Source organism: Platalea leucorodia (genome assembly GCF_965183815.1).
Source record: "Platalea leucorodia genome assembly, chromosome: 8".
In the NCBI taxonomy this organism is placed as follows: Eukaryota; Metazoa; Chordata; class Aves; order Pelecaniformes; family Threskiornithidae; genus Platalea; species Platalea leucorodia.
Genome location: NC_138830.1, coordinates 6,202,766 through 6,274,854, shown reverse-complemented (window position 1 = coordinate 6,274,854; position 72,089 = coordinate 6,202,766). Strand labels below are relative to the sequence as shown.

At 38.9% G+C, this 72,089-nt stretch overlaps 1 protein-coding gene across 1 annotated transcript; it reads right to left on the bottom strand.

The window, feature by feature from the left end:
* Nucleotides 1-12,574: 12,574 nt before the first annotated feature.
* Nucleotides 12,575-42,843, bottom strand: BCHE (butyrylcholinesterase; the record flags this gene model as incomplete). The annotated part of the gene is made up of 3 exons (XM_082319202.1): nt 12,575-12,702; nt 19,530-19,696; nt 41,327-42,843. 3 exons carry the CDS (start codon nt 42,841-42,843, stop codon nt 12,575-12,577), a joined length of 1,812 nt encoding a protein of 603 aa, XP_082175328.1.
* Between the last annotated feature and the right edge of the window lie 29,246 nt (nt 42,844-72,089).

Here is a 72,089-nt window from a genome sequence, read left to right as displayed (position 1 = left end):
AGTCCCAGCTCTGTTGGGAGAATGCTTCCCTCCTAGCTGTCTTCATCAAAAGGCAAAATATCAGCTAATCTCAGGGGCAGCAAGAATAAGAAGGTTGAAAAGATAAAAAACCCCACTGTGATGAGGTTAAAGAACTCTTATTCAAATAAAGCTTCTTGCTCAAATAGCACAGGAAGAAAAGAGAAGAAGGATATCTAAACATTTCGGTGATAAACAATGTTTAAAGTCTGTGCCCCTCCCAGCGGTAACAGGAGAGGCAATCCTGTGTGCTACAAAAGCGAAGCCGGCATCTCACTCTCTTCTAAAGCTTCCTGTGGTGAAGGTTATCGTCAACAAAGCATTGCAAGTCTTGGGCATGTGTGACATGCTATTACTCTTACATTCATCTTAGTTATAAAAACATGCTTAATTGTTTCAGAGTTTTGGTGTGTGTGTGTCAAAGCGTAATCTGTACATTGACTTCTGTTGAAAGAGTTATTGACTTCTGTTGAAAGAGTGGGGGCTGACTCAGCCCCTAAATTAGGGTTCACTTTAAAGCCTACAAACTTCAACTGAAAGGCTTTCATTGACTTCAGTCACCTTTAGATGAGGTTTCTAGCGCAAAATATTGAACCTGTTTGCAGCAAAAAATCTTAGAGAATGAAATCAAAAGATGACTGAAAATAGAATCACAATTTTTTCTTGAAATCTTGGTTTTTAATTGCTACTCAGAGCCAAAAGGGCAAACACAAGAGCTGGGGTAAGCTCTACTAGCCTGAAGCTTTAACAGTTATAAACAACTTGGAATAGTAGGAAAGGCAAAATGATATTTGATAAGAAATGGGCTGCAGCTGAACACTGTGTATACAAACACCATGGTTGGCAACCATTATGGAAAATCACCTTGTCTTTTTTTTTATGGTAAAGCAAAACAATACAGAGGAATCCTGCAGATTTCTTAAAGTTCCATAGCACTGAATAATAGTCCAGGCAACGCAGAGAGGAAAAGCAAGAAATAGAAAGGAAAGGGGAAAAAATACATAAGTAACTGAAAATGACCTGATGCGATTTGCTAGAGGGATACAAAAGGAAAATAGAGAGATTACTTAGTTATTAGCAAGAGATATTAATTAATGACAAAGGAAAATGACTTAAGTGTTTTCCTTACGTGAATTTGGACTGAAATTGGAGATTAAAAAGGATCACAATCAGGTGAACTCTGGATTCTGCTGTAGAAAAAAATGTATGTGTTCACGTTATGTAGCTTGCTGGATTTTAATTATGTAAATATTGACTGGGATAAGCATTAGACACACACAAAAAAAGAGAGGCTATTTGACTAGAGAAAATGGTACTTCTCTTTGAAGACTTTCTTGATTAATGAGTTTCTTCTTTTGCTATTGTACATTTCAGGTTAGTCACAAATCCAGGTCTGAAGTTCAGTAGCTGTTTAATCTAGTTGTTGGTGATGTTGCTTCTCTGGTTGGAATACTTGATGAGACCAAGTTCCACCAAAGAAAGCAGCAAAAAGTTTTCCTTCATAATGCAGGTGGTAGTGAAGAAAAACTACATTGTCAGCAGTTCTGAACACCTTTCTGATTATGTTTGGCAAATCTGAGATCTACAATCAATCAATGAACAGAGCTTCTCCATATAATATTGAATTATAGTGTGTCTCAGAAGCAGCTAAGATACCTGGCTAGGGGACTATAAAGTGAAGTCAAGCAGATAAGTCCTGATTCCCAAACAATGAATGAGAAGTTCCATAATTCAAACAGAAATACCCTTGGAGCAGTACATGTATTTATTGCAAACCACAATTCATTTCTTTACATTTTATTTTACAAATTCTCCATTACTTGCTTCAGTTACAGTGAAATGGCCTACTGTATTTCAAGATATTTCTAGTTGATCTTCTACTTCACTTTTCTATGTCAAGAAGTATTCAGACAATTGAACAATCAGATTACTGAAAAGATGTTAAGTGCCTTGTGATGCAAGGAAGTGTGAGCTATTTAAGGACTAACGTGAAAAATAGCAACTTACACGCTATCAGGTAGGTCTAAAAGGGAAAAAAGGAAGAATAAGTCAATATGATTAGACAGGACTGTATTCAATAAGCACACTTTTGTTTTGAAATTTTGAGAGAAGAATGTTATTTCTTAGGAGATTTTCCGTAGGATTGTAGAAGAAGATTCTTCTACTCTGTAACATGTATTTTGCCCTTGCAATACCCATAGTTTGTAAGAGTAATCTGATTGAAAAGAATTGGATGCACAGAAATGAGAAATTTTTTTACACTGGAGAAGCTAAAATGAATCTTCTATATTAAAAATCGCAAAGATTACTTATACAAGAAAAGAGGTGTTCAATCATTTTTAAAGCAGAAACGAGGTCAAAAAGAAAAATATTACGTTAATGATAGCTAGTTGGCAATTCTGCAGAGGTTTCTCTGGAATGAGAAGTTGTTGCGTTCCTTTGAGTGGACACACCACAAAACCATTACTTTAAACAGCTGGTAACTGGCCAAAGGACTAAGTGAGCATTTGCAACTAAGTGCCACATAAAAACTGAATAAAACTTAGAATGGTAGAGTCTGTGTTTTGCTGCGCTTTATCGATTGAGATTTCCCGAGCCTTCAGTACTGAACTAAATCTGCTCTCTCTGAGGTTAAAAAGGTAGGTAAATATTAACGGATGAATTCCCACACCACCAGTGGGCAAACTGAGACACGGGAGGTTTAAATGAGCATGTTCTTCTTTTGCACAAACTTTAAAGAGACCCAGCTTGCACTCGGTTTCTTTCTTGTGTGAAGCAGGGAGGCAGAACCACTGCCGTCCGTTCTGAGCTTGCATGCTTTTATCCGCAAGGTTTGCAAAATGGATAATTTAAGTGGTGGGAAAAAAACCAAAGCAACTTTGCTGTAAAACCACGGCAGTGCCCTGAACAAGGTGTATGTGAGCGAGCAGCTTCTGAACTGACCCATGGCGCATCCCAATGGGAACAGTGGGTCTGGGTCAGCCAGGGGTAGGAGGAAGGACTCTGACATGAGCCCGTGCCTCTTTGCTCCCAGACCCCGGGTTGCCCAATGGCCTCTCCTGCCCGGAGGGAAGCCATCCACCACTGATTCCCAAAGGGCAGCCAGCAGCAGTGGTTTGTATCCTAAACTGATGTGTGTTGAGTGTAAACCCCTTTTTCACGCTGCCCTACTTTTCCTCACAAGCAGTGCTGCCTGTAACACAGCTGTATAGCTGCCGTTAGTGCAGCGTCAGAGAACGCCTGGTAGAATAAGCAACCGGTTTTAATTCTTACAGGATACCCTGATCACAGTAAATGAATGAAATCTGGCTTTCAAACACCAAGGCTATGTTCCAACAGCCAAACCTTTGCTTCCCAGTCTCAGAAATGCCCCCTTCCCATAGCACCATCATTTCTGCACAGTACAAGTTAACAGCCTGAGTTTATCTTGCTAAAATTCTACCACTCTTAAACATATTTAGTTTGCACTGAAGTCTACATCTGTCTTAGAAGGGACTAGGAACTCGGCAATGTAGAAAATTCAGTAATTCATGAGTCATGTGCTCATAAAGTGAGAAAAGCCTTATCTCAGAAAATACGTTTCTTTTATATTATATATGCCAAACATAGCAGAAACTGTGTTTTTAATAGAGTCTTGGGGATGGAAATGCAACAAACTTTTATTAACGTTTGAAAAAGATCTAAGAATTTATGGTAATTGAAGATGGAGTGCCAAAGAATTTACCAGAGATGACTGCCCATTTCCATCAAAATTTAAGTCAATGACAAACTATTAAGACATTTTCATGAGGTCTAAAGGATTGCAAGGAAAGTGTAAAGATACTTTTAATTATAGCATTTTCTATCAATATATATTTACAGAGGTAGATACGCCCTACAGAAAAATGGCAAATATTTGTAGGAAGAAAGGTGAAGAGGGTCAGAAAAAATGCACATTCTACAGAAAATAGGGAATATGGGTACTGTAATTAATAGATCAAATTGTCAAGGAATTGCAGAAAGGATCAGAGGGTAAAAAGATAATTAGCAGATCAAAGGGTAAGAAGCCAAGTGTTGAAATAAAGTGGTAGTGATACAGACAGTTAAAGAGGAATTATTGACCAATAATTGTATTGCTTTAGGCAATGTATGCTTCGCTAGAACCGTTATTAACAAGGTTTTTAATGGACTACTCTATTTTTATAAATGTGGAGTTATGAATGTCAAATGCCATTAATTCATTGCAGAGCCACAGCGCACTAACAGTAACCTAGTTTTTAGGAGTTTGTAACTGTAATACCGAAGGGGAATAGATGGAATTCAGGCCGCCGTGGCTGGTTATGTGGTCAGGGAAGCTTCCTTTGACTACAAAAATAACAGAGAGTGTTATTTTTCAGAGATTTGGCATAAGGCTTGTTCTTATATCAACATAAATTGTATAGTTTATTCTGGAGTGGGTGACATCTTGGGCTAAAGCCTCTGCTAATCGTCTCCATTGCTCTGAGTGAGTTTTATTCCCTCCATTATTCAAAAGAGTTCAAAAGTCTGCCAGCAGAAGACCATCTGTTTTCAGGCTGCAGCACACCTGCCTCACCAGTAACGAGGCTAGATTGAATGAGTGAAAAGCTAATGGGGACCCAGGGGTTTCCAATTGTCCCCTGGAGTACTGTTTTGCCAAAAGGGTGGGACCTCTACCTAAGCGGAGATTTCAGTCCTGTTTTCAGCAGCCTATGGGGCTACAGGCATTGGGTCCCCGCTACGGCTGACACCATGGGATGTGGTCAGACAGAGATTAACTAAGTTGAAAAAGCAGGTAAGATCCTGTTTGTAGTCTCTACTTACTGACTTCAGCACAAAGCGTTGTAAGAAACCTCATACCAGTGCTGCCTTACCACTGTTTGAGGTAGCTAAAGCTGTTAATCTGCCATTTTTGTGCCCAGGGGTAGGGAAGAAAATTCAATGAGATTTTCTTTATTGCTTTACTTGCTCCAAAGCAAGGAATGCAAAATGTCAGATTGCATTGCTCAGACCCAATCCAGCTGTTTCTTGGAGTAAGAGTAGAGACCTGTAGGCTGAGTTTTGACTAAGGTCCCTCTTTGCAGTTCTGGACCCACAGGGGATAGTCACAGGCTTGGGAGCTCCTGCAGCGGTTGGTTGTCAATACCCCTCCCTAGAAAGGAGTTCTTGAATATACTGGTCTTAGTATTTTTAATAATACATACACTATCTGAGTGTGGATAAGGATGGGAACTGCTACAGTGGATCAGGTTTATGGTACAATTAAACAAATCTGTTGAGAGCCTTGATGAGGGGAGCAGAGGACCCTCAGGAGCTGAAGGCATGCTGCCAGTTTTGCTAGGGATTGGCAGGGGATAATTTTGGTTTCTGCTCCCATTTTTCAGAGTCCATTCCTTAGAAAAACAATAGACACATGTAAAGTAAATGAGTTGGTGGCATTTTTAGTTAGCATCTAATGGATTTTCCTCTGCAACGAGAAGTATGTAAATACAGTTTGTCCACAGCTTTACTCTCCCATTTATCTCATCATTAAGAGAAATCTGTGAGGAAAAGTTGTGTGGATTTTTTTTTCTTAAATGGTAAACACCTCACAGATTACTAAGTGATAGAGAAGATGGAAAATGTCAGTCAAAGGAGCTGGTGTGCTTCTGCTGAAGGCAATGACAAGACTTTAATTAACTGAAAGTCACCCAATGGTCTAAAACTGGGAGTGCTGAGGTCATTCCCAAAGCGAGATGGAATATAAAAGTCTTATTGAACGGAGGCAACTGTGTGTACATAAGTATATACTTGCAGTTTTGGTTTGTAATAATCATTCCTGGAACCAGAATAATGCCTGCAGTGAGAGCTACAAGATCAAGCTCTTTTAGAGAGCAGAGATGGAGAAGGCTATAACTATCCAAATCACTACAGCACTGAAAACGAAACATGAAATGGGATGAATGTCTAGATAAAAAAATATGCTGAAAGATAACAAAGCAATATTTTTCTGCAATTCTAACTCCTAATTAAAAAATTAAATATATTTGCTTTAAGTCAGGAAAAATGAGGCACGGTTAATGTTATTTAGTGACTGATGTAACTTCAGCTAGCAGTATCTATAAAATTTGTGGCTCTGTAATTAGTGAGTGGGAAAAGTTTAATATTTCAGAAGTCTCACTTTGGACATGTAATTCCAACTGGTTCTCACAGTCCTAAATAAGGTCCACGTGAATTACTTTCTAAACAATTCTTCATAAATGATCAGTCGCATCTCTTGCAGCTTTTTCTGGGTTAATACCCTAATTGTCTCACATAGGAGATAATAAAATAAGATCAATCTAAAAACTCCATTGAAATGTATCTATTTTGTAAGAAATGGTGCTGCATAGCCTGTAATAGGGAGAGGATGATGAGGTACCCTGAAGTGATTAGACATGCTGCAAGAGTGAATTTAATTTGGAAGATTGAGAGGTGTGGAGATAACTGCTTTCTGCCTACACACTTTTACCACTACTCAGTATAACTGAGGACTTATAAATACTTTATAAATTAAAGAAATTAACCACAGCACTCCCAAACTGTGAGAACCACCTACACCATTTGTACATTGTTCTATTAATAGTGGCTAAAATGTTAGCTCCTGCAACCATGGCATATATTAAAATGGAGCAGAATTGAAAAGATCAGAAGCTGGTGTTCTTTTCCAGGCAAATATGTGGATTTGGAGGGACTAGATACTTTTCAGGTTTAAAACAACAATAGTTTCCTGGCTATCTCCAGGTACCTGACCAGAATGACAGTATTTTTAGGTGATGTATATGCAATGACCAGATTCAGTAAATTCCAAAAGACAGACCCCCCCAGCCTCTGTAAGTGTCCTCAAGCTGCTTTGATGCTATCAGGAAGGAAACCTTTTCATCATTTACTTTTGTGTAGCAGACCCTGTGCTGGAATTAAGCTTCATTTTTTCCTCCTAATTCTCCCCAAACTAACCGAAATCATTATGCGACTAAACCCCCCCCTCGCTCCCCAGCCCAGCACTTCTGCTTGCATCGTGCCTGGAAGCCTTATTTAATCTCACCTGCAATCCAATTAAAAGCCTCTCAAAAATTCACACCTGTGCTAATTGTAGATTCACATCACCGCTTTGTAGTCATTAAGTCTATGAGTTAACATTTTTATGAGTGCAACTAATCTAGTTTATCAACAAAATGCTGGAAGGTTTATGTGCTAAAACAAGATAATCAGTATTCATGCTTCAAGATTTCAGCAGGGGTCAGGAAGGAATTATCTTATGAAGCATTTCAAAATGGCTAATTATGTTTGTTCATAAAATCTGATCCTAAAACAATTGAAATCAGAGTAAAAGCTTTTGAACTTTTAACTGTGAATGAGTAATTTGGCTGAGGTGTTAATTTATATCAGAAAGTCCTGTGATCATTTTATTCTTCAGTAAAGACCAAAAAGATACACTTTGAAAACACAAACTCAATAGCATATAAGCCTCTATCTCCATGTTGCTTGCAAAGGCTGGAAGCATACTGTGGAGAGGCAGTTGCTGATGAACCTGTATTTCTATATATGTATGCATGGATGCATATTCTCTGAGAAACATGATTTTAAAGCAGTGGTGCTCTCAGCTAGCAGAACCGAATCAAGGCTGTTAAATATTAACCGGGTGCACACTGTTGCCAAATACCTCTTGTAGATCCCAAAGATACAGTATTCAAATAATCTAAAATTTTCTATTTTGCTAGAGATTTAAAAAAAAAAAAAAGCTTCTTCACCCTCATACAGCAGCAATCACCTAGCAATGGAAAACCCACCTAGAACCTTAGACGGATGAGGACAAATTAAAAACAGAGCAATGAGAAAGAGAAATACTTGTAATTCAGCCAGGAAATTTTGGTTTTTTTTTTTTTGCTAATGGATTCTTGCTTGCAATCCACCCGGAGTAAATCAACAGGCATGTGGCATGTACTACAGATGGATCAGCCACGGTAAACATATACAGCTGCACATATCTGTTACACAGGTGCTTGGTTTTAGACTCCCTGGCTAGCCAAGAGCAGTCAGTTTTTGGCAATGCCCGTAGCTCCACAGATTGGAAGAGAAAAGACAGTGAGAAAGTAGTCAGCTGGCACTAGCACTTTCCATAGCAGCCCCTAAGCCTGAGCCAAACCTGCCGGTCTCATTCCTCACCCCATATTCTGAATCACTGTCAAATTCCTAAACTTATTTTGCAATTCAGTGGGAGGTTTTTTTGGCTGGAGTTATTGGAACAGAGACACTGGGATACTTAGTACCTCTGTGTACAGTATTAAGCCCTTCAGTTGTTGATCATTCTGGGGCAAAAGTTGTTGTGTTGTTGTGTGGGGTTGTTATGGTCTCTCACCCCCACCTTGGTGTTGGTTTTATTTTTTTTGTTTTCTGTTTGTTTTTTTTTTACCCCCCAACTTGGGGGGGAAGGAGGGGCAAGAGCCCTTTGTGGACAAGTTGGCATTTGGCAGTGGCAGTGCAGGCTGCTCTTTACTAGCTGGGCACGCTGCAGGTGTAACTGAAGTACGGTGACGTTTATTATGTCCCTCTAAATAGCTGCTGCTGATGCAGAACTGGTGCTGAGCCAGTAGAAATGCACGAACCATAATCAAGCCTGAGAAGACAATGTTATGATGTTGACAGAGACAAATATATATCTCTCCACTGTTAATGTTACGTTCAGATTAATCTATGTGATATTACATGTGACAATGGGCCAAATCACTTGGTGATGATCTGTTGTGGTAAGAACGTTAGAGGCCTACAGAGGTCATATTAAGCTTATACATAATGAAATATATACATTTTTCTGACAGTTCCATCAGTTTTTCATAATCTAACATAACTTTCTCTCCAACACTCTAGTTAAGGAATATAAGTCCATTTTATTATTATTTTATGTTGCAAAGATACCTTTCCAACTATGAGCTGGTAGAGATTTGCCTCTGCTCGTTGCTATTAAGAGGTGCATGAGTTGTTTATTCATGAAGATCTAAATTGGGCACATATAACTGCGTGTTTATAGAGCAGTAATCTCTGCTCTATAAATAGCCTGAACCTCTAGTGACCAAAGAGGGCCAAAAAGCCAGGCTTCCACTTAAACAGAAATTTGGCTTTATCAGTATGGTAAACCTAGAGTGATGGCCAGGGCTTAGGAGAGCAAGGCCTGAGCACCCATCTGAAAAATCCAAGCTATGACTGTAAAATCTGCAATTGGGAGGAAGCCTGGAAACCCGGGGGGGGTGTCTTAGTTCCGCTAGAGACAACTTCTGGGGTCTGAGGGCCCCTGTTCAAAGCCAGAAAGCTTCAACCTTGGTTGGGCCAGCGATGCAGACCATCCCTGGACCAGGGTGCCCTGGACCAGGGTGCCCTGAACATCCCAACTCCTTCAGTTTTTGATACTCCAGCAGGAGCACAGATGGGATTTCACTCAAATAATGTTTAACTTTACTGAAAGCATATCTAACACAAATTCCTTTAGACAAAACATTTAAAATGCAAAAACTGGTGGTATTAATTAAACAGAGTTTTGCTGGAAAATTTCTGACTTCCTTCCTCTTATGACTATCTCTAAAATATGTGTAAAATGTCTGTAAGTTAATCAGTGTGCTGTTAGCTTATAAACCTAATGACAACTGGTTTAATGCCAACATTTTTGTTGGCACTGCAGTTCATTTTATTATAATCTTTCAGCAGCTCTGGGATTAAATTCAGAATTCTTGCTTTGAATATCAAGAATGGTAAGAAAGAATCAACACATTTTCTTTGGTTTCACAGAGAAACCTTGGTTTCTTGCCTCTTTTGAGCCAAAAGAAAACATTAATTAACAACATTACATCTTCAGTGAGGTCTGGGTGAGATATCCCTCTAACATGTAGTCATCATTTTAAGCAATGACACAGTATCCTCAATTTCCAGCATAAGTTTGTTTGACCTTTAGTTTGAAACTACCCACAATTTCACTCTTTTTCACTCTTCATTACTTTAGCCACTTACATCCAAGTACTTAAGACTTTCCTATTTTTGCATTAAGTGTGGAATATGAATATATGACTACATGAGATATTGATTTCATATGAATGATAAATGGAGATATTATTTCCCAGCATATGAAAAAATACAAAGCTAGCAATTTATTCACACCAAGAAAATCAGTAAAATCACACTTCAGAAAGTGGTTTAACCTTTATTTTATTCTGCTTTTGTGTCCTCTTCCTTCCATCCTTATTCCTTCTTAAGAGCGTCGCAGGCATGGTATGCATACTGTAGAAAGGATATTAGTCTTCAAATAGACCTTATCCAGCCTAGCTCACAGCCCATACAGATAAAGGACATCTTCCCAGCAAAATATTTCATAAACTGCTTTGCAACCTGCCCTTACCAAAGGTTATTTGTGCATTTTAATTAGCTCTGATTTTTTTTTTGCCATTGATTAGGCTGATTAGACAGATAGATAGTGAAATATAGCTAAGAGGAGGATATCAAAAGAGGCAATTGCTCCTTTTAAATATGCTTAGGTGTTGCTGGTGCTGTCAAGGCTCAATGTGGCAGATCAGCACCCAATGCGTCTGTGAAGCACACCACATAAATAAAATGGGGAGTGCCAGAACTGGCTTGATGGGCAGAAAGTTCATCCTTCTGTGTGTTTTGGTTTGGTTTTTTTTTTTCAGTAGCTCATCAGTGGCATTAGGAATATCCAATAAATACCCAATACACTGTAGGCTGACACAGCTCTCCATGCAACTATTAATAGCAGTAACTATGCCAATGTATGTAATGAGCTAATTACCTGTGGTATAAACGTGAAGTGCTGCATAAAGAGGGCTTTTAAATCCCAGATAATCTCAAGTTTTAATCAGCTTGCTTAAAAATGACCAGGTTTTTTGATTGCCTAGGTTTGATTGTAGTCCTTGGAAATACAGTGCTAAAAGGTGGTTTTCCGTAATTTAGGAAATAATTGTATTCTCTTGTAAATAACTGAAAAGATGATAAGCCGTCATCTGTTGCAGAATTTGGCCTTTCTGCAAAAATAAGTCCTTTCAGCGTAGGGATCCTGTGTGGTCAACTCTCTGCTGGAAAGAGAACACTGTTCATTATCTAGATCTCTTCAGTCTACTCAATTCAAGAAGGAATTTTGCAAGAGCTTGCAATCACTAGAACAGAAAATAGATGCATTGAAATGCTATTACATTTACAGAAAGCTTCAGAATAATTTATGAGATGAGTTGTTGCTTTTATGTACTCCTTATGTTTATCAAATTTTTGGCATTTATTCTTCCCAGTTGGGCCAGTGAAAATCAGCTAATTAAGGTGTTATTCAGGCATACAACTTCCAACCCCATCCAGAAGCAGAGTAGGAAGAAGAATTATCCAAGGGTTTTTTTTTAGAAGCTTTTAATAGATTCAGCTGGAGTAGGGTAGAAAGGGATCCAGGAGATGCCTAGTTGCATGGTAGCTGGAGCTCACTTGACCATGTCAAAGAGCTGGGTCCTTCCCACCAAGGTCACACTGTCCCTCTGCAGTGATATCCTTCCCGGCCTTTCCCAAGAGGAGCAAGGGCTTTGCAGCCAGGTCCCACTCTCCTGCTGGGAGCTGGCTGGCTGAGCAGGGCTTTCATGGCTGGTTTCTGACAAACCTGCTGACATGCAGATTGATGCTCTTCTGCAGGTATAAAACTTGTCCGTCATGTTCCAGTAAACATGGGGCTGTCCGTTGACTGGGAGGCAAGTTGGTGGACAAAATGTATCGTACTTGGAGCTTATGTCCATAGCGGAGACTTTTACCAGCTGAAGACAGTGGGTGCCTGAGCAAGGAAAGCTGGGAGTTCATTACTTTGAATCTGTAGGTCTTTATTCCTTGAAAAATGGGGATAGCAGAAGCATCAGTTTTTCTGGCTTGTTTCACCATTGTACTTGCACACAGAGTGATGATGATTTAGGCCTTCAATACATAGTTTGAATGCTCTCCTACTATGGCTTTGTCCTATAGATTTGGCCGTAAAGAAGCAATGATTCAGGCTTTAATGGCAGTCTTAAAAATTTTTTGCTCTAACAAGCAAATATCATTTGGTATGTCCAGCAAAGTTATTATCTCCTTATGTCAATTAAATTATGTCTGAAGCAAGGTTTAAGTGCAGTAGCATTGCAGTTAAAGATCAAAAACGATTGTGTTTTGCATGGCAATGCTGTAAAACACTGCTATTTCTATTTAAAAAAAAAATCCATTTTTCTGTAACAGATTACATTGTTTCTTTGAAGTGTGAATTTAAGCAGCTAGTGTTTATAATATTATGTACATCATTAATCTTCAGACTTTAATCTCTATAGTCCTATTTAACACAGTGAAGCTTCAAAAGGTACGGATGCCTTATATTGTTTGAGATATGAGGTAAAATATAAATGAAAGATCTGGGGAATCAAAATTATACCCATAACCTTTTTTAATCTGCATAACATATTTAATGCTAGATGTGTTAGAAAGCTACCTGTATATTTGCCTGATGAACAGTAATACGGACATACTGGAAAGGGTAAACATATTAATTAGAGCCTGCACATCTCTCCTTCTTGCTAGTGTAATCATTAAATTGATTTTTCCAGTCTGACATGTAATTGTTCCAGCGATGGAATCCTGCTTTCCACTCTCGTTCTGCTTCATCAATATTTCCTGTAAAACATGAAATGGGTTACATTAATCTAAATTTGAATCTCTTTATATGCTAATTGAAAAATAATTTTGATTATCAATGTCATTTGCTCCAAATACATTATAGGATGGTCTTTTGCCTCTTTTCTTAAATCTGGAATGACTGAAAATTCAGTGATTAACACTTTATCTTTACATCAGGAAGGAAGGACTGCAGAGAGATCATTCTCGCACACTGCAGGATAATAAATATACTTACGTATGGGCTTGTTGCTTTTGGATAATACTTCTGTCCATCAAATTTGTCATTTTAAAGCCACTTTTTTTTTAATCCTCAAAATATTACTTTGGTTCAGTATACTCTACAGTGAAACCTACATTCCCCAAAGACTACGATATGCAAACCGAGATAGGTGCTTGTAAAGATACAGTGAAATCACAGCTTTGTTCAAGGCAACAACAGTATTGCCTTTAGTTTCAATGGGTTTCAATGGATGGCCAGGATTTCACCCTACTGTGGAATAAATCTGCAAGTTTAATGCATAAGGGGCACAAGTTTGGAGAAAGATACTGTAAAATGTGCACTATGTCAACATGAAACCATCTTCTCTTTTTCTCTTTCATTCTAGCCTATAAAGCATTTGCTGACTAATCCTGTGTCCCAAGGCAATATTTATTGCCAAATTTGTTCTAGGCATCAGAGCAGAGGGTGAGGATGAGAAGAGTAATAAAAATATATAATTTTGCAAGGTTCCCAGACTATTTTACAGACAGGGATCACTTCCTCCAGTCCCAAGTGGTAATTAATGCTAGGGAGAAATGCAGTGACCTTGCAGGAACAACCCATACAACAACTAAAGGAAAGATAACGAATGTAGGCTGTATCGTGTACTGTGGCTTATTATTTTGAATCAGTTCTAGACTTTTTCTTAAAGTTTAGAAACTATTTATGATCTATGAATGCCTTTATTCATTCTGGACCTAATTATCTCAGTGTCCCATATTGAAATAGCTTGCTTCCAAAAAAATTTGGTAATTGTGTTCATGAGATAACAGTTCCATGGTTTCTTTATGCTCTTTTGACTTTATGTTCTGCTGCTGCAGTAGAGCATAGGCCCTTTCCCTCCATAAATACACCCTTTTCCCCTTTTTTATGATCTGCCAGCACTGCAAGTTTAACTGGTTACGTGAAAATGAAATACTTTTGTGTTTTACACATCAGTAGAGAAAATATTCTGGGAAGAGAGTTAAGAGATTCAGAGACTTAGTTTGGAGAAGCATCCAGTAATTTGGTTGCTTCTCTGCAGTTTAGCTCAACATTTCCAAACCTTTTTGGTCTGGAAATCCAGATGGCAATTTAATGAGACTTTGAAATGAGATTTACCTTACTTCTTGGTTTCAGTGAGACCAGAAATAAAACCAAGATACTTTTTCTTGGGGAGGTTCTGTACTTCTGCTTGTAGTCAAAAGGGAAATTGTGAAGAACAAATATAAGAAAAAATATTAAAAAAATTAACCACACTCCTCTCCCTCAGTTCAAAGATGTAAATAAGTTTGGTTACATCAGAGATCAAAGAAAAGTTCAGATAATTTTTGAATTTTTTCTGCAGGCCACAATTGTCATTAACTCAAAGAGGATTTGTAAATGCTGGTAACAATAAAACCATGTTTTGATTACTAAGCTATGCAGATATGACTCAGAACTGTGGGGAGAAGACATGCACATTTTACTTTCCTGACTCTAAGAACTCGCCTTTCCATGTCTCTTAATTTAAAGATGTAGCCAGGGTCTCAGGTAAAGCCAAATATTCCACCGATGTCAAATGGAGTGGTAATTTAGTGTATGAACCAGTACTAGTATTATTTGGAGAAAAATTCCTCAACCGTATTTCATGTCTTATTCTTGATGATGGGTATCCAGTTTCATTTATCCAGGCAAAGCCCCCACTTATGAATTAAAAAAACTCTGTTCCTTCTTTAATTATTCAGGTTTAGATGTGTTTGAAGTCTGCCCAAACTTGAGAAACTGGAATACCTCTACCATACACACATCTTCAATTAAAAGTCACTGTTGTAGAGTATAAATTATGAGGCATTTCAGTGCTTCTCAAAGATCACAGTGAAGAAGTGAGTCAGCTAGAGAGAGCAGACAACGAGAAATTCAGAGTAGCCACCATTATGAATCTAAATGACAAAAGGGGGAAGGAAAACACTGAAATAAGAACTTGGATTCCCATTTGTTTGCTTTTTTCAGTGATAAGATCCAAATTGAAGTCACAAGTCAATGCATCCCATTATCACCAACATCATCAATCTCTTTGAAGCAACCACCCATGACTTAGATGATCTGACAGCTAGAAGGCAAAAAAAAAAATAAAAAATAAAGCATTCGACTTGACCTATAGTTACAGCTCAGAGCACTGGGTTGCTACAATGTGCTGCAGTACTACAGAAGTCAGCTAATAATACAGTGAGGTTATTTTGCTATATGCAGTCATTTAGGCAATCCCAAACTTTGCAGTAATACCAATTAGTCTAATGCAAAGCCCAGTGAAGTTTACAAGGAGAAGAGGGGAGGTTTCGGAAGGCAATGAATCATACCTCAGTGCTCAGAAAGGTCCCGGTTTAACAGACCAAAAAAATGAAAGGTGGGTTGTTTTTTTTTTTGATTCTTCAGCAGTGTCAGTGCAGACAACTGGCATTTCTTTTATTTCCACACAGGCATACAGCCCTTACTTTAATGGCATTATAGCAAAGTTAAATTTATCTCCATATCATCATTTGTTGAACTGCTAGATGTGCCAATAAAGTGCTAATCTTAAATGTATTTTTGTGGTATTAACATTAAGATTGGGACAAAGGCCATATAGCTGTTACGATATAGTATAATTAATAAGGGATGACAAGTTAAAATTATTTTTTCTGTCCTCAACAGCTCATAAATGCAGGTACCTGCAAACTTCTTAATTCATTAGTATGATAAATGCTACGAGTTTATCTATGCTGTAGATTCTCATGGTGATAGTTTCTACACAAATTTTTAGAAAGGAGAAAACAAATAGTATCAATACTTCAGTATCTCTGTTCAATGTTCTTTAATCTCACAGTCTGAATATCAGTGCCTTTTTAACCACAACAGTATATTTGTTTTCATATGTATTTTTAAGGACTTTAGATTTTTAATTTTTTTAAATTATTTTCTTCTTCCAAAAGTCAACAGAGCTCTCTCGGACATGAAATATTGTAAGGGCTGTTATCTCTCCTATGACCTGGGATGCAAGGTATACTGCAGTTAGAAAGAAATCATATAGTTAAGGTACATAGCTTATTGCCCATAAGTGTGCTGAGTACAATCGTACTTTGTCGGCAGGTGCAGTAGCATTGGTGAGGTTACCTTTGACTAGTTGACTTTTCTGCATGCATAACAAGTGCAGCATCTCTCTCTGTGAAATCTGAAAACTACTTCTGATGGTGAATTTTTCTAATTGGTAACATTTTTAATATTCTTACTACCCAGAGTACTTAGCTCTATAGAATCCAGATACTATTTGGAGGGTCATAGAAAATACAATTATTTTGGTTATTCACTGGTCAAGAGGTTGAACTTTGCTCTGTCTCGACATTCAAAATCTTTTTAGGGTTGTTTTAAAATATAATGTATTTACATTAGCTACTTTGATGTTTGATTTCTTCTACAGATGATATATGATGCAGTAATATAAAATAGAAAAATGGGTATTATATGTATTAGGCACACTAAAATAGTAATGGAACACAAATGGAAAGCTTGGCTGCCTGCAGCTTTCTATAATCAAGAGGAAACAGGCATATATAAATAGTTAGGGCTCTAGATGCATTAAAGATTGTGTTAAGGAGGTAGAGTCTAACATAGATGCTTTTATAATTAACATATGATTGCTCTAAAAGCTACTTTAGAGTCACTGTTTACTGTCCCTCTGGTGTGTTTCTTTTAGGGCAGTCATCAGAAAAAGTTCTGGTGATCGTCCCAGTGCTTGTACCCTCGAATGAAATATTAAATGCTGAATGCTTCCAGCTTATCTTAGGGTGAGTGGGAACGGAGGGTATTCTTGGTGCCTTTGCAATAGGGTTGAAATCTGTGTAGAAATTGTGTCTAGTTGGAATTGAGAGCCCACATAAGATGTGTCTAGGTCTAGTTTGCCTGGCTAGTGCTTATTATCAAGCTAGACACAAAGCTACATGTTTTGACTCGAGTCTTCAATTATACTTTTATATATTGAAATTGAAGGGGAAGACTTTAACAAATATTCCCAAATCATACAAACTACTCTAGAGATATAAAGGCTAGGATTTTATAGATGGCTGTTACTGTTGTGTTAGAGTGTGAGGCGCTTTTTTTCTTATTAACTTTCTCACTTCATAACCATGACAATTTTTTTGGAACATATCTGATTTGGTTGCTTGAGGAAAATGGAAAAAATCTAACCATAAAGATGGCAGGGACTAAATATTTTCTCCTCTCATATATTTAACTGCCTCAAGGAACCTGTCTTACCCAGCCGGTTGTGAGAACAGGCTTGCTCAGATGCTGAACACATTTGGAGTTGGCCATTACATGCCGAGAAGACCTCAAGGGGGCAGCGAGGCCTGTGCCAGGAGTAGATCGGTAACTAAACAAGTGGTTCGTTACTAAGCACATCCATGTCGAATTCTGACAACTTGGCACAATGAGAAATCCCCTTGCAATTTCTGCAAAGTCAGTCAGTTTGATTGTCCTCTTTAGGTTCTAACAGATGTAATTCCACTTTGTCTATCTGAACCCTACTTGAAATATAGCTTGAAATATTGATAACAAAATTTCCTTACTACTTGTTCTCTGTCATATGATATTAAAACAACCTTCTTTTTCTAAGAATTTTTCCATGGAAGAAGTAATAGAAAAGACAGACCCTCAGAAAATGAGGAAATGCGTGTATTTATGGCATACTGTCCTTTGGGCATAAAAGGAAATGCAAAATAATATTTCAGTGAAGAGAATTATTACAATATAAAGTATTATAAAACATTTGTAAGCAGAATCTTAAAGGTTTCTTTGTCAGAATTGTATAAGATTGTATAGGGAACATAAATATAAAAACATAGTATTTCTGTTATGATATTTCAAGGACTGATAGATGTACATCCATGACAAAGCAGCACTACTTCTTGACAATATTCTTGTCTCATTTCTATATTAGGATCCAGGCACAATGATTCTTTTCTTTTGCTAAGAATATGCTGAGGAATTTCTTTAATTAAATTATGTAAATTTATGTTGTAAATTACTGAATATGGCAAAATGATGTATTTGCGTCTCCTGGCAAATCCAGAGTGTTGCTTCATCATCCTTCACACCACAGGACCATGCAAAGCAGCTCTGCTGTCCTGCCAAGACGTGCTCTCTTCTGCTCCACCACAGAGCATTTGGTTATGCATAGTCCATTTGTAAGATGCACGTTATCAAATAGAGGTTCACAGCCAGGTTAAAGAAATACATAAAATAGTTCAGTTCTCCTGGCTCGGCATAAAGGGCTTGTCAGAATTTGAGAAAACTCCCTCAAATCCACCCATAATCTGGTATATCGTGATTTTAAAATCACGGAGTATGCTTTATAAATTATTCATTTTATCTCCTGATTTTGCTTCTCTTGATTTAATTGAAAAACATCTATTGAATTGAGAGGGGGTAAAAGTTGAGCCATAATACAGTTATAGGCTCAAATGAGGAAGGAATAAGTTATTTCAGAAAGAATCATCTGTGCACCATGAAAGTTTACGTATTTTTTTAGACTAACATTCAAACTGAAACTTACAGAAAGCTTGTAAATTACTAATTAACATTTAAAAAGTGTATCTTATTTTTGAAATGAGACTTCTTTTTTTCCTCCCAGTCAAACTGCAGAATGCAGTTCCAGAGCTGAAAAATCACTTTATAAAATCAATTCCTTTCGAAGTCCAGAAGCACAGAGGCTTGGTCTGTTTGGTGGGCTTTGCAAAAACAGTGGCATTGGGCTTCTAAAGAAAATCAGAGTCCTTTGTACTCAACTAAGCTTAAAGTTTCAAACAGCCAGTTATATTTTTCTGGGCATTGAAATCTCATAAATGTGCTGTATACAGTCAGGGACAAATCAGTTCTATTTTGCATAGGCAAATCCTGAAGTTCCTTAGTTGTCATCAATGACTGACACTCTGGAAATAAACCACAAGGTGCTCTCACGTGAGATGTAGAACAGAGTCCCCTTTTGGCAGCAGCAATACACTTAATATTCTCTGTGGATTAGCTGTATAATAATATAATCCCATAAAAAATAGATAATATAATCCCAGTATAACACCCCACAAGGTACCTTAGGTATATGAAGTTTATGCAGAACATCTAAAGCCTCCAGAAAACCCGGTGCAAGCTCCCACTTCAGCAATGTCTTTCCTGCTCTCTCCAGTACCACAGGGACCCAGAGCCAGGCAGTGCTGACCCTCGCAGTGGGTAGCTTGGGAACAGAGATTTGCAGCACTCTAAAATGTCTCACTTTGGGGCTGTATCTGCACTTTGGGGCACAGAATCTCCACACCGCACAAGTCCTGGGCCTTGGCCTGTCCCCAGGTTTTGTCCTAGTGCATAACAGGGTGCTGAGCCCATGGCCAGGAGCATAGGGCACATTACAGGGTACACCCTCACCACAGCATGGACAGTTTTGTCCAACATATGAACATCTCATGGAAATTCAGTTACAAATAGGAATGTAAAGATTTAAACTAAAGTATTATGTTAATATCAAGCAAATAATCCTTATATAAAAGTTATGCAAAAACATCTACAAAAGCATTTTTACCTGTCATTTCCAGGACTTTGGGAAAAAAAAAATTCCAGAATCGGCACTGCTGAGCACGTAATTTTGTCAGTATCTCGGAAGTGTCAGTATTTAATGTCAAATATTTTTGTTCAGTGCTGGTGAAGACTGGCCATCTTGTTCCATTAATCAGGGTCCCATTTGGCATTCTAAATGAGAAAAGAAACACTTCATTTGGAATGAGAAATTACCTCAGCACATCAATAAAGCATTATTTTTTTTTTTTATTTAACAGTTATTTCAGTTTAAGTATGTTAGTTTGGAATTACTGAAGTATACTTCTGTAAGCAGCAGGGGAAAAAAGGAAGGTAAATTTGATTTAACTTCATTTAGAAAAAAATTATTTATATTCCCCTTTTGGGGTGTTCTGTGTTCACCTAAGGGAAAAAAGTTAATAAATGACCATATACAAACTACACTTGTTGAATTTGGAGATTCTCACAGAAGCTGCAAATTATTATGGATGACTTAGGAACAAACTAGCCAACCAGTCTGGGAGGTTGAGTGGTTTATGTTTTAGTTTGAAATAACAGATGAGACAAAATAGCTCAGATAAAAATGCAAATAAAGGTACAAATAATGTCTAAACTTTGGATGAGAGCTGTATTAGGAGAGAAAACAATTATTCCTCATTAAGAAGGAACAGTTTCTCCTTGAAGTATGCTGAGCCCCATCAGTGGAGTGCCAAACAGGAGCAATCTCAAATCTTTTGGAAACCAGAAAGAGGTACAGAGCACTTGGCCCTTTATAGAACAGGCTCAGCATGTTAAAGGATTGCGGCTGTTAGCATTAAAATAGTTGCAATAAATATTTATAATATAACAGAATTCATAAGGTTCTAAGGACAGACATCCAGTTTTTCCCCCTCCAAAAAGGACAATATGTAGTATCTATATGACCAGAGAAAAAAATAATTGGTTTAAATGTGTAGAAAAAGAACAAAATACACAGGGAACAAGTAAGACAGAATATGATTTTCAGAAAAAGATGACTTGTGACTGTTTAAAGTATAAATCTATGTTAGCTCAGAAGTTAAGAATACAAACTAAATATCTTATTGCAGTGCAAGCAGAAGGACTCCTTTTCTAGAAGCTGATATCAAGGAATCTGGAATTTAGGGCAGAAGAACAGTATTTGATGATTCTTGGTGGGATACATTAAGGAGCACTATTAGCTAAGTTAATTTGGTTATCTCTACTTTACTTTTCACCAAGACTCTTCCCAGAAGGCAGCGGTCAGAGAGGAGTTCAGGGTGTGTGGAGCCCCCTTGAGTTCTGCTTGCCAAGAGTGGGAACAAGGTACCAGGTGTAGGTGGGAGCAGTCAGAGCACAAGATTCAGCTGCTGAAATAATATCAATATCTCTTAGTTCATTCAGAATGAATCAAGGTTTCAGCCCATGTTTTAGTATTCTGCTTTACTCTGGAGTCTTTAGCACTAGGCATTGGCTGCTTATGGAAATGTGATGTTAGAGTAAGAGATTCAGCACATCATTTCCTGCATTGCTCACTTTACTAATTTTTCTTTACTAATTCAGCTCTGATTAACCTATGGCACCCTTTTTAACTGCACATTTATTTGTGGCTTGTGAGAATGATGACTTAAGCAGAGCTGACTTGCACTTCAGTTCAAGATCAGAACGTTAATGGTGCTGTCAGTATTCATTTAACAGCTTTTATGCTATGAAATAAATCATGACACTCCACATTATAATTTACAGGTGTGTGGGGGATTACACAATGGCTACAGATGTATTTTACTAAAAATGATTGAAAGAACTGTCAGATGAACACAGCATTTTGAAATACGTGAACCTGCTGATTATGACATTCTCTCTGCATTTCTAGGAAGCTTACTGTTCAAAGAAATGTCCAGTAATTTCCTTCTTTGCTCCAGTGTTGAAAATTTCCCAAGTTAAAAAGTAGCTCCCAGTTACAGCAAAACAGAGAGATCGCAGGAGTGTAATTTTTAACTGCTAAGAACAAGTTGTGATTATAACCTCGTTGTTCTATCGCAATTACTGTTCCTTCCTTCTTGCTAATAACTTCCTGATGAGAATTGCAGTGCCCAGAATATGCTGTAAAATTCCCTGTACTTTGCACCAAACTCAAAGTTTAATAATATTCCTACAGAAAATTAAAAGTATTTTGAGACTATCCTTACTGAACAGGAAGGAATCCAACATACTGCACAACCTTGTCTCTGTCCATCTATGCTGTGGATGGACAATCTTTGCTGATAGATTATAGGAACTTGCTTCTACTGAAACAAAGCTCAGACTTTGCATGGAAACCTTCATCCAGTCGTCTTTATCAATTCCTCAAACCTCTGCTCTTTCATCTTGTGGTACTACTCAATCATCTCTTCTTCAGTACGTTCCAGTTTCGCCCACCTCAGTGCTGTCAGTGGTGCCTGAAGGTGCATCCCGAAAGGGCTTGGGCCATGCACCTTCAGGACAAACCTCTATCTTGTGCATCTACCTTGTCAAACACTAGTCAGCTTTCTCAGACCTCTGTCCATATCTATAAGATCTACTCAGGGAAGACCTTCATTTTGTTTGGAGAAAATGTGAGCTTCTTCACTGAATATTTTAGAAAGAAGCTAGCTTCTTTTCTACACACTCTTTAATGTTTGCAGGAGCAAGTCAGGGCAATTAAGAAATACAATTATTTGAATTGCTCCCAGAGAAGAAATACAAGAGGAAAAAAAAAAAAACCCAAAACCCCAAACCACCTGTGTTTAAACTTTGGTGTAAACAGAATTTGTTTCATTATTTCAGCTATTTTTTTTTTTTTTGCATATGCCCTGAAGTTATAGGCTGGACTCTCTACTCTCTGATAGTGGTACAGCAGCTCATTTATAGTTAATTATTTTGTTAAGATATGTCTTTAAGGCAGCCAAACTTATTTTCTCTTTAACTTGAAAAACAGAGTACCTTTTTGAGCTCAATCTCTAGTAAAGCTGCTCTCAAGTTCTACCTTTATACATATGTGCTCTGAGTGAAGTTCACGAGCCTTTTTTAATCTTGTACTCATAGAAGTTTCTTGATATTACTCACTGTTAGTAAGATCAGGTTCTTCCTGCTTTGGGTATTGTATGTCCATAACTGTCAATAACATTTAATTCTCAAGACTCATTTACAGTAAATATGCTAGATCTGACATAGGAGTGAAGAGGGTTTTAGAGGAGCTTATTCACTGATAATTTCTGTATAGTTAATTTTCATCTTCAACAACTTTAGAAAGAGAAAGTTAATTTGGTTCAGATGGAAAATGCAACAACCTGAACACAGTTCTGTTAATCATAATAAACACACATACATTACCATTCTCATTAATACAATCAATATAGCCTGAAATACAATACTAGCTCACTGCATATTTATTAATTGTTACATAGCATTACTTTGGTGGTTCATCAAACACACAAAAATTTAATTCATCATTTAACTTTTTTTTGTAAGCATTCATGATATAAAGTACCTGTAAAATATTCACTTTATTTTTGTGAGTGAGCTCTGAATAGTTTTCACTCTGCTGCACTACTACCGTTTAACAGAGAGTTTCTTTTGTAAAGTTGTTATATTTTGATATAGTCCACAAAGAAAAATTTTCTCTAAGTCTCTTGAAAATGGTTTTAGGCATCATTTACCATCCTAATGAGTGTTGTAAACACTAAGTGTACCGCATGCTAGCTTACATCATCCCAAGCTTTTGCTGTATTCTTATTCTATACTTAGCAGCTCTGTTTGTAAATGGATCAGGTTAACACATTGTGTGTTTCTCTAGAGGAAAAGAAAAACAAAACCCACATCATTTTAGCTGTCTAACACAGATGAATTATACCAGCCCAACCTCACTAAGAGATTCACAGGCTGAAACACAATTTTACCTCCAGTCCCCAGTAGCTCTTTCCTCCAGACAGCCTGCCTGGAAGGCCCCAGACAGAGAAATACTCGTTCTGCGTGGCTGATGCTCTTCATAGAGATATTGCTTCCTGAGAGGAAACAAACACTAATTTCACCTGAGCAGTGTGTTATTGCTCTTAATTGTCTATTCAGTAGCAGCTGGCTTCCCTCTGACCTGCTCTGAGAAGAGCTCAGCAAGCTCGTTTGCCTACAGTTCACCCCGTAGAGGATTTCCCATTCCTCTCCGTTGTGCGGAGCAGTGGGAAGGTGGCCTCTCTGTGCACAGCCTCCCTCCCTCCTGCTCTCATCAGGGTAGCAGCAACCCCACCAGTCGCAGACACTTAGTAAGGCAATTTCTTCCTCGGTGCCTTGTGCAGGTTATCACCAGACTGACATTCTGCTGGCATGTGTCTCGTTAGCTGAAAGGGTTGCCCACTGAGATTAATGAAAAGTTATGATAATGCTGCTGCACCCTCTGCTTCCCCCATGCAGTATGAATTGAAATCAAATGGAGGCCTGTTCCTCCTAGGTGTGACTTTATTGGCTTCACCTGGGTTGTAACTGCTGATGCTCATTTTCAATTTGGCCCCCTTTTCTTTTAAACAGCTGCTTTAAAGGGAGGAGAGAGTAAATGTGAATCGCATTTATCAGCTTTTATGATTCCTTGTAGCTATCAGGCAGTACTGGCAATCAGCTGGTTTTCATGGGATGGAGTTTTACAGTGTGTTACCATGGGCACAAGATAACAGGGAAGGGGAACAGCCTTAGAGCGAATGCAACAGCAACAATAACCTCATCTCTTGTGCATTTTCTACAGTTGCATTACAAAGCCTTTAAGAATTATGGAAATAGTCAGCTCAGCATCAAATAAGAAGCATACTGTAAATGTTTCACCCCAGGGGTAGCTCTGGGAATGAGGGATGGTTCTGCACATGTCTATACTGCAACCAAAAGGAGCTGCTGAAGCTTGCGCAGTTGTACCAGACGTGGCTTCAGAGCAGCCGCGCAAAGGCTACCAGCAGCACGGCATGGTTTCCACCCCTGCAAACACTTGTGCACCACCCCAGTACACGTATAAAGCCTGACAGGAGTGAATATCATTAATAATGTCTTTGTGCTTGTAGAAATACATAATGAACTGCTTTTTCTGTAGCGTTGTAAATTTTGGTTGTGTTGTCTCCTATATACATTTCTGCCAGGTGAAAGGGAATAAGGTAGCACAGGGCAGAGAAAACTAAGGTTCAGGCAAAATGAACAAAAGGATGAGAAGACATCAACTGGGCTATGGTATCAACAGTTGATCTTGGTGAGTAAGGGGCTGGAAGCAGATTATGTGGTTTACAACAGAAGCTAAGATGCCAAACTAAAAACTGGTACCACAGGTTAAGCTGTCGCTGCACCTCAAGTAAATGTGCCTGCTTGCTTTAATGATGCTACAGGTAGATTAAGAAGATGATAGGATGGTAAGGGCTCCCAGATAACATCATCCTGTGGCGGGTCCCCATCAAAGCTCTGGCCTCCAACTCTTTGCTCCTTCGAGGGACAGGCTATGCCAGTCACTTGTGCTTCTTTCTGCAGTATGGCCAAAGCCTGAGTACCTCTTGCTGATGCCTCAATTAACAAGTGATCCTGTCGAATTCAGAGGAGTCATAACGGGGATATTGTGCTTTGAGGAAACACCACAAGATTTGTATCTTAAAAATTTATCCGAGTTTTACAATTGCTTTATTAGTGGTTGTGTTGTGTAGAACACCTCCATTAATCATGCTGGCACTAAACAACATACCCAGTCAAACTATCCTTATTTATTTAATCCAAGTGGATGAACCTTCCTCAGCCTGGAAGAAAACATTTTGTTGTTTTCCCTCTTTTCCACTTGGACAGAAGGGCACTCCTAATTACCAGGAGAGCTGATGAGGAGCACCTGGCACGTTTGTGCTGCCTCAGCCCTCTGGAGCGCCGCTCCCTGCAGAGGGGTGGGAAGTGTTTGCAGCATTAGTCAGGCAAACATATCCAGATGTCTCACATAGTTTCTAAAGGCCACAATGATAAATGATATTTATACCTATGTTCATTTTCTCCTTGCAACATAACAACTGCCAGGTTAATATCAATTTTGGGCAGTGACGTGGTCCCCAGGGGGATGATGGTGTAGTGACAGTGCATGTTTGTGTAAGGCTTTGTTTGGATGGTATGACTGGGAGCTTAACAGATACTTTCCAGCCCAGTCCTATTAAAAAGAAGAGCAGATTTTACTGTTAAATACTGGTTGGATCTTCTCAAACCCTCAAACAGTTTGGCTTAATGCCGGTTTCTTTATACCGGGCTATTAGTTTCAGATGACTCACTGTAAAGTAGACACCAGAGAGGGCCGTGAGGTTGAAGACTCAAAGTCCTTAACCTGAGGAGCAGTCCTAGCTATTGGAATAAAGAAAATGAACCTGTTCTGGAAATTTCCTTAGAAAAGTTAGCAAGGGAAAGGATGAAGAATTATCTGTAATACCTGTAAAAAAATTTGTTAACTCTAAAAACATCCCTAGAAGCTCTAATTACTGTACGAGCTTTCCATTCGGAGACTGAGGCCTGTATAAATCTGAAAGGCTCTCACTGCGTGAATACGTAGATTGCATCTGATGCAATATCACCATCAATTGGGTCTACCTATGTATGATTCAGTATAATTAATTTATTCTTAGATTTTTTTTTTTAATTCAGACAATTATCCAGAACATTTTCCCAAGTCAGCTAATCATCTACCACCTACTAAAATGATTTGATGGACTCCCTGGATAAAATCTTTACATTATGCCAAAATATATTACATTAAATTGTACACTTTGAGGCTTTTCGTTATTAGAAACTGCAAAAGCAAAGACAAGAAGACAGGGGCACTTTGCTGTCCATTATCCAAAGTTTATGAATCGACCCATTTGGAATAACAAGCAAGGGGAAGCACCACCCCTAAATAAGTGAACTGGAAATTCGACATGCTATCACTTCACAAATACATATATTACTTTTGATGTTACTACTGCCACCGGTTGGTGCTCTTTATACATAATACCGCATAACAAGTTACCTTGCCAGTTTTTATTTAATTGAGATAGCTCTTCAGAGTATTCCTTAATATCAGCTCATCACTAACCATCCTATCTATTGAACTGATGGACCCTCTGTACAAATGTGCTGCCAGGCTTAATATTTTATTCTAAAATATTCTTTTAAGGTCTTTATCCTCTTAGACTAATGGGAAAGACAGCAGCTATCTAATCTATCCGCTGAAAAGGGTGAGTGGTGCCATATATAATAACCAAGCTCTAAAAACTGCCATACTGAAAGGTGACAACTCAGACAGGGATATTGTCAGCCTGTTCAATGCTAGGTGATTGGAAAGCATCCATGATTATCTGTTTGATACACTAAGCTTCCTTGCAGCCTTGTGGCATCAGCATTCTCAAGGTATCAGGCCTGTGCTCCTGTGGCGCTATGAAGAACTGGGGAACTTAGAAGAAAAAAAAAAAAAAAGGGTCATGTTTAAAAACATTGTTTTATTTATTAGAATTTAATTATTGTGAGAAAATAATAACCAGTTTCTGAAAATCTGTAGTAATGAAACATTTCTCATTTCTTCTTCCTTAAAAAGATGCAAAAATCATTGGTCCTAGTTCTGTGACATTTGAGCCTTACTCAAATTCCTGCTGTAACGAATGAAAGGACTCATATGATTGAGTGCTACAAGTCTGAGAGAGGTTGCAGATTTGAATCCTTCAGAACACTTTTCTTAAGCAGCTGTTTATGGGAAGTTCATTATATTTTGTTCTGCTCAGTTCTCACTCACAGATGACACACACGAGTTCATAATCTAGTGACTATAAAGTGCCCCTGAGCCACAGCAAAAGGAAACTGCTTTGCAAGTTTTATCATAGGTAAATATTATTTCTTCTGCTGATCCTTGAAGAAACCTGTAGGATCCAGCTGGCATACTTTTTAACTGACGGAAATTGGAGAAGGACCTTTGCAGCTCAGCTTTCTTACACCTTCACAGGCTAAATAAAGCTCAGGATATTCCTTCCAGATTCCAGCTTGGTGACAGTAGTTGTGTGTTTAAATGTCTTAAGCTATAAATTATTGTGGTATGCACTATTACAACTGATATCAGTTTCAGGAAATGAAGCAACAAACTGTTACTTCTTTTTTGGTTTTACTGGGTTCTGCTCAAAACAGCCTCATGAAGCACCCATAAAGTTGAAATCATTCTTGCTTGTGCATATCTTGGTACTTATACGTAGCAGGAATTCACAAATAAGGGATTGACAAGGTAGGTCTTAAGGTACTGGCCATAAATAATACAGTATTTGAGAAATTTAGATCCAGGATGTTCTGCCTTAGCTCTCTGGGCATGCTTGCAATGCATTTAGGAGCTCATTGCCTCAAATCCCTGGCTCCTGGATTGGAGTCTGCTCTGGTATCAGGAGTAATAACAAGCCGGGTCAGCCGAGCCAGAGCTAATGAGCCCTTCAGACCCTGTCTGTGTGTTTCTAACGCTGGCACTTCTGCACATAGGTCTCCTTCACTGTCAAAATGTTCCAGCAAAGCTTGGTGCTATTTCAGGAACCCCTGCCCCAAACTCCACTATCTTTATAGCATGTGATGAGATGCGATTATCATACAAGGTCTGGAACAGCAGTCCCACTGCTCTGTCTAAGAGTCACTAGCACTAGAAACTTGAAAGCGAGTTAAAATGTCCTTTCCTGAGCAACTGGTAAAGTTAAACATGACCAGACCTTTCTCTAAATTTAACTCTAATTGATAACAAAGATCCACATTGATTTAAACGAGAACAACATTGTCCCAATATCCTCTGGGTCCCTCTGAGTAAGGACTATCAGACAAGTGTCTCCTATCCTCTCAGCAAGTCTATACTACAGTCCTAAAGCCCTGAAAGTCAGAGATCCCTCAGTATCTCAGATGGTACACCCCAAATACATGCATGTTCTGCACAATTTCAAAGATGAGACCATGCTGAATCTCACGGCTTTCTCATCAGAGAGCATTATTTCTGGCCAAAGAAAAGAAAGCAAGCTCTGAAAATGGAAAGAGCCTGTGACGTTGGAGGCTGCCACAGTGAGAAGGGTGATTGGCAAGAGGAAAAGAAAAAGAAAAAAAGCAACCCCAAACCAGCAAATTATCTTCAACCTAATGGTATGACTTCAAGAAGACAAAAGATTTGAAGTTAAATTGAGTTCAGAGAAATGGATGAAATTTTGACATTAATGTGGAGATAATTTTAAACCACCAAAAATATGTTTTATCCTGACTTGTTTTAAGAAATACTTACCACTCAGTGCGATGCTCACAATCACACTAAGCTGAATGTGACAAGTGTCTAATATACTTACAACATATACTTGTAGTCATTTACACAGTTAGGTTATGTATTGGGATAAAGCAGTAAAGAATTTTCAAAAGTATTTTATTCCTTCTGCTTAACATGCTTTGCATCTGATTTTTTGCATGGTGTTTGAAGACCAATCCAGCACTTTTTGAGGTGAATTGACTTACTAGTTAGGGGCTGATCCAAATCCAAACAAATGGAACAGTTTGATTGACTTCAAAAGTTTTGGTTCAGGTCCCAGCTGAAGAAATACCTGTTGCTGTTTACAAAAGAAGCTTCTCTCCTGGATAGAATTCACAATGATGATTTCGCACCTTCTCCAGACTCCAGGTTCTGGTGTGAATATTCACAGCTCGTATTTACGTCACTTTTGAATAGACATGAGAGAGGCAACACTATGGCTTAGTCCTTCTTTACTCTAAAGGAACATTTTTGCTTTTTTTTTTTTAAATGTTCCTCTAAAGTATTTTGTAAGATCCTTATGACCTTTCATATGGTATCAATTTTAGTTTTCAAGGACCACTTTTCAAAGCTGTTATTTTTTTACACTCTTGGCTGCAGCAAGAAATCAAATGAGACTATAGTTTTTAGTCTTACTTGTAGAGGTTGAAGAGGGCTATTTGGAAATGGAAGAAGGTGCTGAACCCTATTGAGACCTTGAAGGAGGAAGTAACTTCCATAGAAGGTAAGTAAAGGTATAAGTAGAGAGGAAGGCACATGGCACTTGCCCTTTTACTCATCCTCTGAAACTGTCTTATCTCCTCTACAACTTCACTTCTCTTTATCATGACCTGGAAAGACATAAACTTACATAGTGTCTTAACGAGAATTGCTCCCTGGGACAAACCTAAAAAGAGTGTGTAAAGGAAGAGAAAAATGTTTTCATTGCCATGGAACTATTAATACTGTGTTTTAAATTTTACCAAAGCCACTGTGAATTTATCAGCCCAGTTGGTTGTGAGAAAGAGTAAATACTGTACTCATATGTATATGATTGCTGTTTCCATCTTTTGCTTTCTCTCCCATTAACAGAGTTCATCCCAGATGCTCAGAAATTGTTAGATAAATGGATTCAATGCTTTCCTTATCTCTAGAGACCATATTTTCAATACAGACTGTGTGGTAGATACTATACTAGGGTATAATATTTGAGATTTGTTTTCAATTGAATTGCCCTAATCACAATTTCTTTTCAAGATGGATGCTCCACATAGCCCTACACCAAATAAAATAATCTAGATTCATTGTGTCCTGATGGATTTTATCATAGTAGCATTTTTCTTGATATTTTCCACTACTGCCACTGTTTTATTTCTGTGAATGGTAGGAAGAGCATGAGTCACAAACTTCAACTACCATGTAATCTAGGCCAAATTGAGCAGTCCTATAAATGAAACCACTAGGTAGCTTTCAGTAGCATGTATGTGTGTTACTGCTTCATCTGAAACAGAACCACTGATACTTTATGATGGGAAATGTAAATGAGAGGCTACAGTGTTCATAAACCCCCAAATAAGATCTTTTAAAAATATATGATTATTTCCTACATCTGTTATAAATTCCTTGTAGGTTTGACATCTACAAGTGGAGATCACATATCTTTCTATGATAAACACATTCAAATTATGTCCCAGCATTATAACATCCTGTGAATCTGATTTGAACTAAATTCTGGTGCCAAGAGGGAGAAAACATAAACATTTGGACTAAGAGTCATGAAAGGCATGCTCTCAAGAAGAAATAGTATGTAAAGAGGGGAGGATATCTGAGCCTATTCAAAGTTCTTCTCTTTCAAAGCTGAGGGGGCTTTTGTGGAAATTATAGTATGCGGACTACTTCATAGCTGGGAAAAAACATCTGTTTAAACCTCTAAGCATTTCCAGTTATACAGAAGATTCACTTGGAGGCTACTCCTTGAGAACACCATGGTGAACAACATTCATGAGAGGCAGATAGTTAAAACTTCATTAGTTAAAATAAAAATCATGGTATTTGAACAGCAGCTCCAATAGAAAAAGGATCTCTCTGGTGTAAATTTGAGGCAACACTCTTTAGAGTTTGTATTGTATGAAATTAGGAAGTTGTCTTATGTTCCCTCAAGGAAAGGTAGGGAACACAGATGGCGGACAGAGATGTCTGGGAAAGGAGACGACGGCAGCTTTTAATTTTACAGCTGCTGTAGCATATAATTGTGTAACATCACTAACTGTGAGCATGAAATGCCTGATTTCTACTTATGCAGCTTCTAGGTTTGTGGGGACAGAATCTCACCAATCCTGTGACTAAATTGCTAACTACATTTACCCACAACTGACTTCTCTTGCAGCTGATTGAAAAAAAATTAAACATCATATTGAGCTACCTTCAAAAATACGGTGTTAGGTAACCTCTGCTGCTCCTCATTTCCTCTTTTCTCCCCTTTGCCACTTCCCTGAAACAAGCCAATCTCTTATGTTGGGGAGTAAATTAAAATGTGTACTGAAAGGTTTCCATTCTTCATGTGAAATTTCTCAGTAGGACTTCAGATTAGTGTTCCAGAACCACCTGGAAAAATGGGGTTTGCAGACCTTTTAAACTTCAATTTCTGTCTTTTGATGATGAAACAAGAACTAAGCTGCAGAAAAGCAGCATGGAAGAAGAGTGCCCCTAAAAAGAGGATTAACTGTGGGTGAACACTAATGAGAATTTCACAGTGAATTTTGCAACTATGTTTACATGCCTGCAAAAGTTATGATATAGGGAAAGTAATCCCTAATCCCAGATTATCTCTGTAGTGTATTGCTCTTACATTCAAACTTGCCTAGCACGTAACTCATTATGAGTTCAAGCATACATTTCCTTCATTTCACTGTTCACAGATCCTTTCACCCTCCAAAACAGTTAGCAAGTCTCTCAGACATTTTTCTCTTATCTTTCCATCTCTTTTTGTTCTTTCTCTCTTCTTTATGTCTTTTCTTGTTCACCTAGCCTCTTGCATCAGTTAGCATTTTCCTCTCTTATTTTCCTATGTTGCTTACACATGTACTTTCCGTCAAATGCTATATGATTTCCATCCAGGCTTCTTAGTCCCACTCCCAAATTTGAAGTAGCAATCATACCATGATTTTATTTCAACCCTTGGAACAGTTGTATCTCTTCATTCCTCTTCTTTCCCCAAAACACATCCATGTAGGCTCTTTGCCAGGTTCCGGGCACAGCAGGGAACCATGTCCAGTACAGGCTCTTCTACGTATCGCTGTTGCAAGAATAGGAAAAGCTACATCAAAGGTATTTCCCCCTCTTCTTTTACAGGATCAGCCAAAGGCAGCATAGCTTTACAAAAACCCACCTCAAAGAGATTCACTTTGTCATTTCTTTTCTTGTGCCCGTGTGTGCATGTTTGTGTGTCTCTGCCTCTGACTGCCGACCCAGGAGTTCGCCTTGCCAAGTCCAAGGCCTGTGCCTCTCACTGCTGGTTTTGATCCTGCAGCCTTTGACAATTGTATTAGAGCTTACCCTTTTCTATAAAACATTGCCAGTGTTATATTCAAGGCAAACCTTTGCATTATAGTTTTAGGTTTTAGTTTTATGTCTCATTCAATTACTCCTACAATATTTGGACATTTCTGTAATAAATGTTCTCATCTCATGTTTCAAAATAATAGTTTGACTCATCTGTTGTAGAGAATAAAATCTGTATGGACGGAATTGCATTTGCTGCACATATGGAAAGTAACAAGACATCTTCTTGCAATTTTGCAATATTTGTAATAATATTAAACCAATCTAAACAATTTGTATCCCAGACCTATTTTCAAAAGATGACTGAATCAAATACTCCTGTTTTCAATTTTGAAATTCAGTGACAGCTTGTCAGCTTGCAAGCCAGAAACAGAGAGATGACTGCCAAATGTGAGTCTCTAGTTACTAATTTTTTCCATGATGCACTATTTCCAAATAGATTGCTAAAAAGATACTTCTATTACTGCTCCTGACTATAACAATATGTATGGACCCTGGAAAGATGAGGAGTCACTTTGAAGAACTCAAAAACCAAAAGTGAAGGTGGGGAAATAGGAGTAAGTTTCCTAAAATTTTACCTTTGTTTTCTTCATGACTATGATTTCCACCATTTTTTTCATGGCTGAGAAATTATTCCCATGAAAGAGAGTGAGTGTGAGAATGCATGTGCACTTTTGGGTCAAAATGAAAGCTTTGCTTTTTCCTAACATGGGAAAGGAAGACTTTCCATATAACTTTTTGTATTTTTAGAAATCTCTCTCATGCTTTGTTTATACTCCTTCGGTTTTTGTCTCACACCCAGAAATCTTTTGTTCTGTATGCTTGACCTGATCCAGTCAAATCACTAGTTAAGATGACAGATGACTTACTCTAGATAAACGTGAGATGCCAGAAGCAGCAGCCTCAGGGAAAGCCTTCTCTTGGTCCTGCTGAGCTACAGCTCTGAGTGTTTGAAGACCCTGTGAGGACCAGCACCAGGTCGCAGCTGAGTGGCTCCAACCCAGGCACCTGCCTCTGTCCCTGTGAACGTGGGCTAATCTCAGGAAGAAATACAACCCACAGTTAATTTCTTACCATGAAATGGCTTAGTAGTACGTAAAACTTCCTAGTTTCTGAAGTAGTAGAAAATTAAAAGTGGTTGGAGTTTTTTATTTTGTTTTTTTCCCCAGTATATTAATTCCTTTCCATACATGGAGTATATAGGTCCCCAGTTCAAGCTGCTGTCTGGACTCTATATGAGGCTGTTGTTTTTGTTCTCACTGTTCTGAAACTACTCTCTATAAACATGTTGTGATAAGTTGGTAACAAAAGCACTGAAATTTATTATATGTCTACCAGTGGAACATCAGGGAAAGGCAATAATAACCAGGCAAAGTGCTTCAGAGCTTTAGTGGGACAATCAAAGCCTCACAAATTCCCCTAAAACATAGGAGGAAATATTTCAAAGGCTTCACTTTATAGAAAAAGCTGCAAAGATTTGTTTCAGCAGTTGTAGAACTGGCAGTGAGACAAGTTTTGCCAGTTTCCTTTTATCCGAAACATTTTTCACAAAGCCTTAAAAATATTATCTTTGTATGTTCCACTACATTCTTATTTGAGTTTTCATCTCATCTGATTTGTCTGTCTCCTTGTCACTTTATGTCACTCATGTCTAAAGAATACAGTTACCAAATCTAATGAATAAAGTAACGCAAAAGGCATAACCTAGCAACCACTGATTTGGGATGCCATATATTTCTTCGTGATAAATAAAGCCTCCTTTTACTAGAGTTAACAGAGCATTCTGCTGCTGATGATTGATTGTACCTGTTAGTGTCACTTGCTCACTTTCAAAAGCTTTCTGAAGAATAACATAAATGCAGCAGAGAAATGAATTTTAAAAGTGTTTAGAAAGAGGAATTTAAATTCTTTCACCATGGACATCACTTAAAGTGTGCTGGAAAGCATTCAGGAGAAGGCAACTGAAAACTAACTTAATATTGTTAAAATGAACTTTACCTATACACAAGCACAATCATACTGAGCCTGATCCACTCCCTTCTATATGATAACACACTATCATTTTCTGCTGAATACAATTTGGCTACATCTCTTCACCTGTCTAATTTTGATGATGTCTGGAATTTTATGAAATGATTTTAAGGCTTTAATTAATATTCAACTGCCAATATTCTTAAATACAAGAATCAGCTGAGGAGACCCTAGCTCAGGGTAAATGGAGGAATTTTAAATCAATGCGTAAATCAAGAACATCAGTTTTGGAATCTGTTCTTTCCCATATATTGGAAATATTTTACTATACTTGACACCCAAATATTTAATTATACTTGATTTATTCAGACAGCATCAGTAACAACCCTCTTTCTTCCTGCGGTGGTAGAATAGAGATTTTTGAGGTTGTGATTACAATGTTGTTCTTTCAAGGCTCAAGTACATGCAAAAAAAAAAAGAAAAAAAGTATTTTATGAAATTATGCTAGTAGGACTAGGAACAGCTCAGATACTTGGTCAACCTTACTTGATACCAAAAGTTCAGTAATTAAAAATTGTAGTGATAATGAAACAGCAGAAGTATTCAAGTGACAGAGTTATCACACCTGGAAACTTTTGTCTTCCAGTCCCAGGAATTTATTGGCAGATTAGTAATAGCTACCTTTCTCTGCACCTTAACGGACAAGAGTATCCACCCCAAGACTGACTTCACACTGTTAAGCCAGGAAGTTCCTACTTTCTCCCTCAATACATCGAATCCAATTTTAAAGTAAAAAGGTCATTGGAAGATACAAGTGTTCAGCTGCCAGCAGACTTCAGATCCCAGGGTGCTGGGGATCCTCCAGGACTGGAGGGCAGAGGCACTTCAGCTGCGCTGCAAAGGGCAGGAGCTGGCTGCATGTCTCATAGAATAAAAGACTAATTATTGGAGCGATACTTTTCTAAGCACCGTGAATCGGAGCACGGTATTTTTCTCCACGTGTAGCACATCCGTGCAAGAGTCTAACAGATAATCTGTATCGCTGATTACTTAAATCTGCTCTTGAAATAAATCGTAAGCATATTTCTGAGGGGAAGAGATGCTGCAAGTGTATAACTGGAGGGTAGGTTACCCAGGTTGCCAATCTGCTTAGCCTCAGCTCCATGGTGGGTGCTTACCTGTGTCCTGTGGTCTATCTATGAGCATCAGGGTTAGCATTAGCTAGAAATAATCTGAAGGGCTGATCCTAAACATCACTACCAGTAATCTTATGGGACTCCCAGTCTGTCCTTTCTTCAAGTTACTCCATGTTAACTGCTTGAAGAGTCAGACCCACGAGGTAATTTGCCTTTTTTTTTCATTCTTCTCAGATTATGTGATATGATGTAACATTATTTATATGGGCAAATACTGCAGACAGTGATGAGCAGCCTGTCCCTCTGTGCAGTAGCAGAGATAGTTACGGTATCCATAGTTTCCAGGGGTTCCCAGTCTGCCGAATCCTGTTCTGGATAATGAATCTGTAGGGAGCTCATGACTGAAAAGCAGTGACTTCTTGTCAAAGTAGACTATTTCAGCAGGGTCTTCACAGATCTCACAGATCATGTAAATATATGGCAGATTCCTAAAAACGACACTATTCCCTTGGGTACTGAAGAGAGATATTGGTGGACAATAACTTCATCTAACTTCAAGCCTCGCAGGCAAAATGCCTCTTCTCATCTCCTACTGAATCATCTACATTACCCATTTCCCCATTCATATTCAAAAATAGAACATTTTTATCCCTCTTAATTTTCCAGCAAAGATGGCCAGATATGACTGATATTTATTTTTAGCAAGGATGTGAAATAAGATGTGCCTAGAGACTTGGAAAATTGCATCACCTACTGATGGGGATGGTGGTTGAGTTGGAAATCCTTGGGCTGGCTGACAGTCTCCTTTTGTTCACTGAGAAATGTAGAAATCAAGAATTTCACATACACTCTTGGGATCCTTTGAAGGAGTCACTTCTCTTTTTCTCCCTAACATCTTTTCTTTTGTTCTTACATGACATTAGGTATTTCTAAGAAACAGAAAATGCTCCTACAGGGCATGCCTTTGACTTTTCATATCACCATTTTTATTCCTAGTGCTTATGTGAGAATGAAAAACAGAGATCACTAAGGTCAAAGTATGGGTTTGAAGACCCCTCATGAGAAACGGTTCTGCATGCAGTGAGTTGAGCAGCCTCTCGGTCCCTCCCAAGCAGAAAGAACCAGGGGAAAAGCGATTTCTTTCAGCTTTTGTTGACCCTACTTTATCTTCTTTCCTCTGCAGGCTGCCCTTCCCTCCCTTGCAACTTTTGTACTTCTGCACATTAGAATATTAGGTCAAACGCCCTCACTAAAAATTGTGCTGTACTATATTTTTGATTTTCGTCTTTTGCTTGATTTTCTCCTCATCTACTGGAGACATCAATGGTAAAGTAATTTTCCCCTCAAGTGTTTGCCCTTTGATCACGCCAGAGTTTACTATAAGCATTATGTCAAATGGGGCTTCCCCAGTTCTTTATAAATGCTTACTGTGTGCTCAAAGGTGCCAGGAAAACAAGGAACATCTATTACTTTTGGAATTATCAATTTTTATTATTTCCCCACTCATTGTACACTATGAATAATGTGTTACAGAGCCTAAGGGATCTGTGCTCTGGACAAAGAGGAAAATGTCACATAGAGGGTTATTACTGATCTGATCTTTTACTGGTACATAAATTGCATGATTATATTGTCTACCCTAATAGTGATGTTTTTGATACTTGAGGTGGAAGCAGAGGGAGGGATTATTTGCTGTTTGCTGTGGAAACCACTTGAAATTTGATCTGTAGGCTAATCTAATTATAGTGCAAATGATAATCAGACTAGATGATGGGACTGTCTTCTATAAAATTAAACCTGAATGTACCTTGTGTTGTCTAATTTTAGCTAGCTACAGCGACAGGGACAGTGTACTCTATTTTGCACAGCAGGTAACAGAGATTTTATATATGTATCTATATTTATATAGAGAGAAATATACAATATATTTCATATATGTTTATATTTAAAATAATATATTACATCTATAAATATATGAATTTATATTTTATATGTAATTATACTTGATACAATATGTAATACATTATGTATATCTTTATATACTTGTATGTATAATACATACTTTTAATATATATATATATGTAATCGAGTAGAAACCAATAGTTCACAAAACTGTAAATATTATTCTGCAAAATCTAATATAGACCTGAATTTCTTTTTTCCTACTAAGGAATAGTTCTGTTTAATGGAAAGATCCATTATCTCTGGTATAAGATCCTGATTGCAAACTCCTGTAAGACAGGTTGTAAAGCTGTAAAGTACGTAATAAGGAGCCTTCACTCGGTTTGCTCTCCACTAAGGGCCTAATGACACCAGTTTGAAAGCAATGTTGTTATAGCATGTCTTAGAATCATAGAACCATAGAATCGTTAAGGTTGGAAAAGACCCTTAAGATCATCGAGTCCAACCGTTAACCCAGCACTGCCAAGGCCACCAGTAAACCACGTCCCTAAGCACCACATCTACCCGTCTTTTAAATACCTCCAGGGATGGGGACTCCACCACTTCCCTGGGCAGCCTGTTCCAATGCCTGACCACCCTTTCGGTGAAGAAGTTTTTCCTAATATCCAACCTAAACTTCCCCTGGCGCAGCTTGAGGCCGTTTCCTCTCGTCCTATCGCTTGTTACTGGGGAGAAGAGACCGATCCCCACCTCGCTCCAGCCTCCTTTCAAGCAGTTGTAGAGAGCAATAAGGTCTCCCCTCAGCCTCCTCTTCTCCAGGGTAAACACCCCCAGCTCCCTCAGCCGCTCCTCCCCAGCCTTGTGCTCCAGACCCTTCACCAGCTTCGTTGCCCTTCTCTGGCCACGCTCCAGCACCTCGATGTCCTTCTTGGAGTGAGGGGCCCAACACTGAACACAGCACTCGAGGTACGGCCTCACCAGTGCTGAGTACAGGGGCACTGTCACCTCCCTGGAAGGAGGGAGGATCTTCATGATGCAGGAATTGTTACCAGGCTTTACCTGACCTCGTTGTGCAGACTTCATCCTGGGAATCTATCAGATCCATTTTTGGCATTGATAAATCAACCACAGAGCTCAATTCCAGGACATACACCCCTGCTGAATGCTTTTCTCTCTGCTACAGTCGTTCACACTGAGTTCATATGGAGCGGTGTCATCGAGGGAAGCAGGAAGAGCTCATAGATTAAATTTTAGATTAAATGTTACAAGAATAAAACCTGTATTAAGACATTATGCATTGATGAGTATAGCTATCTGTATAGTCATTTTCTAAGTTTTAATATGCTCTTCACTAAAAAGAAGAAAGGTAAAAAAAAATATTACAGGTAAAAAAAAAATATTACAGGCCTCAACGTGTAAAGGGGATAGAACTTGTTAATGTAATAAGTAATTCTGCATATCAAGGCAAACAATCAGTCACATCTGTTGATAAGCAAATCTGTTAGAAAAAGGGTGCACCTAAAAAATAGCTGTTAGTTCACCTTGGAGTGTAACACGAAGGGACTGCGCAGGGCTCGGGCAGCAGCCGGGCTGGCCGCAGGTTGGTGCCAGCCACCAAGCGCAGCGCATTTCTGAGCCGAAGCAGAGCCACTGCAGAACGGGCGACCGCGGGATCGGGGCGGATCACGGAGCCGCTGTACACAGGCAGGCACACAGCAGCACCTAGTATAACACGGCAGTCAAGGCAAATAGTACTTTCCTTGGATGAGTAAACAAGGGAATATCAGGTTGAACTAGAGGGGATGGATGACACCTGTAATTAGGACTCTTTGGGGATGACTGTGTTTAATGCCAACGCGGAAAGTTCCAACAAGGTGTTGATGAATCACAGTTTTAGAGAAGACACACAGTTATTATTTAAGGACTATGAAAAAAATGCATTATAGTGAAAGTCTCAAGAGTATAACCTGTTTTATTTAACCAGAAAAAAGGATTAAGGGTTATTTGAATAGACCCTAGAATTATCTCTGTATGGAACACAAATCATAATATAAAGCTTAGAGACTGTAAAACAAAATACAGTACCTGGAAAATGTAAAAGTAGAGTGGACAAATTCAGGCCAGTCACAAAACTTCCTTTTATAACTGTAACCATTTTAAGTGGAATTAAGCTTTAGAACAACCAACCAACATTTGCTCCAGATTTTTCATCACTGGAAATGTTTAAGTCCTACCTGTGTTTTGTGTTATGTACAAGGTTATATGGACTAAATCAGTGGTCTCTGATTTCTAATCTATTAAGAAAAATAATTAGATCACGTTCCAAAGTTGATTTCAGCCTTTACAAATCTATGTATCCTTCTGTCCTGGTTTCAGCTGGGATAGAGTTAATTTTCTTCTTAGTAGCTGGCATAGTGCTGTGGTTTGGATTTAGGATGAGAATAATGTTGATAGCACAGTGATGTTTTAGTTGTTGCTAAGTAGTGCTTACGCCACTCAAGGACTTTTCAGCTTCCCGTGCCCTGCCCGGTGCACAAGAAGCTGGGGGGGGGGGCACAGCCAGGACAGCTGACCCAGGCTGGCCCAAGGGCTATGCCATACCGTATGGCGTCATGCTCAGTATAGAAACTGGGGGAAGAAGAAGGAAGGGGGGGACATTCAGAGTGATGGCGTTTGTCCTCCCAAGTAACGGTTACGTGTGATGGAGCCCTGCTTTCCTGGAGATGGCTGAACACCTGCCTGCCCATGGGAAGTAGGGAATGAATTCCTTGCTTCACTTTGCTTGTGTGCGCGGCTTTTGCTTTACCTATTAAACTGTTCTTATCTCAACCCATGAGTTTTCTCACTTTTACTCTTCCAATTCTCTCCCCCATCCCACCGGCGGGAAGTGAGCGAGCGGCTGGGTGGCGCGGGTGGTGGAGCGGCTGGGGTTAAACCACGACACCTTCAGTAATCAAAGGAAAAGTCCACCATGGAAGTAAAATTAATGCAAGATTTTAAAATTTAAGTTAATGAAAAATTTTTAAAGTGTGAATTAAGTGTTTGGTTGTATGTTCTCACAGGTACAGATTTTATATATACAATTTTCTCAGGAGAGAGCACAAATGATGCTTCTGAGAAGACAAGATACCTCCCCATCCCATCAGGCTTGCAGCCTTGAGACTAAACGTACAGGACTGTCGTAGTGGCTGTTTTTCTTACTGCACTGAAATGCTTTCATTTCAAACTGAATATTGCATTGAGAGCCCCACAACCCTGCCGAGCAGAGCAAGGGCTGTCTCGCTTCTCTTGGACGCCAGCTAAATAGACTGAATGAGGGGTTGTATTTAATCCATTTCAAACATCCAAATGAAATATGCTTATTTGCTTCTTATCCAGGCTAGGACATATTTCACTTAAAGATGCGTCTAATGGAAATAGCAAGTGATTTGTCATCAGCTTCAGCGAAACCCAGGATTATACTTACAGTACACATGGGAAGATAGGCTTTCTGAAAAGAACATCCTGCAATCCCAATCACTTCATCATGTGAACATAATATACCTCCATATTATACACCTGAATGTTCTGAGCAAATTAAATCTTAAAGGAGATTGGGCTTTTTGCTCCTACTTCTACTGCTGGAAGTCTTTCCCAGAATTTGAAGTATTTTGTTTCTAAAACTTGAAGCCATTACCTTCCTTTGTAACAACTGCTGCCATGGCAAAAAAATGTTTTGTATTTGCTTTTATGGGTGAATACACACTGTTTTCTTAAGATCATCCAATACAATGAGCTACACAACAAGAGTTTGTTTTACTAAGGCGGTGTTTTTATCCAAAGTAAAACAGGAATTCTGGATAGCCGAACAATTAACGCTTCCTCATCATCCTCATCAGGCTTCAAATCACCACCAAAACAGTTAAGCTTTTTCCGCCTGTGAAACAGCAAGCATCTGACCAATCAAACAAACTTCCACAGTAAACTTACCCAGTTTTCGCAAAAGTTGCCCAGTATCTCAACATGGACCGGCTTAAGATTTCTTCAGCTTTGGTGTAGTTCACTCTTCGTTCTAGGGGCAATCCAAACACAAACTCAATCTCATAACCATGCATTACTCCCATCCACTCTGGCCAAGGGAGCTTTGAGGAGCGATGTTCAAAGAAATAAAAGAACACGTTGTGTCCTAGTTGTGCAAATTTTTTGGTGAATTTCATTACTGGACATATTATATTGTAGTCCCCAATAACATCATCCATGGCATCACGGTAATATTCTGGCTTTTGCTCATTTTCCCAGTCTGTGTACTGAAAAATGATTGATTCTATTGCAAGTTGGCTTGCTTCTGGGAAGGACAGAGTTACAGCTGCTTCAAATTGTGTTTTATTGATCAAGCCATCGCTATCCTTGCTGAAGCCAGGGACTCCATATGCTAGAAATGCTGATCCTTCATCTTTATTAACACCGACTAAGATCTGTGTTTGTTTGAAGAGGCCATTCTCAATCAACCTTTCTGGCATGTCTGAGAGAAAATCACCATCCACAGTTGGACAAAAATATATTTGTAAAAGAGAGTCATATGTTACAACAAAATTTTCATTCTCCAGTATATCCTTTGGGTCCTTGTCTTGGAGGCAGAGAATTAGCTCTGACTCATTGCTGGTGGGACACTGGAGTTGTTTAGCTAAAGCTACTGTTCTGTTTCTGGCTTCAGATGCTGTTATTGCAGCCCAAGGGGCATTTGCAGATCCACTTTGCATGATGGCTCTTGTGAATAAAGGATGGCTTTTAGGAGAAAGGATATGGTAGCTGACAGAAGCCGAGCCAGCGCTCTCTCCAAATATAGTCACACTTTTTGGATTGCCTCCAAATGCTGCTATATTCTCCTGGACCCACTGAAGTGCCAATCGTTGATCAAATAAACCTGCATTTCCAGGAGCTTCCTGGTTTCCTGGCAAAGCCAAAAATCCTAAGGCACCAGTCCTGTAGTTCATGGAAACTACAATGACTCTTTCTACCCTGGCCAGAAACTTGCCATCATAGACTGGTAGGGAAGTCGACCCAGTCTCAAAGCCACCACCATATATCCATACCATGACAGTTGCGTTCTTGGGTTTGGGAGAAGGAATCCATACATTAAGGTACAAGCAGTCTTCACTTAGTTTAGTTTTTGGATTCCACATCTCTGATCCAGGAAATCCCGGGTAAGTTTTATCTATAAGCTGGTAACAAGAGTTTGCATGTTTTGTGGCATCCCAAACATCTGACCACTTCTCACGAGGTTCTGGTTTTTGAAATCTCAGTCTACCAATGGGTGGCTGTCCATAAGGTATTCCAAGGAAGGCTGTCACAGTTCCCCCCAGTACCTGCAGGTTCATCCCTCTGACTCTGCCTTTCTTGGTTGTAATGATGTTATCTTCAGGCATTACCTTCCTGATGAACATATACAGGAGAAGAAGCCACATAAGAAATCTGATATAGAGACTTGTACCATTTGTCCAAATCATGATGTCTGAAACACAGGAAAAAAGAAATTCAGAATTACTATTGCAATGTATTAGTAGCAGAGCCAAAACAGTTTATTCAAAAAGGGTGTAGGTCATCCCAAGAGCATTGAAAATAAGATGGGGCTGCCGCAGAAAGCTCAGCAGTCTTCAATCCTAAGTTCTTGTTAATTAGTTGTGTTGTAACGAGTGTGTTTAGTTTTTAGCATTTGGTACAGTGCTTCAGAAAAACTCTGTTGCTAAAACAACCATAGGACTGAAGAAGCCAGACCAGGGAAAGTAAAGTCATATAAGCAGACTCTGACTACTTCAGTTAGCAGATGACTTTACCTCTTGCCTTTCCACTGGCATGATGAACAGGGCATTTTATGATCTGTGACGGAAAATGCCATGCCCGACTAGCCATTATTCTGTTAGAGGTTACTTTGGCACTTTGTATTCTCAAATCAATAAAGAATGATAACAAACATCACTAGGCACAGATTTTTCCACACATGAACACGCATCCCATGAACGCTGAAAAGGAGCTTGAAGCCAAGTTTTAATCCAAGGATTTGCAGGTCCACATAAATTTTAAACTATATGCTTGTGTCACAGTAGATGTCTGGGCTGAAGCAAACCATTGAAATGGCATTGCTATAAAATCAAAGCACTGGGTGATTTTACTGTCCTACTCGTATGTCTTAAGATCTGAAGGTGTTTTAACAAGTGAAGTATGTGAAGTACTCTGAATTGATTGTCAGTTCATCAGCCCCTGGGGGCAGCTGCATACAGAGGTACAGCAAGACCTAAATGAAACATTTCTTTCAAGATCTTTGTTCTCTAAAGCAACTTAACCAAGTTTACAACCATCATAGTCATGACACGTAGTCATAATTCTACTTCTTAGAGTGAACATTAAAATGCTAAAAAGCAAAGGATTTTTTAATATATATAGATGGTGCCTAATAATTTAAGTAGGGCCTGGTCTTTGCTTCCTGAGAACTTTTCGAAGTGATAATTAATATTACCTTAAATCTAAGGATATTGACGCTGATTATGTACCACATTTAAGCATACTAATTGTCCTATTTACCCCAACCTTTTCAAATGCTATAAAACCTCCAGTATCTTCTCCTTGAAAGTGAAAAGTCAGAAAAAGACTATTTGCATAAACCCATTTCTATGGCTTACATATTTGAAAATGCTCAACAAAGCTTCCTTCTCTTTTTTGCTTGTTGCCCTGTCGTACATAGCGTGCTCTGTCCTGCCACTTTAAACAGGCCATTCTTTGTTAATGAGAAGCACTTGTGTCCTTAAAAGGAATGAAGCTAATTTCTGTGGAAAGTACAGCTGTGGCCTAATCTGAGCTCCTCCTGCTTGTTTGCGTATTCTTGGAAATCAACTAAGAAAACCCAGGGGCGGGGGAAAGAAGATTTTGCGCAAAGAGATTTGAGAAATTTGAGATAGCATCAAAGGAGCAGGGAGGAATCTTCAGAGACGATGTTTTTAGCATTCATCTAAACAGACAGAAAATAGATAAATTTTAGAAAACATAAACATTTACGCTCTTGTCTTTTTATAAAAAAAAAAAAGATAAGGCGGCGAATGGGAGCAATAGACTTCAGAGTTGGTCTAACAAACACTCCACCTAGCCTTCGGCTTTACTTATAGAAACCTGCAAATGGTCCCATGTATGCTAAACTTTAGAGATGTGAGTAGTCAATCGGGATGACACACGTGGTCCAGCAGCTCCCGGCGAGTTTGGGTAAGCAGAGGCTCGCTCCCGCAGCCCGCAGGACCCGCACAGGAGGCTCACATTATTTAGTGGCATTTAGCTCCTCTCTCTCTGTGCCAGTCATTTTTTTTCCCCATTCATTCCTGGAAGAAAATCTTTTAAGAGCTGGGTAAGAAAAGGTATGTAAAGATTAGCTTAGGGCTAAACTCTTTCACCCTGTCTCGCAGTCAAGCAAGGTAACTGGGGTGGCTGGGAGAAATATTAATAGTAGGGGTCTAGTTGGGTACGTGTGCACCCAATGCACAGCGCTGTGAGATGGGAAGGGTAATCTCTGTACGTCTGTTGTTTCACGGACACTGTCTTTTTTCACATACTCACTTCTGACATACCACCCAGGACCAAACCACAACAACAAGCTGGAAATAATAAGAGATTTCAAACATTGTCATTATGAAGGAGAGAAAATGACACTAAGAAAATCAAGAGACGCTGAAGTTCCTAAAGTTTTTAATATCTAAATAGTAATTAAAATTAATTCCCCTCTGCACTTTCCTGTTAATTAAAGAGGAATGGGATGGGAGGAAAACACTGTAGCATTGCAAAACACAGAGGCATAACTTTTGACCCTAAGAAGTTTTAGACAAGAATTTTACGAAGAAAAAAAACTAACAAAAAATTCAGTTCTGTACCTTTTTAATTAGCTCTGCAAAAGAACAGGTAGCATTTTAAAGAAAAAGTTTGAAACAGATCAAGCTTGAAAAACACAGAAGTTTTGTACTACTGAATGAGAGGACTTGTCTACTCTCAAGTTACTCTGCTAATATTAACAAAAGTAGCAAGTGACAGAGGATGATTATTACACCTTCAACATATGGCAAATATTACTTCCAATAAGGTTTTTAATGCTGCATTAGAACAAACTGAACAACGCAAAGCACACTGAGCAAAACAAACATTACTTGATTATTACTATGAGTAAAAGGGTCAGAAGATTGCTTTAGCTCATCAACCTTAACCGAGCAGAGATATATCATATAATGTATTTGCATACTTTAAAAAGCTGCTTCTGTAGTAGTTTCCTCCAGCAAAAGTTAAACAGACTATACTTTTGTATTTTTATTCAGCAAGGGAACACAATTTATTTCAATAACTGTTTCCTCTCCTTGCAAATCTTCACCCAGCCAAAAAATCTATACACAAGACTATATAATCACTATTTAAATAGGAAAGATGGTTGAATTAATAAGCGATTTCTAGCTCAGCTTAATTTACTTCGCCCAGGATCCCTTGAATAATACCAAGGTCTGATACACACGCCTGCTTACTCGTTCCATTTGCAGAGCAGAGTGAGTTTTCCCAAGAGAGCAACAAATGGGCAGAGCGTAACATTTTAAAAGATCCCAATCCCCGTGCAAATCAAGCTGAACTGTAAATTATCCTGGCAGACAGAGACGTGTAAATAGAGAATCACTTACCCCACTTCTATTACAAGAACTACAAAGTTTTTAAGAGTCAGGATCTTTGAATACTTCAGGGAAAATGCAGTATGCAGCTGCTGCTTTAAGCCCGTGAATTGGACGGTACTGACATTATAATCAACTGTTTCTGACACAAAGCTCGCGAGAGTTGGCAGCAGCAACTTGATCTGCAGGCAGCCGTTCCTTACTATCTGACATCTGCTCAAAGGCTAATGATAGCGTCGTAGCAATGCTACAGAGAGAAACCTGTTTTGGAGAAAATCGGGCATGAGCTTCTACAGGAAAGGGAAGATGCAGTGATGTGTTCTTCGCACAGGGCAACAATTTTATAATCTAGAAAGATAAACAGATTTATAAGTATAATAAAATCCTGCCTCTCTTTCCTTCATCTTGCTTAAAGCACCGATCTCATCTGTACTTTTTTTGCTGTTGTACAGCTCAAGACTAGCACCATTTTAAAGTACCTCAAGCTTTTCTTTTCACTGTAAGATAAGTAGTTATTTTTGGTTTTAAGCAACTGTGGCAGATAAAAAAAGGAGTGTCCTCTGCACAGACATGTCAACAACTGGCAAGCATCAGTTGTATTACTTGACTCCTGGCCATCTGTAGGCTACCATAGAAATCTGCATTGTCCTCTTCTGATGTTAGGGTTAAAAATGGTACCCATATGGGTGTCACATGCTGTTTTCTCTCTCTTCTTAGGCTTCAAATAGGAAATCACCCATGCTGCTTAGTATATCCAATACTTATATACAATATACCCAAAACTCCTTTTTCTTGAACGTCTTAAGTATGTTTCCACCCGAATTCAGCGCTGCAGGAGATGTTCACTGAGAGGCTATCATCATCTAAATTGCAAATGTTTTGACATACAAATGAAGGTAGAATAGAGAAGAGGAGTGGAGAAGATAAATAAATTACATACGCTCCCATTACAAAATGCCTTGTCAAATCCACATCCCTCAGCCACCACGTGAAACCACCTTGGTGGTGGGGCTCCTGGCCCCCAGCAGCATCTGCTCACTAGAGCTGCTCTGAAAAACAAAAAGTTTCCACAATTTAAGGTTTTCTTCTACCGAGAGCCTTTGCTTCCCCCATTAGAGCTGAAGACAATTATTTTCCCTCTGTTTAATAATCAAACTACAGCTCTGTTTCAATTACACAAAAGCAATATTTGGCAATGCACAGAACAGGAATAAAGCAGAAATAAAAAGTTAAGTATGAAGTTTATAGACCTTAACATGGAGACTACCAATGATTTTTAAAAGCTAGCATGTGAAATAGTGTTTTAATAGAGAAAAGCTCAAGAAAGCATGGTCATTTAGTTTCTCCCAGTAATTTCACAGTCTGCCTTTAGGATCAGACGTTTGAAAGGTACATTGCAGGGACCTGTCCACTGGAGAGAATATGTCTAAACCTACGCCAGGTTATAAACCCCCAGGCTTTTAGCATGGAAGTGTCCAATATAGTTGCTAGTTGGGAATTCAGAATTCTTGGCCAAGATTGTTTTCTTAGTAATGTAAATAGAAGCATTTAATAACAAAATAGGATTAATTCAGAATCAACTCTAGTGGCAACCCTTGCTGATCAAAACTTTTCAAGTGCAGTTTCCTGCAGGAAACACTAAGTCGTGCTCTTTAAATTAAGGCAGTTTTCAATGTTCTCTGATGTGTGCATTCACTGACTTTCTTTAATGCCTCTTCAACCCATTTGGAAACGTGGCCAGGTGACACACATTTGCTTTATTTCCGTGACATCAGAGGAATGAATCATAAGCCCCAAATCTTGTTAAAGGCCACTTTTAAATAAAGTATTTCTGATGCTTATGACAAACCATTGTATTCTCAACCCTCATCGCTGCCTTCAGCAGCAGAGAAACAGCAGGAGACTCAAAACACCAATAATGCTCTTTCTGGCTTCATTTATTTTCCAGCATTGGCCGTGTTGTCCTACATCTGCTGTCACCACTGCTCCCTTCTCTCCGCGCCCTTCTCTGCTCCCCTTTACAGTGCCCAAGGCACCCGAAACAGCCTCCTGCTCTGAGGCAGACACCGTGACTAAATGCAAAATGTGGAGCATTTCTATGGACTCTGACAAGGTGACCCTGGGATAAGTGAATCAACTGTCTCAGGCTGTTTCTTGGGTGGTAGGAAACACCGAGTTCAGCCTTGGGGTTACCTGGATGTCTTCAGGGAAGGGGCGCATTAGGACAGACTGCTTAGACTGTTACACTTCTCGACTATTATACTTTAGTCTAATGTTAGACTATTACGCTGTACTTTTTAAGAAAACTAAGCCCTCTTCCATAATTTTTTCCTTTAATTAAAAAATTAACATATAAATTAAAGTTTCACAAATGTGTGCTGTGAGAGGAAACACTTATTTTAGTTATTACTTAGCTTACTAAAAATACCTGCACGAAAATTAGAGATTAAATACACTTAATGCCTTTAGTATTCTGTGTAGAGTGGTCATTTTCTCAGTTTTCCTTTGGGAGCTTGACAGTAAAGGAGGTACAAACCAGCAGATAGAATGGGTGTACATATATAAAAGCTGTTATAAGTACATACATACATATATATAAGTATGTATACTGGTACTTCTAAATATTTCTATCCATCTGTCTACCTGTCTATAATACTGGGGCTTTTTGAGGTCATGCTTATTTTTATTTAAGGCAAGGTTCTTAAAAATCACCACCAAAGATAAAAGTGTCTTTTAATCATTTAACGTGTATATATGAAATAGATCTCACACTGCCATAGGAATTTTGATAGGAGAGATGCCCAAGTCTCTTAAGAAATGAAAGCAAAGGGCAGCTCTAGGAAAGACTGGCATTTAGTAGTCTAAGAAGCTTAGAGAATTTAAACAATATGTATTATAGAAATATCAAACATTTTTTACATTATTTAGTTAATTATTAAACTGCCTTTCAGGGTATTACCTAAGCATATGCAGATGTTTACACTTATGAATATCCTAAATTATGCCCATTCTGGGTTCTCTTCAGGACTTGCCTAATAGAGCTGAGATATCTATGAGAGACAAAACTGTTTGGAAAAAGATGTATCTATCTATCTCAGATATTTCTGGTGGAAAACACGTGCCTCTCTCCCAAGGTGTCCTCTGAGCTTTCAAGGTCTATTTGCACCTGAAGAGTCCCATTCACCAGATTTGATCCTGCCCTTCCAAGACATCTACAGCCTCAGAAAGAGCACCTGGGCTCCTGTAAAGAAAGATAACTGGGTTGAAAAGCTTTGCAAACGTCGCTTCAAAGTAAAGGGTATCACATGTGAAGTGTGTGCATGTGTGAGGAAATACTTACATGCTAATAGTATGCAAAAGTAAGAAAGATTCTTATTTTTTAATTGCTGAGAGGAAAATGGAAAGGTGAATTACGGCTAAACTATATGAAATATCATTTGTGTGAAAATGTGGGGAGGTTTTGTTTAAACTCCAGCCTTGATAAGCTCCCTCGGGGGGGCTTGGCTGTCGCTGATCGCCGGCTGAGTTTTCACGCTGAGCATCTGTGTGACCTTGGCTCCAACTGCTGAAAAAACTGCTACGTTGTGAGAAAAAGCTGTGAGGAAAACAAGTAAACTGAAGCTGTACAAGGTACGACAGGTGAAATTGCAGACAGGGGTAAGATTGCCGAGATGGGGACAGTTAGCAGCTCAAGGACTCCGAGGGAAAAACACCAAAGCTGCAAGCTGTGAAATCTTCAGGTAAAAAACACAGAAGACGGGAGCTCAGCAGCAGCAAGGAGCTACTGATGCTCAGCTTTGGGGCTTGCATTCATGTTATTCTACTGTGCATATTAGGAAATAAATCATTGCCTTTACTTTTAAGTTGAGATGCTTGCAGAGCTTCTTTCCATGCCCAAATACAGTGATCCTGCAAGGTTGCGCCTGTCTCCTCTTTCTGTATTTCTTTTGCAAATCTCATACTTGGTACTGCAAACACCACCGATGTATACCCATGAATGTAAAACAGGGTAAATAAACCTGGAAAGAGCTTAAGTGTTGCTACAGGTGATTGTAGCTGGTGGCCAGACCCATCTGAAATTCTTTTATTATTCTGGTTATTCAAAGAAACCTCACTCCAGAGCAGCTTCCAGGACTAGCAGAAGTTCCCAACAATAGATCCGAAGGGTAATTTGATAATATTAGGAAAGGTGTCTTAGATACATACCATGAAAATGGATACCAACTTATTAAGCATACAGAAGACACTAACACTCATATAAGCCATTAAACATGATTATATTTTCCTCTTATTGGTTCAATTATGATCCGCTGTACCTTTTTCCTTATTACTCTAATTATAGGTTGGTATCATTTGCTCTTTATTAGCACAATTATGGTCTGTACTTTTATAAAATTCTTGGAGAAATCAGAGCCAATGAGAAAATATAGCCAGTTAAAAGATAAAGGTATTATTATTGTTGTTATTATTATTATTTCTTTTGAATGTTCACTTACTCTTAATTCCTTATGGTACTCAGTATTTTGTCTCATATAGGGATCAGATTCAATAAAGAAAATTAAAAAAGAATAATGTATACACAATATGTCTTGCATGACATTATTATAGCCTGCTGTTTTGCTTGTAAGAAAAAAGGCAAAACTGGAGTGTCAGCAGAGAGCTGAAATCTTGTGTGATCATGATAAAACTAATTAAATTATAAGTTAGGTTTCACAGATTTCTGCAGAAGATTAATTAATTGACAATATAACTGTTTTCTATTTCTCTTTCCTTTTTCTTTCCTGAGGATAGTAAAGCTCTAATTGTTTAAAATTATGTAAAGATAACCAAGCTTGGTTGTTGGTAGTCACCTACTGACAGCAGTGTGAGGTTCACAACGATAATATGTCCTCTCATACCCAAACTCTGTGAATAACTAAGAAGTTTGATGGATAAATGAGCTCATTTGAATCTCTTCAGTAGAATTTGTATCTGGAAGGTGGGAACTCTTCCCAACTCCCAGTTCTCCCAATTCTCACTCTTTATTTTAGGCCTTACCACTAGTATGATCCTCCATCTTTCAGTTTCTGCAGCCACTAGAGAGAGACACATCTTTGATGAAAAATGCCATAGAGATGTTCAAAAGTTTAGCTTAAGCCACTCCAGGTTTCAGATTTCTATTTTATCCAGCATATTGAAAATAGGAATGAAAGAATTGAACCTTACATCAGGACCTGCTGGGACCTGCGGGTGGGAAGTTATAAAGGAAACAAGTCCAGCGTGCCCCCGTCCACTCTCCAATAACTGGGTCACAGCACCTGCATATGTCACAGCTATGAATTTTAGTGGAAATAATTAGGTGTTTGTCATGAGATAAATCTTCAGATCCACCGGTGCCCTGTCATTGCTCTGAAGCAATGTGGGTCTGAAGCCTGTGGGAGAGGAGGTTTGAGAGCCACATGCAATGAAGGCAGCTGGGCTGCGCCTTTCCAATAGCTTTGCTCAAGTAGGAGGAGGGCAGCGTCGATGCTGGTCATCATCAGGTCACATGTTTTATTTTTCCTCGCTATGACTGCATCGGGGCAAAATTAAAAACAATTCTAGAGCCATTTTTCCTTTATTTTCTATAAATCACAGCTGATTTGATCCCTTTGCCTATGTGTTTCATGAAAGAAATATAACTTTGGGAAAAACAGACAACCCTGGAAGAGGTTGTACTTATTTTGTTACCACTGTGGCACAACACACGCAGGCTCTGCCATCGGGTCGCGCCCAGAGACCATTACGCTTATGAAAGCTCAGGCACTGCTGAGCACTGTTGTAGCAAACTTCTCAGGCTGAGTGACTTTTTAACAGAAGACCCCTTCGTTCTGTGGATGTGCAAGTGTTGTGTAATCATGAAAATCTCATTATAAACATCTGTGCAAATTTTTCAGGAAGATGCCGTGATTGGTGAATATTGGGTAATTCATCACAGTGCCATCTGCTTGAAAAACAGAGTTGTCAGAACAGGTGGCTTAGTGGTAAAGTGTAGTAGGCTCCCTCAGGTCTTGCTATATGTCTATTTATTAAGTTCATAACATTAACTTAAAGGTGATATGATGTTCAAAATACGATGCTCAATATGAAGTTCAAGGATAGAAGTCAAAATACTAAGGGCATTTAAACATTGTGTCCTTAAAACATTAATCATGTATAACTATTAGGAAACTATTTTATGAAAGAGTTAGAAGAATTCTTCATCAGTAACCTTCATCAGTTTATTAACAGCACATTCTGCTCATGGTTATTCTGCCCTGTGCAGATTCCTGAGGGATTAACCCACCTGACAAACTTCTCTTTTCTTCCTCTCACCTTTGTTTGCACCAAGGAGATCATACAAGCCTGAAACAACACCAACTTTTCCCAGTCCCTTTCCCCCATCATGTAGGAGCATTTTAACACCGAAAACAATCCCTAAGCCTATTTTCCCTTAGCAGGGGTTGCAGCAGGTTGAAACAGGAAAGGAAAACTTCAGTGCACTGAAAGAGAACATGGCACCACGGGCAGACCTTGCGGACCTCAGCTGGGGAGAAGCGGTGTTTTTAGCAGTTGCAGGAACTTTACGATTCTCTGCTCATTTTCTCACTTTTGCCTGAAGGCAGGTTTGGTACTAAATGCACAGAGACAGTCTGCAACCTGAAAGACTTCCTATTTAAGTTATCAGACCAAGGATACTGGGAAATTGAAAGATGTGTCCAAGATCATAAGAAAGACCGAATGCATTCAGGCACCCAGAACTTTAAAACACCATCCTTCTTGGTTTGTTTTAAATCCCCCAGTTTTACAGCTGCAGTGTGATAGGTTTTCCCTCAATATATTACTAAAAACCGAAGATGTTTTTGATGGTAATCTTGAATAAAAGCAGCATTTCCATCCAGTTTCCACAGTAAACAGAAGTCAGCCCTTGGGATTCAGAGGCTGCATTTTCTAAAAGTCACCACAGGCAATAATCAAAAGAAGTTACTACAGAATACTCCTGGGCTCCTGAGCTGGTAGATATATCATGGGGAAGGAAAGCCACTTCAGAGCAGACTGCCCAGGAGCTGCCACTGCCTCTTGTTGGAGCCACCACCACAGCTGTGGAGCTTTTGTGCACAGTAATTAATCATAATAAAGGTTGTAGTGAGGATTTGGTCTGGAAATGGATTCAGAAGGCACAGATGGAATATCATGGCACAAAACCACGTGCCTTCATTTTTGCCAAAGCAGCGACTCGCTTGCATTGAAGAAAACCCACAGGTAGGCAGGCAGGCGCTGCTAAGTGAGTTTTACATGGTTTGCTTTTCATTGCCTATCCTGCAGGAACACAGCTTTAATAAAATGTCAGTCTATTTCCCAGTGCCGCTGGAGGAATAAAGTGCAATGGCTAAGACTTGTGCAGTGAAAACATTCAAGTGATTTTAATTTTCATGTTCATGCAAAAAAAACCCATCACCAGCTGATGAAAACATCGAAGATTTTGAATGTCGCACAATGAAATGCAAGTGCCTGTGGTGTTGCCTTTCTGATTTAGCACACTTGTACTTATATCAAATATGAACTGTCCTCCCCAGCGGAAGGGCATTTACCAGTGTTTAGGATTTAACCATGTGAAAAGTGAACAGCAATTTGCTAACTCTCCTATGCTGCCTTCTCTCTCCTCCTCATTTTATTCCACCCCCCCAATTTTTAGTCAGCTATTCTCAGTGTTGCCAAAAAATGTGCAGCAATGTTCTTACACGCAGAGTATAAAAAAATAGTTTTTCTAATAAATGTTAACAGCAGCCATAAAACAGCAAAATAAAATAACACTAAGAAAACCAATCAATAAAAATCTGTACAAGAATTAAGTATTGGTGCATGAAATAGGAAAAGGGGTTGACTCAGAGTGCTTTGTAGAGAAACCTGGAAGCTATTTCAAGAGAAGATGGGCAAGGAGTAAAATTTATCAAATGTTGCTGAGATAATGATAGCAGAGCAGACAGGAAACAAGATGTTTGACCAAAGGGAATGCAAGTGAATGGATCCAGCTCTTTTCTATGCTTCCCAAATCATTGTTCTTTGGGGCTTAAGTGATCCCAGTGTGTCACCATGCAAATGGTTTTAAGTTAATGCTGAGACAGATGTTTCAGCGATGGGTGTCTGGACAGTTGGAATTTAGTTAGTGCTAAGCACCTAATGCATAGGCAATGGAGATTTAGGCTATGGGATCAGTCTAGAGCTTCTCCAAACTAGGGTGAAAAAAAAAAAAAGACAGAAAGAAATAAGAAGCCCTGCAGTGTGTACACCATCAGATCCTCAGAACTGGCTCTTTTGTTGCTCTCACCAAGCTGCCCTACCTGCTATTGCAGCCACGGTGTGTCCGTGGGTACCTCCCTATCCCAACATGAGCACCCAGACGTGTCCAACTCATCTCTGCAAACAAACCCAAAGACCATCTGGTCAGCAAACAGAAAATGGGACCGTGCACAACCAGTACCTAAGAGCCTTCAGAACTGAGCCAGGGTGAATATAAATAAGCATTTATTTTGGATGATCAAATAAAGAGTCAATAGGATCAATATATATATAAGCAGCTCCAAGCTCTGGTTATGTTGGCTTTGGTGTCTGTTCTGTGGAGTAAGAGCTTTTTACCCCTGAGCAATGTGGGGTTCAGCACGGGAAGACAGCCCCTGCCTTAAGCAGTTGGAGGGATTTTCAAGCTCTTCCTTTGGTATCTCTGGCATTCTGGATATGGGATTGCTATGGGATGAGCTATCAAAGGGCTGTTCAACAGGCGTGTTACTGTCTGTCTAGTATGCTACACTTGAGCCAAAATATAAGCCAGGAACCCAAAGGTTTATGGGTATTAAGCGGAGATTTTCCAGCTTAGCCATTTCCGTTACATACGCAGATTCAACAGCAGAGGCTACAGAAGTGTTTCCTGTGCCTCAATGGATATTTATTTGATAAAGTGTCTGAAAGACAGAAATATTGCTTCCTCCTCCTCACCCAAGGATCCTGAGGGGGGAAAACACAGTCTGCTAAAGCCAACAACCTCACTTGAATAATGGGTGTGAGATTCCCTAAGCAAAAAGTAAAACCCCAAATATCTGCCGGAGGTGGCAGTGACACCGCAGTGAATGCCCAGTCCAGTGATGATGATCAGCATTTGACATAGCAAACGTCCAAAGAGCAACTTTCATTTACTGATTTGTGGCACTTTCAAAAGTGTTCCCTCTGCCCCATTGCTGGGCTAAAAATCTTTACCAAGATCTCTTTGAACTTATTGTAGGGAAATTTTATCATGCATTTATACAGAGGAAGCCTTTCTCTCAGAAAGCTGTACTGGGTCTTCACTCCATGACTGGAGTTTCAGTCATGATCAGGACTTTTTACATAATGGGGTGTACAAGGAGATCAGCTATGAGTACTCTTAGTGAAAAAAAGCTTTCAATTTAAGATAAGTGGCATCTGGTGGAAGCAGAAAGATGGGGGAACACACTGAAAACCACAAAGCAACATTTGTCAGCACATACAGCATATACTCACATGAATGTAAGGCAATAGAAGGTGACAAAGTTGTGTGGAAATGTTTATGGGAAGCTCCTTCCCATGCACTGAAGAACAGAGTTGTTTGTCTGAGAGAGGGTCAGCCAGAAATGAAGTCTGGGGTTTTGGCAGGAGGTGGCATCTCAACAGCAGTGAAAATAAGAGGTAGGTTGAGGGCAGGCTGTGAGGACAGGTAATTCAGAGTTGGAGTGCAAGCATCTGCCTGCTAGCTCCCGTTGTCCCCATGGTGCCTCAAAGTTGCATGAAATAAACCCGATCTTGGCTCACATCATCATTAACTCATTTTCTATAAATCTTTGGCATGGCATACAACAGAATGTCAGTAAAAATGGAGCTGTTAACGCATGGATTTTTAGCACTATATACAATATGTCTGGCATTACTGTAGTGCTGTTAGCAGGAAGGACTCTGGTGCCGTCACGATGCAATATGCCAGTGCCTACCGCCGTTATTAGCACGTCTACCTTTGACAGGAAGCCTTAAGAGGTTATCCATGGGACAGCTGCTATATTACATCATGTCAGCACACAGGATAGAGCTATTAATGACTTTTAATGCGATACTCCGTATCCTGACAACGCATGCTATTAGGTGGTCCTTAATCACCGGATCACAGATATTGATATTCCAACCCTAATAGCTCTAAAGATGTATGGCGCCAAAGTGTGCTACCCACGTCTGCAACAGTATATAGTAAAACTATTAGGCAGAGAGTCAAAACGTTATTTAGTTTGAAGGAAAATTATGAAATTTCAAACCTGAACATCCAGTACATGCTAAAAGGAATCTGAATTTTCATTTTCCAGGTGTCCACCTATTCTTGGGTTAATGACTGAGTGTTACAACCAGCTTTTCAAAAATATAACAAAAAATATTGCTGCTCATTTTCCTGGCAGACTGCTTGCATCACTTTAATTTAGGAAGCAAACCATTTTACCATAATCACAGACATGCAAATGAGCCAAAAATGGTGTTTATTTTGTTGCTTTCCAAATTTAAGCTGACCTAAATAATTTAATACAAAATTTGTAGCAATGAGAACACAATTTGGTGGACGCATATGGGAACACATTGAATTTGTACTACAGAATTGTTACTCCTCTGAGTAAAAGATGATTCACCCTCTAAATGTACTGTAAATGCTGATACAGCATTCTCTTTGGTGGCACAACTGGCACTGTGAGAACAGTACAGAGCCTCTCTATGTTCCCTCCATTTGACATGGAAAAAGGAGAGCTTTCTCTTACTGAAGCATGAAAACCGGGGACATGCTTATTCTCTGAGTGGGTGTTTGATACTCAATTGTCAAGACTGGCAGATGTCCCCAAACAGTATATTAAGTTGTTGCTGACAAATTCTTTTTGCTAACTTGAAAATATGGAATAGTTTTAGCAAACAGTAGGGGAAGAAAAGTGGAGGACTGATCCCGTCAGCGGTGGTGTGTGTCCATGCTGCCCCAGACACTAGACGGCAGTTATGGCAGTAGGGGCTGATGGAGATATGTCAGCTCAACCCAGCTGATTTGAGGATCTCCATCCAGTAATCAACACCGTCACCTACTTTGTGAGCAAAGCAAAAAGCAATGTCTGAACTGATGGGTTATAATTACTGAGTGATGAAAATTACTATTAAGCAGGTAGACCTGACATCACTGTGCTCACCAATAACTTTTAGCAAGCTGAAAGATATTCTGGAGTTTCTCCAGTGTGAAGCAGGATGTGCGGGCAGCTGGCACAAAGGCATTTCATCTCAGATGTGTTTCTTTTCTGTTCGTACTTATGAGTAGCTGTGGCAGAACTGAAGATGTTTCCCGTACCTGCTCCAGTGGGATGCAAGGATGCGGGAACCACATCACCTCTCTGTGGTTCAGTGGACTATAGGGAAAGGTTGGGAACAACAGGATTTGGTCTCTGGCCATTTTGTCCTCTAATTCAACACTCAAGGAAAAGAAAACCATTATTTCTCTTCTTTCTCTTTCCCCCCCCCGCCCCCATTCTACACTTTTCCAAAGCTCTCTGTACAGTTTCTCAAAAATATCTTCACTAGTCTTTGCAGTATTTTGTCCTATTTATGTAGCAACATATTTCCTCTATATAAACTAAAGCAGAATAATAAGCATTTTCATAAATTTCAGCACTCTTTACATTTCATATATATTTAAACACAGTAAAATAAGTGAAACTTAAGTGTGAGCTTAAGTGTAAGTTTAAATGTATTAATCGTACTTCCACATGGACTAAAGTGCTTTTTTGGACCAAGATTGTAAGTCATACTTCAGCCATGAACAGGACTGAAGTACAAATATGAAGCAATGAGAAACCTTAGCATTTACTTGCGGTGACAGTCCTGTAGGAATCTTCACTGCATAAAAATAATGCTCCTTTTTGGCTCAAAGCACTTCAGTCTTTCAGTGCCTTGGTAAGCATCTCTTAAGGTACCCTTTCCCTCAGGTCCAAACCCACACAAGCTGAAATCAAAGGTTCTTTCTATCAAGTTAAGCAGGACTGAGGAGTCTGTTTTGGACACAGCTTGAAGATGAAAAAGGCTTGCACAGTCTCAGGACCAGCCCCAGCACTGGACTGGCACCACCTTTCCAGTTACAGCTAGTGGCTTTTGTCCCATTCTATACGATCAGTAAATGAACTGAATATGTAGTTTGCAAGACTCTTGTTCAGCAACCACACCAGTGCCAGCTGCATTGCTAGTAATAACATAGCCTGTTCTTCAGAATCAAGTAAAATAGAAAATGTAATTAATTTTATTTGAAAAATCTGTCTGAGCACATTTGACACCCGCTTCATTTCACTGCCACATCAGAAGATACACTCTGACCAACGTCACATACCCTGAAGACACAGAAGAAAGAGAATAAATATTATTATTGGTGTTTGAATATTCAGTCTATGTAAATGTATTATATACTTTGCTTGGCTTCGTCATAATAGAAAAAGCAAGCAAGACAAAATTGTATTTTTTTCTGCACACATTTTCCTTTTGTCTTTTTTTTTCAAATTTTGCATAGTGCATATTGCAAGCTTTTCTTTTTAGTTATACGCCTCCAGCTATTATCTTGGAACAAAAATTCAGACATATCCAGCACAAAGCCACATGAAATGGCTCGTCACAACTGTGCCTCGAGGTTTCAGAATCATAGATGTTGGAAAGGAAGAGACGTATTAATTTATCTTTTTGCATATGCCCTTGCAGTGTAGTTTTTTCTATTTATTCTGAAAACCTCAGGTAAAATGGTATCTTGAAACAAATTAAAGAAAAACAGCTTCAGTTCTATACAGGCAAGGAGCTGGTTTCTGGGGAAGGGAAAGCCCTGTGTTTTCTTGTGCAGCTACCTGATCTGATGCATTAGAAAACCATAAACCACCAGGTTGTGCTGTTGCCCTTAAGCAATATGCATCACCACAGAGCTATGCTACTGTGTTCATCTGATGGCTGTTATTCATTTGGGAAGAGCCTAAAATCCTAGAAAACCAGGAAGAAAACAAGTCCCTCAGACTCATTTTCCTCTTGATTATACAGCTCAGTATTTTTCATAGGACCTTGGCTGGCTTTGTAAACCACTGGCAGTGTTTGCCGGCAATGAAATTCAGGTACAAAAAATAAATAATCCATCTGCACAGGCTTAGGATGCAAACACTGCAAAGCTGAACTGAGAATTGATGTTACACTCAGTGCAATTTCCAACAAACCATCCATTAATGTTCATCACTGCAGCTTACTTTCCCTACTGCATTCCCCCCCCCGCATAGACTTTCAGTTTTTCAAAACTGTATACTATTTCAAAAATCAGGAGTGTACTGTAGAGAGAGCTCAGAGGACGCCTTGAATAAGCAGAGATTGGTGAAGACGCTGGACGCCATGTCTGTTTGCAGTTGGAACCTCAGTGCTGCTTGCACTGGGCTAACCCTTTGAATCTCATGAGTGCCTCTGGCATGCTGGACTAGCCCATAATTTTTTCAGAATATTTTTCAGATTACCCTTTTTGACAGTTTATACCCGAGCTTTTTGTTTTCTTGCTAATTTCTAAATAGGTTTAATTCTTTCAGGTTCCCCATTACACAGTTTCTGAATAAATCACCACTAAAGTGAGCAGATTTTTTTTTTCTACAGGACTGATCACCTCAGACAGCGGTGTGGCTCAAAATTACTTTTCCACTATGTATGACTAAAGAAATATGTTAACTGCAGAGAAGTAATAACATCTTCCATTAAATAACAGAAATTTTACATAGGAAGAATATATAAGCATGGCCACACTGAGTCTGACCAAAGGTAAATCAACAAATGCCAGGGAAGTTTGCAAAAGTAAAGTAGAAGAGCAGGCTACACATGTAATGACACATGTAAAATTTTCCAGCCAGCAAAAAAAATGTCTCAATAAGAGGTGATATTTTTGTATCTTATTGCCACCAAGAGGTTTTTCTTCCTTGAATTTGTCCAAGTACTTTTTGCAACCTTGTAAAAATTTGGCATCCGGAACATCTGGCGACAAGATCCCTTGCATAAGTACATGAGCTGTGAAAAACTGTTCCTTTCAGTTTGCTTTTGAACCCACCACCTGCTAGTTGTACGCAATATAGTATAAAGAAATCTGGGCTAAAATTCAAGGCTGGATCATGATACTTCCCCTCATAAAACTAAATAATTAGATAAGATCAGTTTTAGGGGTTTGTGACACAAAAGACAAGACCATCCCACGACACAATACCAAAAGTAGGACCCCAAATCTTTAAACCTAGACAAAATAACTGAGGGTCACATTTGGAGATGATTTAGTTTAATTTTAACTTCCATGTCATTAAGCATTTGACTGTGTATTCTCTTCTAAATATTCCCAAACCTTTTAGGATAATTCCCCAGCTACCCTTCAACTTTCTTCTTGGTGCTGGAGTAGCTTTTCCATGCTCTGTGCTTTCCTCCTTCATTGATGTAACACATACTGTCTTCTATCATCCTTCAAAGTACTCCAAGAAAAACAGCTTTTAGCTCTGCTTAAAAAGAAGAGGGGAAAAGGCTCCTCTTCTTTCATGCACTTCAGTGGGAATACACCGGATCAGGAATTCCTCTAACACAAGAAACACAACACAGGTTATGCAGCTCCCAGTGGAGAGCTGGTACCGTCCTGGCCTGTGGATCACACTTTAGTTGCAGATGACATGCTGCAGAGTTGTTTTCTTCCCCAAAATAGCCTCCCAAAGAATACAACCAGATTTTTAGCTACTGAAAATCACACTAGAGCTCTTACAGCCTGCTGCTGTACATCTATTTAGCTGAGATGTGAATCTGTCCCTTCAGAAAGAAGGTAATTATATGTTGGACATTTTCAGATTTCCTACTGTCTAAATTATTGAGAAGCAACTACCTCTATGTCAAGTCCAGTGTTTCAGATGGGGTCATACATGTGAATATAAAACTCCAGGACATTCAGAAAATCATGAAATAGGGAAAAATCCCCCCTCTTTGGACAGGTTAAAAATCTTGCCCCACAAATCTGTTCAATGCCAGCAAAAAAGTTAACAGAGAATAAAAGCAGACCGAAGGAGATCATTCAGTTGTAGTTTTAGGTGGCTTATGACACAATCCATCACCAAAGCCTATTATGGAAATTTGAATTCTACAGGGTAAAAGGTAAATTTCCACTATGGATTAAAAACTATTCATGAGATAGAGAAAACAAAGCCGGAGAAAAAAAGATCTAATTCTTGACATACAGAAAGGTTAATATGGAGTGCCCCAAGACTTGCTGCTGGGACTGATTTTTGTCACTTTAAATCCCCGGTATAATGCAAAAAGTACTAGCTTACTCAGCAAATATTCTGCACTTCTCTATTGCAATAAATACTTGTGCTCGCTTGCTTTAGATCAGGCTCCTGAGTCGGTATGCCTTAACTTGTAATAGCACCCACAAGACTATCAGGGCACACAAAGAGGAAGCTTAGTCTGGATGTGGTTACACTTCAGTAGAAATGTCCCAAGGGGAGAATCTGTGTTACTTGTGATTGCTCATAAATCAGAACAAAGGCAATTTTTTCTTTTATACCATTCAATGAGTCTGAAGCTCTGCAAGGCAGATAAAACATATTTTTCCCTAGTATATTGAAAAAATGTGGGAACCATGCTGCTACTGCGGAAAACATTTCTATTATGTCTGAATGAATGGCATTCAGCATCAAAAAGATTCTTTAAATCCCAAGTAAACTCTGTCTTAAAGGTTTAAGTTATACCATGGATGTATGCAGACATTCTGCATGGAAATAAATGGTATACAACTAATTTTCCAGTAAATGTAGTCAACTGGAAAAATGGTAGATGAAGTTTCATGCAGATGAAGATTCATGAATGTACCAATACAGACACTAATGGATTCAGAGACGGTTGTTTAACTCTCAAAAAAAAAAAAAAATTCTAAACAACAACTCAGTAAAAATGTCTGCTTATTCTTCAAAAACAGCCAAAAATGGTTAATGTGTTACAGGCAACTGCTAGCAAAATGATAAAGTCCAATTAAAAAGTTTGCTGTTATTTCACATCCTCTTGATTTTGAATTCAGTTTCAATCACATCACAGAATACATGGAAAACATTCAGATGAAGCACAACAGAAATGTCTTCTAGGCAACAAGAGCTTTGAAAAGTGTAAAGGCACCTTTACACATGATTCTCCTCCTTTTTTGACCGGCAAAACCAGCAAAAGTCTTTCAACTGTGTGGCATCTCAAAAGCTGAAAAGCTGCCGTGGTCACACTGATTAGAGAAATCGCACTCAATTATCCTGTGCACATATATCAAGATAAAAATACTAAGTACAATGAATACTCATGATTCAGAACATAAATTGATTAACAGTCGGTTCAGCCAAAAAGTTGTCTTCATGGTGTATTTCATATTTAGGCATCAAGGCAGGAGGAATTGGCAGAAAACAAAGTTGAACATTTAATTTCCATTGTCAATTAATGAAGCAATGATCTCAGAAAATCAGTTGCCTTATGCCAACGGGTATTGATATATGTGACTATGTAATATTTTCATTTGCATTATGAATAATACTGCCTAGTGTAAGCCACCTAAAATATCTCATTCTTCTAAATATGTGATTGGAAACCTTCCCAGCTTACACAGTGCATTTGCCCTTTTGAGAATAATGCAGAACTGAAGTCAATAATTGTATTTTATTTCAGGTGGTGTGTAGCACATGCAAAGCATTCGCCTTCTATTCACGATGCAAGATTAGCAGTTGTGAAGTCTTGATGGTCCCTGTAGAGGAACTGATGGAAATCAACGGTTGATCTCCACCTAGACAGGAATTCAGAAAGTATCTCTGATCTTTACTGGTATTGGTAAGGATATCTACAAAATTAAAAAAAATTATGTTCACAATATTTTTAAAATATGTATTTTCCAGTATCTCCTTTTCCTTTCTCTTGTTCTCAAATACAGGGATTAAGGTAAGGAAACTGGTTTATTTTGTTAGAAATATAGCATCTCAGTTTCCTTAGATTCCTCAGTGTTACTCAGCTGATAAGACCACAGTTTAATTAAGCTAGAAGGCCTACTAACCATAATAATCCCCAAATCATCTATTTGCTGGAGCAGGCTGATAGCTTCTGCCCACTTTTTTTCCTCCTGAACAGGTTGTTTAACAAAAATAAATATTTTTCACAGCAAAATTCCTTAAGACTTCCTGCTCATCAGGTCCAGACCTCTACTGTTGTAAGAAATCGTTATATATTATTTCACTCGTTGCTTGATTAAGCATAATCTTGTAGTTTCTTGCCCACTTTACTCCTAATGGAAGAGCATTTAACAATCTCAATCAGCGGTGATTAGAAATCTTACTCCCATGTCCAGAATAAATGTATACAAAACTATTTTTATTATGAGTGTTACAATTTCCTATTACGTTTTCCCCTCCTAGATATTTCTTTCTGGTTAAGTTTATAAGAAGGAAACATCTGCATCAGCTGCATCATCTTTCTAAGCTAAGCCAACCTGTTTCAGTCTATCAGGCTTTTTGGGGATAGGAAAGAATGTACTTTCCCCTCATCATCCAAGTAAACCTTGTCCACCCTGTCCCTATTTGAAAGCATCACTCTTGACACAGAGGGATCAAAAATATATGCATCAGTATCGGAAAGTACACCAATATCTTACACTTCGTGTCTTATTTCTATACAGCTATTCCAACGAAACTATCCTAGATTAACCAGAGCTGCCAAATTCTGTTTGTCCCTGAGTGCATGACTTGGTTTGATTTGACATTACAAAACCAAATAAGCTTGCATGATAGTTTGAGATGAACAGAAATGCAGGAATACCGGAAAGTCCTCTGAGATGTAAATTCTGCTTTCTGACTACTCTGCCACGTTTCCTTGGCTACTCTGAACTGGTACAGGGCTCGCTATCTCAGGTCTAGAAGTCATGAACAACAGCAGGGAGCTGTATGCTGGTAACTGTGTTATAGTCTTATTTGAAAAAGAAACTGAATCCACAATGTTTTCAGCATTGCAGAATGATGTACTTATTTGAAAATGGAATCCATACTTTTTCTTCCCCAGCGTATCACCACTCTAGAACTTCATCATGTTTCTCTGAAGTCAGGTTGGTAGAGAGCAGTCCATCAAAAGTGACAGAGCTTTTTAAATACTTTTTGAAAAGCAATTATTCTACACAGAAATGAAGGGCCACTGGACTGTCCAGAGTCATTCCTTCTGCGTTCCTCGCTTGGTTTACAGGAACCCCAGTGCCTGTTCTTCCCTCTGGGCTCATCGACCCAGCCCTGTTTTGGGTGAGAGAAATAAGGGAGGACCATTTCTTGAATCAGAGAAACTCTGGGAACATGGATAAAGAAGCAAAAGAAATAAAAGCAGGGCAGGTGGTGCAAAGTAGGGCTGGGATGACCTGGAGTGAGCCCAGAGTATCAAGACCTAATTTGTCCATTATTTGTAAGTGAGGTGGTAATTCAACACCGTCACTAGATGGTCTACTAACGCAGCCTCTTTGCATGGCACTGAGACAGGAGGAATTGGATACCCAGACTCTCTTTTTTTCTGATTTCTTTCTCACTGCAGCTTTGCACCAGTATTCCCCTCTGCTAGCTACGAAGTAACCTGCTTTGGCTCGAGGTGGGAGGCAACCGCATTCCCTGTCCACAGCACGCACCCACGTGAACAAATACACACACCTCTCAGTAGAAACGTCTTTGGATAATTTTTCTCTTCAGAAAGCTGCTTTGTGTAATTCCATATTGACTGAAAGGATTTTCAGGGGAAAATACAACCAAATTAAAATCAGCCACTTTAAAAACATGGAACGAATATCCTGCCTGAGAAAAACGGGTGTAGAAAGGGAAGAAAAGCTTTTCTAAAGGTTTTACAACTGGGAAAGGCTGGGAAGCTTATTTTTCGGAATTCTTAGAAATGCAGTGATTTACTGCTATTGCTCACTAAAACAAGTATGCTAGTTATGGTAGAAGTGCAGAGATTGAAAAGATGAGGAGCCCAGGGAGCCTGGGGCAGTCTGACAGACCAGTCTGACTTCTCCACGGTCCAAAGACCTGAACACAAATGCTGACTGTCCAGAAGCAAATGTATAAAATGAGATTAATCCCAGGAGGAAGAATGCAAAGATTTAGCTAAGCACTACTGCAGGATCGCACATGTTAATCAGCTTAGTTACCTACAGCACTGACCTCACCACTATATCAGCTAAAGATGAACTTCAACGGTGCCACAGCCCGTCTCTTGTTGCTGTAGGTGGTCTTGGGGCCAGCTGGGAGAGAAAAGGGAGGGAGAAGGGAAGAAGCTGAGCACAGCTCGCGTGTCATGGGGAAGCAGAAGAAGAAGGAATAGCCACTCCTCAGTGCTCGGCTTCAAGCAGCGAGCTGTCAGGCATGTTACATTAATAACTGTAATTTGTAACTGCGAAAGCTCCAGGATATCAGCAGTGCCTTGATGAGCTGTGACCAAGGATTAGCTGCAAACAGCCTCCTCACGCAGGAGGAGCTTCCCCAGCCCCAGAAGCGCACAGGCTCCCCAGCAGAACAGCGCTTTGGAAAGGCACTGTCAAGTGATGGTAAACTTCAGTGTCTGGGTTTTGCTAATCTCATGGCATGACTGCAGTGCAAAGAAAACCACATCTGAAGTATCAACCTTATTGCCAACAGCTATGTGCCAGTGGAGTAGCAGGAAATCAGCTGAGAAGTGTTTGCTCTATTTCTTCTGTTTATAACATGCTTTGCACAAAAGACATCTGACAGCGTTATCAGCTAGAGAGAAATAGCTGCAAACTGTGGTGTAAGTTTAAGTTCATTTACTATGGCTGGGTTTTTGATGATTGGAAAATTCCCAGTGGGATCTAGGAGATTCATGCAACTGACACTTAAAACATTTTAATTCCACCTTGATGTCCTGCTAGCACTTTAAAGAGAAAAGCGTACATGCAGTTTCATTCCACACTGATGCATAATTTTATCTCATTCAGTTTATTCAACCTAATGCTAATTCTCACTCCAATATTACCATACAATTTTAAGGCTGACATTTATTTCTTTGACCATGATAGATTTAGATGATGTCTTTTCCACCTCTGCAGCACTAATTCCCACACCAGTCCCCTTTGCACAAGGGTGATCCCACGTAAGCTGGGTACAAATCAGCTCTTTGCGTTTGCCTTTCCATGTGTCTGTACATATTGTAGAGTCACTCGGTGCCTCCCGGTGTGACACAGAGGTGTCTATCTGCCCTCTTTGTGGTTGTCCAAGATGAGATTATTTAGTAGTAAATATAATAGTAAAGCAATGCAATACATTTAACTGCCTATTCATTCTCCTAGAGCATATTTTGCATTTTCAACAATAAAGAGTATAGAAAGGACCAACAACACGCCTTTTTTAGCCATCAGCAATTAGTTAATTCTCTTTTGGAGTTCCCACAGAGGAGGACCCCCACTTTCCTGCTTAACATCTTTTGTCCATCCTCTGTGCGCAGCTCAAAGCACAGGGCAAGATAGGTCTAGCAGTCTCTTCCAGGCTTTGGGTGCAATTCAGTTCATTTTCCCAGAACAGCGCTTTGGGATTTGCATGGCTGACTGCAGTGCTGAACACCCTGCAGCCATTTTGGTCCGGCGCCAGCAGCAATCTCGGCAGGACCAGCAGCCACGCAGGGACAGAGCAGAGTTCAGGACAAAGGACACCAAAGAACCCGGAGCCCCCCGCCGCCGAGCCGGTGGGTCCAGCTGGTGCTGCTGTCATCGTTTGCCCGTTAAAATGTCAGACCGATGATGTTGGCAGCAAATTAACTCGGAAATGGGGGGGGGGAAAGGAGCATGTATTTGTTTATTTACTCTAACCTCCCTGTCTGATCAAATCAACACTTCCACCTCTCCCGCTTTTAACACTCTTTTACCTGAAAAGGAAGCAGAAAAGACCAACCTCAAAAGCTGATTTTCCCGTCTTGTTGCTTCTTTCTTTGAACAAAAGAGCTTTCTCAGGCCAAGAACTGACTACCAAGTAGCCAAACTACTTATATCCGCAATTGCTGGTTTACCTGCTGTCAGATAAGCATCAGGTTAAGGAGCCAGGAACATCACATGACTCAAAAGATATGCTACTTTTTAAATGTAAATAATGTACTGAAGTAATGACACTTTGGCAAACAACTGAAGGAAATGCACACATTTCTGCTTAGCTTTGTTTACACATTTGTGCATTTCCCACTTTGCTGAGACCTTTGCCTATTATAGTGTATTTTTATAGTTGCTGATAGGACTGGAGTTTTTTGTTTGCTTTGAAATTCTTTCCAAGATCCAAAACAAGTACATGTAGACTTAATTTTTTTTTTCTTTAACTTTTTGCAGTTTTAATTCACAGGGCTGATTTGTCATTTGAGTGGAATGTGCTAGATTCCACATTGCTTTTATTAGAACGAAAGAAGCATTAAAATCTAGTGTCACGTTGGGGTAGGCATCCAGCTCATTTACTCGATTTTCATATCTGCTATTACTTGGCTGTGTGATTGTGGGATGTCAGTTCAGTGCTCGGGACTGAGAAAGGGCTCTGCGTTCTGATCAGCCAGCTGCTGTGGCACTGGACTACTTTCTTTTCCACTTCCAGTTTTCTGATGAAAAAGAAAACACTTGGTTTTGGTTCTTTTGGGTTTTTTTAAACTAGTATTTTCTGTGAGTATTTTAATGGAATAAAACCCCCAAATTTTACTCCAGAAATAAAATGTTTGAAAAATAATTCAAGTTGAAGAGCCTCTACTCTTCAGTTCTCAGCAAATCTGCAACCTTGTCACTTGATTGTATCCTCAGTCCTGTATATATTTGCCACCTGCATCATAAACTCTTAAGTCTGAGCCATTTATGTCCTGAGTTTTGGCCATCTAAAACAACACAAGGAAGTTAAACCGGAGATAACATTTGTCCTACTCCAGCTGCTCACACAATCACTCCCAGGTTAAAGAGCAGGTTGCTATTATTCTCTTGAATCATGAAGTGAAACATTAAACATCTTAAAAGGTTCAAATGTGACCAGATCCTACGCTGCAGAGAAAGACTGCAGCCACTTTTTCTTCAGTGATAAACTACAAATGGGTATTTGTAGCAGAAGGACACACAGCCATACCAGAACCATGTTTAGCTAATTAGGCTAATGCTAATGATTAACTGGTAACACCAGAACTCATGGTGGTAACAGGTGAAGTGGGTGATACAGACTATGAGCCTTTTGAAGGAGAGGGCTGCTGGGACCTAGGTGGGTCTTCCAGGTGCCACTAACCGGTTTTCCAGGTTTAGACCTGTGCTGCCAGGTCTTCATTAGGACCTGTTGTTCTGGGACCCTTCATGCAGCGTAGTTAAAGCAGACAGGGCTTTCTCTATCATTGCAAGTTCGTGCCTTGCTGTAGCAAGCAGACCTGCATCCTAAACACAGTGTTTTTCTGCTTGGATTCTGCCCATGCCCACCCATGATATTTTCTGCTCAAGAATGATCCTGTTCAATACCAGCATATCCAATGAGGATTTTTTTATTTACAGGTATGTATATTTAAGATGTAAAAATACAGATGCGTGTTTAGCTTTCAGCGATCCTGTGCTGAAAAGAGCTAAGGGACACCAAAGGAGTCTTGCATGAGCAGAGTCCTGGGTGAAGCTGATGAGTGCAGCAGGCATGTTATTGCCAAGCAAAGAGATGAGCATACTCTCAGAGGAAAGCTGGTCCAGGGTAAATGGTTTTTAGGATGACAAACTCATTAGGAAACCAGATTGGAGTTTCTGAGTTGGGGTTTCTGTTTATTTCTACAGTATTTAAAAAAAAAACATGGCTTGGTTTATGTAGTTTGTAAATAAATATTATTGCACCTAAGAAATACTTCACTTATGCCAACAGTGTATTATTTTATAGAAGCAGACTGGTGGAGTTACTTATTTTGATTATTACTCTGTGAAAAACATTCACTGAAACCTATGGATATTAGACTTATTCTATAAACATTTAGGTAGCTCTGGCTTTCAGTATTGTAATTTGGAAATATAATCTACACACACTTCACAAGACTTTACTGGCACTTTTGACCCTTGACCTGTTTATATAGTAATTATTAACTAGCTTAATTCTGAGAACTGCGTTCACGTTATGTTTTTACACAAGATATTTTGGCATGATAAAACGATGCCTATTACAAGTCAAGGTTGGTTTTGTGTAACCAAAACAACGACATTAATTCTAAATTCAGTGTAAACAAGAAGCAGAATAAATGTTTTCCAAGTAGAAGAACAAACCTGGCAAGGAATAAAACATATTCATGCTTTTAAATGCATAACACAAGTGTGCAGAAATACAGAATCTCAGTTTTGAAGAATGTCAGAACATTTTGCAGTCTATGGTTTATGTATTTTTTCCCTTTCATTTTAAGTTAATTCTTCATCTTAGCCAGCCTTAATCTGTTTAACTTCAGATATTTATAACTTGTGCATATATCCAAGCCTGAATTTTATTTGAGTCTGAATTGGGACTGATTCTGAATGTCTTTTCAGACAAGTGCAAATCAGAGCAGTCCCTGACTGAATTTACCTGAGGATAAACTACAAACACAGAAACCCCCCACTACTAACTTAATCTGACTCACATAATATCAAGACTCCATCGATGCCAATGATACTATCATAGTTTGTGTAAGGATCAGAAGATTTATTGGTTTTAATAACTTACTATTAGAGGATTTTTCACATCTGTGCTTCCTTGACTTCAAGTCAAGAAAGTAATCTCCTAAACTATACTTGGATAAACCAAATACATTCAGTTTCATAACTTTCTCTCTTTAAAATAGGTTTTCCAGACATCCTACCATCCTTTTTCTGAACACTTCCAATTTTCATTATCAGTTTGGAAATTAGGCTGCAGAATTAAACAGATGATTCCAATAACTGTCCCGCCAATGCTGCATGGACATGTACCACCACTTCCCTGCTTTTTCTTCTTCCTGTCCTGCTTATGCCTTCAGGTGTTGTGTCCTTGCTCTTTCTTGCATCATTGTACTAATACTTTATATTCAGCTTGTTATCTATGATCCTTGTTTCTGCAGTGCAGGATATGTCAATTTTCTAAGCACAGATATATGACATTGCAGATGTACAAAATATGTTTTTCTACATTAAAACATGTGATTTACACTTAGACATGGCAAGCCTTCCCCAGTATTTCTTTAACCCACAGTTCATCTTACATTATTATCAAATCAAGACAGACTCCTGTCAGAAATGGCCAGAAACTATTTTTCAATGTGTTTTACCATAGACTGTAGTAGTGTGTAAAGCCTAAAAATACTGGTTTAATGTTGCCTAAGTCTACTGCTGATCGTTAAAAATGGTACTAGTATGAAGTCCTATACTTTAACACATACTGAAATATGACATGGTATAGATCCTCCACTAGTGTAAATAGTCATGCTGAAATCGAAATGAATGAACTTGGGATCATTTATACCAAGTAAGATCTGGTATTTCGAAAGTTTACAAATGTTTATCTGTATTTAAAATTGCCTCTTTCACACTGGAAGAAAAAACTTCCTTATTTGTGATCTAAAATTTGTCTTTGCTTCCTACATTTGGTAGAGAGCTGGGAACTAAAATACAGAGGGTGGAAAAGTGGCAGAAATTGCTGAATAGAAATAGCTACGTCCCCTACCTTGAACTGTGTTATGGAATAAAAGTCAGCTTTTTACATTTTTTTCTTTGCTTAATATTTTGAGTTGAACTCTTTGCTATGTGAATGAGTGGGCACGTGCAAACAAACAAATTTACTAATGGTCTTTAGTGTTATCAATAATTTTAGAAACTAAAGACCTAAGAAAAGAATTTGACCAAAGAAAAACCTCTGAAAAGAAGTCTTACATCACCTATAGACAGTATTTCTAGCAGAAGACAGAGTAACCTAAGACAAATCACCGTAAAAAAATTCCTCTGCTAAACAAATCTTTGGGTTACTGCTACAAATATCCCCATTTCCTATCACAGTAAAGCCTTGTTTGCCTCTAAGTAGAGCAAAACAGTTTAAAGATATTGACATGAATACTAGATTTGAGAAAAGACTGAAACCTTAATCAGAGAGAGGTGAAAGTAGAGAGAAGATTATATGATCAAAAGATATGAAGAGTGTTTATTGATTATTAAGAATAACTTATCCTGTGCTATTTCTGCATCTCCTGATGTAGGCTTTAAAACATATGGAACTTGCACAGGAAAAGGCTGGAAGAAGATACTAGTCTTTTTAAGACAGATGTATTTTGTAGCGTTGTGGGGAATAGAAAAGATTACTGTCTGCATTTCCATAGCTGGCATTCAGTCTGATTTTTAAAAATCCCAAACCATATGCCTTCCATCTCTTCTCTTATTCAACAGTTTAATATGCTGCATTTCCTGATATTTACATCAAATATCTTTCATCCCTTATAATATGTTACCCTTACCTGTTAAAATTGTACTTCCATATAACAAAGAGAATAATTATTTTCCTTTCTATAAGCTTATGTCCTCAGACACTTGAAAACTGTTATTGCGTTCCTGCTTATTCATTATTTGGCCAAATTATAACTGCTTAATTATCTTCATTTTTCTTCCCACTTCAGCTCTCACAAAAAACCTAAGGTGTTTATTCTGTCTCTTCTCTGATTTCCTTCCAACTTAATATTTTTCTTGGAGAGCATTTCTTATAGTTGCATGCAATGGCCATGACAAGGTTGCAGAAAATCATTGCTTTGTGCCTGCCGTCCATGTCCAAAATCCTCTGAAGTCCATGGCTGAGCTTCCGTTGGATGCAAAGGGCACTGGATCTTAAATTTGCATTTTATTTTTTATCATTCTTGTCACATCCTCCAACTCTCTTATCTGTTACTACCGTTCCATTTCCTACACTGATTATTCTAATGGTTCATCTTCTGATTAGCTATATGTTTTATGTTGATTTTTTGTTTGCAGTAAAATATTTTTACTCCATAGATGATTCTTGTTT